The sequence below is a fragment of the Ochotona curzoniae genome, unplaced genomic scaffold, assembly GCF_017591425.1.
Source record: "Ochotona curzoniae isolate NIBS_2020 unplaced genomic scaffold, NIBS_Ocur_1.0 scaffold_1037, whole genome shotgun sequence".
In the NCBI taxonomy this organism is placed as follows: Eukaryota; Metazoa; Chordata; class Mammalia; order Lagomorpha; family Ochotonidae; genus Ochotona; species Ochotona curzoniae.
Genome location: NW_024467083.1, coordinates 1,875,557 through 1,946,312, shown reverse-complemented (window position 1 = coordinate 1,946,312; position 70,756 = coordinate 1,875,557). Strand labels below are relative to the sequence as shown.

The window sequence follows — 70,756 nt, the reverse complement described above, 5'->3', positions numbered from 1 at the left end:
AGGTAATCCTTCATCTCTTGCATCATTTTATTAGTTTTGCTGAGGTTTGTCTCCAGCTGTTTAATTCGCTGGGCACTTTCATTTTGTGTGTCTTCTGTTTCAGAGATCCTTTCCTCTGCCGCATTTATTCTGTTGATGAGGCTTTCAATCTTATTATCTTGGGCATCCAGTTTGGTTTTGATTTGTTGTATTTCGGTGATTATGCGGTTCTGGAGGTCTTCCAGCTTTGTGTCCACGTCTCTGAGAGATTTTAGCATTATTTTCATCAATTCCTTTGTTGGTAACACTTCCATGTCTTCATCTCGTATCGTCGATATTGATAATGGCTTTTGGCCCTTGTTTGGTGGGGTGCTGGCTCTTTCATCTGGAGCACAACTCTTTCTGGTGGTTTTTCCCATTGCGTTGGTGTATTCTGGTGAGGCAAATGGACCTGTGTGTTGAGGGGCTGTCAGGTGCTTTCCTGTAGAGATTGGAGCCTGTAGGCGTGGTGTTGCCGGGCGTGGTAATTTTCAAGGCACCGTTGGTGCGTTCTCAGGGCCCGGGGCTGTAGAGCACCACCTTGGGGGCCCAGTGGATTCCAGGCACACTCTGGGCACCTCTTCTACAGGTGTGACACCCCAGGGCGTGGCGGGATGGAGGCGCTCTCTGGGTGTGCTCCCTTCACGGGAATCCGCAGGGCGTAGAAGGTTTTATGTGCTTTCTCCCTGCGTTCTCCGTGTCAGGGACTGCAGGGTTTTTCAGAGCCCACCTGGTGCGTCTCCCACACACGGGACTGTGGGTGAGGCACTTTCCAGGCGTGGCTCTTGTGCAGTGAATCCACCACTCGTGGTGTGTGGGTGTTCAGAGCCCCTGCTCCCGTGTGGCTCCCCCACACAGGCCCTTAGCGGAGGAGTGGCCCAGGCGCCCTGTTATAATGACTTCACGGCGGCAGGTTCGCACCGTGTCAGTTTGGTGCAGGAGTTCTCCTGACACCTGACACCTGCGCTACGGAGGTGCTGCTGCTGCAGGCGGGGCGCCCAGCCCGCTCGGTGCGGCGTTCAGAGTCCTGGTGGTTTCAAGCACTCACCAGGCAGGATGTGGGGGACTCCAGACCCTAGCCAGCTACCTCTGCGCACCGAGCCGCACTGGTCCCCTCAGCGCAGGAACATCCGATGCGCCTTCCCGGGGCCCCCTCAGCCACCAACACAACACCACTGTGCGTAGTTCCACACAGACCCAACAGTTTCGGCCGTCTGCTCCGCGTTCTGAGGCTGGAGCCTCAGCAGGGGGCAAGAAATGCGGAGGCTGCCACGTCAACCCCCAGCTCACCAAACGTCCGGCCGCTGCAGTCTGCCTCCACCGCTGCCGAAGGCCTCCCACCGGTGACGATCCCCCTGATCTCCCCGCCTCCGAGCTGGCCGCGTCTCCCGTCAGGCCGTTTTCAAAAGTGACTCAGCAGGTCTGGAGTGGGATGTCGGTTTCTCTGCCTTTGCCCTGCTCCGTTCTCATTGTTCTTCCGAGTTGTGTGGATCTTTTTGGCTCCACACTGTCCCAGGGAGCTTCACGGACCTCTCCCTGCGGTTCCCTGCTGTTCCTCTTTGCTGCTTCTGTAGCGTTCTATCCCTCTCTCACTAGACGCTCCCTCACAGCCTTCCTCCTACGTCGGCCATCTTCTGGAATATGATCTGGTTTCTCTTCAGACTAAAGAAAAGAAGCATCAAGGCTTCTTCCTTTTTTTTTTTTTTTTTTTTTGACCACAATCAAGGTCTTTTTAAATTATTTGCTAATGGACAAAATAAATCTGGAATCTATCCCCTAGGCACCAGGGTTTCTAAAGATCACAAGGAAGAGTAACTTTTTTAAAAAAAGATTGGCTTAAAGGGGAGATTTCTAGAGAGAAGGAGAGGCAGAGAGAAAACTCTTCCATCCACTGGTTCACTCCTGGAATGACCACAAAGACCAGAGCTGATCAGATCCAAAGCCAGGAAGCAGGAGCTTCTTCCAGATCTCCCACACGGATGCAGGGTCCCAAAGCTTTAGGCTGTCGGCCACTGCTTTCCCAGGCCACAAGCAGGGAGCTACAAGGGAAGTAGAGCAGTCAGGACAAGAACTGGAGTGCACATGGGATCCTGGTCCTTACAAGGGAGGATTTAGCCAATTGAGCTGTAGTAACAGGCCATGAAGAATATCTTTTAATATTAAATATGGGAAATGTCCATCACAGTTTGACACTGGTAGAGGAAGATTTATTGAAGATGGTTTCCGAAGTGACATAGTTCAATAAAGCTTTATTTAACTGAAATGAGGTTCATTCATTTCCTGTCTGTTGAACACCTGAAAAGACCTGGTAGCTTCTGTTGGAACTTGTGGTTTGAGTTTTATTTTAACGGATTCAGTTCTGGAGCCTGAGTTAATACTCAGGAAGAGTGCTGCTCTTAGATATCCTGCTACACACTATTTAGTGAAAGACTAGGAAACTGCAGGTGCTTACAGGAAAGAACAGAAACAGACAGGAGATATCAATGAGCTCTTAGAGGAGCAAGCAGGCAGAGCATCTCAAGAGATGAAATTGACAGCAATGCAGGGAGACTAGTGATGGTATTGGCTCACTAGGAGACTTGAACCAAGCAAGCCATGCTCAAGAGACAGCAAAATTACAAATAAATAGATAGATAGATAGATAGATAGATAGATAGATAGATAGACAGATAGATAGATAAAAGTCCATACATCATAGCAGTGCAAGGCCAATGACAACTGAGAATAAGGTCACAACTGCCTCACCTAAAAATCCATACAGTTGCAGAAAAGAACTGGTGAAATTTTAGGCTTCTGGTTCATTGAAAACAGTTATAGACAAAGCAAAACTCAAATTTAGCTGAACTACAACTGCACCAAAGCAACAATCACCCAAACATCACAATATAGCAGAAGGATGCCCATTAACAAAAATAAGCATTAAGATTCACATCCCAAATGTTTTTTAACAAACACTCAACATCCAGTAATTTTTATTAGACTCATAAAGCTTAATTAAAAGCTCAATTAAAAGCTATCCATTTTGAAAGAATAAAACAAGCAACGCAGATTAAATGTTGCTACAGTCATGTAGGACCTCACAGAGCACTACAATTTTACGTTAAAGATCTAGTTAAAGGCAATAAATGTATATGTACAGAGCAGGTATTCAACAGAAAAAACTATTTGTATAGTCATTTGAAAATGCTACAAATGCCAAGCACCTAATTAGTGATGGAAAATGACTTTAATGTGCTTAAGAAAAGAATGAATGTGTACAAAAACCAAGGGAAGAATCAGAGGTCTTCAGATAGGTCCATACAAATTAATCAAACTGAGATATGAAGATCTTTGAGAGTGAAAGACATAGTAAGTGGGCCCGACGCTGTGGCCTAGCAGCTAGAGTCCTCGCCTTGAATGCACCGGGATCCCATGTGGGTGCCGGTTCTAATCCCAGCAGCTCCACTTCACATCCAGCTCCCTGCTTGTGGCCTGGAAAAGACAGCCCGAAGCTTTGCGACCCTGCACCCATGTGGGAGACCTGGAGGAAGTTCCTGGCTCCTATCTTCAGATTGCCACAGCACCAGGCATTGTGGTCACTTGGGGAGTGAAGCATTGGACAGAAGATCTTTCTCTCTGTCTCTCCTCCTCTCTGTATATCTGACTTTGCAATAAAATAAATAAATCTTAAAAAAGAAAGAAAGACATAGTAAGTGAACACAAGACATCCCACACAACACTGCAGAAAGGCTCCATCTAAATGTGACTGGAATAGTGAAAGAAGAAATGGGAGGTAAAGAGAACATAGCTAAGAAATCCCCCAGCTTCGCCCTGCTGCTAAGACCTTGCGGCTGGGGGAGTTTGGGAGGAGTTTGGTCCTTGGGCTTGGGAGCATCTGACGCTCCCTGCAGTGTGGCGACTGTGGGGGATGCCCCTGCCGGGTCGGACCCAATGCGGGGGACTCACGCCAAAGACACAGCCACAAGGCAGTGAATGAGTCCTCGGCTTCGGCAGGGCGAACTGTGGGGTTTTCAAGATATGTAGTTGCTGCCTGGGGTCACTCATGACTAAGACTAGGTTGAGTGTAGCTGCAAAGTGAATTTTCAGGTATTCTCAGTGACAGGGTCATGAAAGATTTAAGCATGCGAGGGGACCAAGACCTAGTGGTTTGGAGGGAAGTATCCAGAAGATAATTTCAGTAAGACAGATGCAACAGCTCAATTATGAATACAGAGATGGGATATTAGTATAGAACATCACTGATCGCCACACACTAGCCCACATCAAAGCTATGGATGAGGGCCTCTTTGGCAGTGTTGGGTACCATTGCCCGACTGAGTGTTGGAGTTGTGGAGTGGTCACATTTGGCAGGATCAAGACACTATCCAGCACGCAAGAGAACTTGGGCTGGGGGTAGACTCTGTGGGGTTGTGTGGGCCCAACCCTTTGGAATACAAGTCCCCCGGGTTATCTCGCAAGCTGGGGTTGCAATGGTCTAAGCTAGGTGTGACCACACCACCTGCCATCACTCATGGGTAAAGGAATCCACAACAGTCAGGGTAGGTCAAGGCAGCAGCACCCAAATGTGCATCTTTAAACAGGATGTGGGGTGGGCCGGGCTGCCACTGGAAGGGGACAGAATGGGCAGGGCTGAGCAAACCTTAACTCACAAGAAACAACAGAAATCAGGTTGGAGCACAGCTCATGCCATGTAGGTCCTTGCATATACTGATCTGCGTGAGGCAGAGGCACTAAGCCACAGCATCCAAGGGGCCAGGACAAGTGAAGGGCTCTGCCAAGCGGAGACAGAACAACCACCGGCCTACACCTGATCTATGGCAGGGAAGAGGCCGGTTAGGGAAATAACGGGACACCCTAGCTGGGTTGAGCGCATGGGCTGGAACTGAGGCTGCATTCTGATCAGTATACGATTGTAATCTCACTTGGCACAAGTGTGGACTGGGATGGGAAGCACCAAGCCAGGCCAGATTCCAACACCATCTGGTGCTCTGGAGGACCGGGGAGAGATGTGTGACAGACTAGGCTAGGTCTCAGCCCTTAGTGAACCATGTGTGAGCTGTGTGGGGGTATGGAAGAGCCATGGCTGGGTTGAAATATCCAACAACAAGAACCAGCTTGGGTCGAAGGCCAGTCAGGAAAAGCCACTGTTCCTCCTAGGATAGGAGGCGAACTGAGTAGTGCTGGCTCATGGACCCACTGGTATGCGCGAAAACTGGCATTGGGAGAGGTTCTGGTGGAGGAGCCTGGGCAACTCCTCTGGCAGGACACAGTCCCATGCAGGTAAGCGCAAGAAGTACAATAGGGAACAACCCAGAACAGGCAATGAAAATTATCCCACTGGCATACACATGGCATGGGTTGGGGGCAGACCAGGCTGAATCTGTTCACATTACCTTCTGGTGAATCTGAGCACCAGTACAGAGTGTGGGTCAAGCCAGGTTCGGTTGCAACACTTACCAGTACACAACAAGTAATGCCAAGGTGAGATGAGCCGTACCAGATGTGGTTGCAGCACACAAACAGCACATGTGACAATCGGGGAGGAGGCAAAGCCAACAGGGGAACATGGGCACCCCTGCTAGATAACTACTTTCATTGGAAAGTGTGAATACGGATGGGGGCAGTTCAGACTAGGCAAGACTATAGCACCTGTGAGCCTCACGGTGAGCTGACTGTTCTGACTGGTGCGAGTTAAAATTAGAGTGGGTTGAGGGGTGTTTGGGCTTAGCCACAGCATTAGCTGGCAGAGGCTGGTACTGGGAGCTAATTCTGTCAAGTCAAATGCCAAAACCACCTGGAGACTGCATACTCTGGGAGTGGGTGTGGCCTAGTAGGGAAATAGTGGGCACCTCCCTCAGGGTTACCACCCCCACGGGACAGCACGAAACCCAGGCTAGGAGCAGGGGGGGCTAGACAGAAAGGCACCTGCCAGTGGGTGTATGGGCTGGATAACAGGTTGGTTGGGTTGAACTAGGCTTCAATATCCATTGACATGTGCTAGAGATAAATGGGATGTGGGACAGACTGGACAAGCCTGCGGTAGCATGGGAACCAGGGTGGGGGCAGAACTGGTAGGGGTTTTGGGGAGTTGCCCCAACTAGGCTGCAGTTCCAACTGGTTTGCATGAAGACCGAGTATGAAGTGGGTAGAATTGAGCTGGACTACAACACCCATTGGTTCACAAGGAAGACAGGGCTGGAAGCCAAACGGACCCAGCAATCGCAACGACCAGCATATGCATAAGCTGATTGGTGTGACGAACAGTGTTGGAGTCTGTACTGGCAAACTCACGCAAGAATCAGATCTGGGATCAACTCAGATGAAGTTTCTTTGGATATTTCTCTAACTGAACTGCTGATCTTGGAACCCCAACCATCAAGAGACTGTCAGCCAGTGGACTCTGAATAGGTTTTATTGCGATTGGAACTGCGAGATTGGCAGCAATCCAGAACTGATGGACTATCAAAACAGTTTGAGCAGGACCCTTGGAGAGCGCCTCATGTTGGGGATCTGGGATGGGTGGGAGGCTGGGTGGGGCTTTTCCCTTTGTTACTCCCCTAACCCCAGATACAGGGGAAAATGAGTATATTAGTGTGGAAACAATGATATTACCCACTTTCACCCTGTAGCCCTTGACCCTTTGTACCCTAATAAACTAAGATTATTAAAAAAAAAAAAAAATCCCCCAAATCACTTAAACACAGCAAGCCAAGACTCAGAAACTCAGAGAACTTCAGGCAGAAAATTACAAAGAATAACACATGTGTGCAAACTACAGGCAAAGGAAGTCTATTGAAAAGGCAACTGGAGAAAAAAAAAAAAAAACATTGCACGCAGAAGTGCAGAACAGAAAAGTAAATCCCAAATTCCCTACTCAATGAAAAGCTTCAAATGAATATGGTTTTTCCAGATAAATCTGACAAAAATATATTTTAAGATTCTCCATGTGATAACTATGAAAATTCAAACCCTGTACAGAAGTAAAATGATGCTTTAATTTTTTTGCTGGTATAAATGCAAATGTTCAACGGAAATTAAAATTATTTTAAATAACTTTATTGAAGGCCCAAAGGACTGATAGTAACAGCAATGTAAATTTATTTTTAAAAATTAGATACACATTACAGTATTAACACATAGAATGGAAAATAAATCAAGGAAATCATGGAAAGAACACCAAAACAGAAATGACAACATAAAGAGATTTCACTGAGGCAAGTGTGTTTTCTTAAAATTGGGGAAAAGATTATCTTTTCATTAACTTATCTTCAAAGAATTATCCTCCTCCAGAAAAACACTTTAGACCAATTCTTCACAACTTGTATAAATTAAATTTGTATGTAGTTTTAATGTAACTGGTAAAAGGATAGCCATTTAAAACATAAATGGGTGGGCCTGGCAACGTGGCCTAGCGGCTAAAGTCCTCGCCTTGAACGTGCCAGGATCCCATATGGGCGCCGGTTCTAATCCCGGCAGCTCCACTTCCCATCCAGCTCCCTGCTTGTGGCCTGGGAAGGCAGTCGAGGACGGCCCAAAGCTTTGGGACCCTGCACCCGCGTGGGATGCCCAGAGGAAGTTCCTGGATCCTGGCTCTGGATCGGCATAGCACCAGCCATTGCGCTCACTTGGGGAGTAAATCATTAGATGGAGGATCTTCCTCTCTGTCTCTTCTCCTCTCTGTATATCTGACTTTGTAATAAAAATGAATAAATCTTTATAAAAAATAAAATAAAATATAAATGGGACATAATTTACAGAGCATTCCTACAGAACACACAGTTACACACACAAACAAGCATAAGGTAAAATATTACTGACTGAAAAAACTCATCCAGGACACAGAAGGAACTCTTAAAAATTAAGAAGCTAACAGAAAAGCAAAGACATCAACAGTTTTTTCAAGAAAGAAACAAACAGAAAGAAAGACAGAAAGAAAGAAAGAAAGAAAGAAAGAAAAGAAGGAGAGGAAGGATCGAGGAAGGAAGGGAGGAAGGAAGGAAGGAAGGAAGGAAGGAAGGAAGGAAGGAAGGAAGGAAGGAAGGAAGGAAGGAAGGATGAGGTTGAGGAAGGGTTTGGGATAAGGGAAGAAAGGTCATCTTCTATACTACAAGATCCATGGAATGTGTTCTGTTTATATTCATAAAAATTGAAGAAAAGTTAACAAAAACATGTTCTTTTCATTAAAATACCATAAAAGTTATTGAATTGTTCAAGCTGTTTCTGATTTCAGTTATTTTTAACAAATATACCTCAATTTCTTTTTATTTTTTCCTCTATTTTTTATTATTATTATCAATTATTATGGTTTTGTGATACAGTTACATAGGCCTTGGGATTTCCCCTACCAATTCCCCTGATCCCATCCACCCCACTGTGTTCTCCCATATTATTTCAAATGGCATAGTTCCTCGTAGACACTCATAAGTCCATCATTGAGGGAATGGACAATGGCAGAGAATCCAGCATCCCATTGTCAAGACACATCCAACAGTTTCACTAGGAGTCCATCCTTGATCCAGAAGCAGAGATGCGCACTGCACCATATCCTCGCATCTGGACATGTTAGTCTCCACTACAAAATCACCATAAATCCCCCCAAGTGAAAAGCCATAATACAAAAGCAACAAGAGGAAGAAAAACAGAAACTGACAATGCCATTAAGTTAAACAACATGCCACTGGATATGATGGTCTCCATTACACAATTACTATACACCCCTTTAAATGAAAAGCCCAAAAACAAAATCAGTAACAGAAAGAAATAAAAAATTAAGAACACCATGAAGTTAAATACCATGCCACTGAATGACTAATGTGTTGCTAAAGAAGTGAAAAAGGAAATCTAAAACCTTCTTGAAGAAAATTATGCTACTTTATGATCTGAATCATTAAAGAATTAATGAGAAAAAATGAATTTTGAAGAAATGAAGTCAAAAACATCAAAATCCACGAGATACAGTTTCCTCTGATCTTTGTTGGTGAGATATGTCTCCTGTAGACAACAAATAGTTGGGTTTTGTGTTTTTAATCTCATCTACCAATCTATGACATTTGATTGATGAGTTTAAGCCATTTGTATTCAGGGTTAATATAGATGGGTGGTAATTTATTCCTGTCATTTAGCAGTGGGTTGTTCATTGATTTAGACTTCTGTTGTCATTTTACTGGGATGTTCTTAAATTTTTCCTTTGGTTTTGCTGGGTGCTATTTCTTTTTTCTGTCATGAGAACATCTTTAAGTATCACTTGTAGGGCAAGTTTGTAAGAGGCGTATTCTAACTATTCTTTATTGTAGAGGAATTTTATCTCATTTTCAAAGACAAAGAAAAGCTTTGCTGAGTGCATCATTCTGGGCCTACAACTGTTTCATTTTAGCATCTGGAATATGTCACTCCAATCTCTTCTTAACTATAGAGTTACCTCTGAGAGGTCAGCTATGAGACTGATTGCCATTCTTCTATATGGCAGTTAATTTTCTTCAAGTGCACATTTAAAGATCTTTACCTGTGTTCAATTGAAAAGAGTTTGATTATCATATGTCATGGTGAAGATTACTTTTGGTCAACCATTTTGGGAGTTCTGTGCCCCTCCTAGATGTTGTTTCTGAATTCTTTCTCCAAATTAGGGAAGTTTTCCTTTATTATTTCATTAAACACATTTTTAAACCCAGATTCTCTTTCTACACATTCTGGAACTCCCATAACTCATATTTGGCCTTTTAATAGTGTCTTTCAATTCTTGAATAATTGTTTTTAGCTTGACGCAGTTCTGCTTCCAGCTTTTTGTTTCTTTCCCCCGGTGACAGGAAGTATCATCCAATTCTGAAATTCTTCCTTCTGCTTCCTTCATTCTATTTTGGAGACTCTCCACTGTGCTTTTAATTTGCTCCACTGTATTCTTAATTTCTGATGTGTCAGCTTTCATTTGCCTCATTTCCAGTGTGACATATTCCTTGAGTTCCTTGAATGCCTGTTTACATGCTTCTCATTGTTGATAAGTTCTGTAACAAATGTTTTGAATTCTGTGTCCTCCATTTTCTCGATGTCTTTCTCAGTTAACTCTGAGGTTGGCAAAGGCTTTTGCTTCTTTCCAGGGGAGTCTTCAGTAATATTCACTGTGGCTTTGTCTCTTCTTTTGCTCTTGGTCGTTGTACTTCTGGTTATCAAAGTCTTCTCCTTGGGGCAGGTTTCTAAGCTCTGTCTCCCACAGGTCTGCAGTTTGATTTTACTTATTGCAGTTGACACACAGCTTTTTGTTTGCAGTCACCTGTGCCACTCCCTTCAGTGAGTATCAAATCTGAGCTCTTATGTTAAACTTCCACCATGGTCTGAGTAGCCACAGCTCCTGGCTCAGCACTCCACCTCCTGTGATCCCACATTATTGTTGTCTGTAGAATGTCCCTCCCAGTTCCTGTTCATGCAGTTCTCAGGATGATAGCACATGCACAGCTCACAGTTGTCAAAGCCTTTACCATACTGTACAAAATGGTGCCTGATGTGATACTCATGGAGTTTGATCTGCTGGCCATTAGTTCTGGGGGTACCCGAACCAAATCTGGGTGGAACCTGAAGGATGCTGTGTCATTGCAATTCACTGAACCGGGAATCAGTTCACTCCCAGCTTATTGGATGCAACAGGCCTACCTTATAGCCATTGCCTCCCTTCACAAGATGGTGCCTGGTTCTGCTCTGGTGAGGGTTTAGGCTGTGATATTTACCCTGTTCCCTCACCACCTGATTGGGATCTGCTGCTCTCTCTCTGCTGCTGGTAAAATCAAACAAACCAGAAAGAAAAGTATTCCTTTGGGTTTACCTCCTGAATTCCTGATGAACTCCTTTTCCCACCTGGTTGCTGGTGGAGTTCAGTTACCAGTGGAGTTCAAATTGCCACTGCTGAATGCCACTGGCATGTCAGGTCACTGCAACACCATGCCGTTGTCTCCACCATTTTCCTGTGTCCAATAGTTTCCAGGGGCCCTTCTGCTATTGGTCTGCCCTCCCCTATTTCCTGGAATGTGTCCTCTCTGCTTCCCCCTGGGTAATGTTTCTCCCTCTGTTTAAACATGTCCTCACCCTATCTGCCATCTTGATTTTCCCAAATACCCCTCAATTTTTAACATTTTATTGAATGTTTCTGTTTTCCTTACCAATAAAAAAAAAAAGCACCCCAAGGTGGTTATTCACGTGGGGTCTGGATACAGATGGGTTTCTGTGGTATTTTCCTTACACATTTTTTATTTCATTTAAATGCTTCAGCAAACAAAATTTTATGACACTAATACATATTAATGATATTAGTAAGATAATAATCAATTCTCAACAGAGTTGTGTAAGCAACAGATAGAATAACACAATCACCAAATTGGAAGAGGATGAATACCAAATAAATATTAGCTGGTATAAATGCCTACTCAGACTGTTATTTATTTAAAACATTGTATTAGTTTCCCATGGCTGCCATAACAAAACACCATGAACTTAGTGGCCCAAACAGCAGAAGCCTATTGCCTTCCAGTTGGGAAAATCTCAAGTCCTTCAGACATAAAATCCAAGTATTTGCTGGGACTGTGTTCCACGGGGAGGTTCTGGGGAGGATCTCATTGTTGTTCACAAAACTTACCAGGTAATTAGTTAACTTCACAGCAGTAACAGAAAGTTAGATGACACAGTCTGATTCTTGGTACTTTCAAGTCCAAGTTTACATTACAGGGCATTTTCTTTTCTTTCACCAATGACAATCCCCTGTACTGTGTGATCAGGATACTAAGGAAGAATGGGAGCCAGGAGAACCAATTTGCAGAAAGACATTTATGGGTCATAGTATTGGAAAATATGCTTTTCAGGAGCTTTCAAAAAAGAAAGAAACCTTCATGCTTGATGAAGACACATAATAGAACTGTTGAGCTAGATCCTCAGTAGGATAACATTACCAACAAATAGAGCCTTAGGTAAGTGACTTAGTGATGTTAAGTCTCATGGTTGTAAGAGCCTGTTCCAGATAGTCAACATACAAACCAATATTTAACTTGGAGATTTGGTTGTTCTTTTCAACCATGACATTTATCCAGTTCAAAAATGTATTTTATTTTCTCATTTATAAATCATATAGCCTACAAAGTTAACTATAGAATACGGTTAGTCAAATGCTCAGCTAAATGTGCTGATATCTTCTGATTTTCGGCTTAAATCTGGAAACAGAGCTGAGCATCCCAGACCCTACCTGATGTGAAAAGTCCAAACTGGCCTCAATTCCAGGGCTGAGCCAGGCCTAAACGAGCTGCTAGGAGCTTCGTCTGGGTCTCCCGTAGGGGTACAAGGACTCTGGTACCTGGGTATCTTAGTTCCTTTTTCCAAACACAGTAGTGGGGAGCTGGCTTGGAACTGGAACATCCAGAATTTAAACTGCCCGCATCAGATGCCAGCAGAGCCAACAATGGCTTAATCCATTACACCACAGTGTCAGTCCCTCTGTAATTTTAGAATTATATTTTACTACAGACAAATAAAACAAAGAAACAAAGAATAACAATAAAGCAACCAAAAAGATATAATACAATGCACTGTAATTCTAATGTTACAGTAATTCTTCATTTTCTTAGGGAAACATGTACTTGTTTTGTAGATTTTTTTATTATTGAGGAAAAAGAAAATGAAGTAATTCTGAGTTAATGATTTTTAAATGTTTTCATGCATGAAAATATACAAAAGAAGACTCATAAAGTACAATTTGAGAAAAAAGTCAATGATTTTTTCATATAATTACAAACATCCAATTGAATGAGCCTCATCAGACTTTTTGATAGTTCACACAGTATACCTTATATCATTTTTGTATCAGCATTCAAAAACCATAAACATGTAAGCTTATTAACTACACTAAAATGTAGTCAAAAAGTCTAATAATACTATGCCCTGAGTGTAAACCAAAAAAAAGCCTATTCTTTGACCTTTAAGCTTACGATACAATCTCCATGTTCCTAGCTTCTTTCACCTTCTAAAAGATACCCATCTCGTGAGAGCATCCTATCTTCAGCTTGCAGTGTTTGTGCAGATGGTCTAAGGCACAGCTGGGGAGTCATATCAGTGCTCCTAGAGCACTCTCCACCCAGGACACCTGCACATGCTTCCCACTTCACCACTGGGGCCTCGCTCGGATAGCATCCAACACATGCCCACCAGTAGGAGTGACATCCTACTAAGCCCAAGATGTTGACCACATATTCTCCATAATTGAAAATACCATGGGTGAAATGTGGAAGACTAGACAAGTGAAACTGGAATGCAACAGAAACTGCCCCTTGTGTATCCCAGCGCCACCGCTTAAATGAAGTCACTGATAAAGTAGTCCTTATTTAATTTATAAACTATTCAAGGAAGTGATCATCATCTGAATCACTAGACTGTCAAGATACATATTTTCTCAGTTACAGTTGCAACATTATGACTCCATATGAAATATCAATATAGCAATTAGTAGTTTAAGAGTTACTAAACAGCTAAAGTGTCTTATTCCTTTATCTCTTTTTTACAATAAAATGCATTCATTTGAAGGCCGAGAATATGTCTGGAGTCTACGGATTTCCTCCTGAAGTCGTTGTTGCTCAGCTTGGTGTTTCGCATTTAGCCTTGCAGCTTCTTCCTAAAGAGTGAGAAACAGAAATTATGAAGCTTAGCTAAGAGATGAAATCCACCCTCTTTTCACTTGTCTTTAATTTAACCCACAGTAAAAGTACACAGGCCCCAAGTCCCCACCATTCATTTATTCCCAACACACTCTTGAAATTATCCAACCTGTTTCTCTTTCCAACTTCCAGAAATATCTTTACATGTATGACACACTGGCATCCTTAGCATTCCATTCCAAGGATCTCTCTTGTTACATTGTACAGTTTCCTGGAGAATCTCAGTCACAAAATGATACCAGTTCTCCCTTACATATGAGAGAATGTTTTTGTTTGTTTGTTATTTGGGGGTTGGGCAGAGTGACACAGATGAGTTTCTCTGTCTGCTGCTTCACTCTAAATGGTCAAAGTCAAGAGCTCCATTTGGCTCCCACAAAAGTAGCAGGGACCCCAAGTCCTTTGGCCACTTTACACTGCCTTCTCAGGTGAATTAGCAGCAAGTTGGAGAAGCTGGCACTCAAATATGCACTTCAATATGGGGTGCCGGTGTTGCAAGTAGCAACATAACCTGCTGTGTCACAATATTAGTGCTAATAGACAACTATGAGCTCTAGGTGACATCCAGGAATCAGTGAGGTCTGAACTTCAGATGAGGGAATTTCTGTCAGGTCACCAGCTTTGGAAGCAGAAACAGAGAAGATCATGATCCATAAGCTATCCAGCTGGTCCTTTAAAAAAACGATAAAAATCCAAGAAATGTCTTGGAGTGGGGAATACATAAAGGCTCAACTGGCTAACCCTCTTCATACAAATGCCAGTATCCCCAATGCACTCCCATTTATGTCCTACATGTTTCACTTCCCAATCATAACTCTGTATGTGGCCTGGGAAGGCAATGGAAGATGGCCCAAAGCCTTGAACCATGACCCCACACAGGAGACCCAGAAAAAGGCTCCTGGATTCTGGGTTTAGATGAGCTCAGCTCCAGCTGATGCAGCCATTAGAGGAGTTAGTCAACAAACAGAGGGGAGATTTTTTCTGTTTATCCTCTCTGTATAATTCTGCCTTTCCAGTAATAATAATAATAGAAATCTTGGAATAGCTTCTAAGTATTAGAAGGAGAGTTGCATTCTGTTTGCTTCACAAGGATGTTAACATAAGCATTTCAAATCAGAAATACTTCATATGCTACACAGTCAATAAAGCATTTTGATAACTTTCCAAGCTCTGAGAGATAGGCTTTCACTTATTTTGTTTGGATTTCAATGATCTCTTCTGAAATATAGGGGCACAGTAATTCTGATTCACACTGAATAGGCTATATGACAGAATGCATTCAACGTGTTTGACACAGTTCTTGGTAAATAAAAATGACTGTGCATTTGGCGATGAAAAAACTGCAGGACAGAATGGTCATAGTCTCCAGAAGTTAAAGGTCTTCAGAACCAGAGATTGTCAGGACAAGGACTGGGGATAGACACAGCAATACAAAATTAGTTTAATGATCAAAGGAAATGATTGTTCAGGGATTAGCATTTTGGCACAGTAGATAAAGCTACCATCTGCCACAGCACCATCTCTTGTTAGAATGCAGATTTGCGTACCAGAATCTCTGCTTCTGATCCACTCCCCATTCATCAGCGTGGGAAAGCAGCTGAAGATGATTCTGGTATTTGGGCTATTGCAATGCTAGGGAGACTTAAATGAAGTTCCATGGCTCTAGCTAATGCCAAGTCCAATGGCGGCTATTGTGGCCATCTGAGGAGTGAACCAGCATGTGTGTGCTCCCTTCCCTCTTTCTCTGTCACTCAGCCTTTCAAATAAAGTAAATCTTTAAGAAAAGATTATCATAAAAATTTTCAAGTTAATCAAAATAACAACTCAATGTGTGCTAGAAATGTTTTTGTTTATTTTTTGTTTAATTTAATAGCTTATGATGTTTCCTCAGTGCCTACTCCCATTTTAGACATAAATATTAACTCAATTGGTAACCAAAATAAACCTATAAATGAGTGTGTCACTATTGCCTCTTAACTAGGCAGAAAGATGACATAAAACGTGCTTAACATGACATGGTGATTCTAAAACTTTATGAAAGAGGAATTAGAAGGTGAGTTTATTTTTGTGTATAAAATTTTGAAATCTGCATACACAAAGCTCATAGGAAATGTGTATTATGAAAAAAAGTTACCCAAGGCTTTCAAAACAATGTTTTGTACCAGAATCACTTTATCTTTTTATTGCACTTATTAATGAACTTTGTGAAGCCCCCTGATTCTAAAGAGGCACACCTGGCAGGATGGCTCCAGATTCCTGGCTCTGAGTCACCACATTGGACCCCCTCACCCTCACAGTGGTTGGACAATGCAGTGGCAGCAGAGGTGCTGATAACCCTGAGATGACACGACTGCTGAATACCTGGAGCCGGCGCTGCGCTTCCCTCTGTTGCTCTTCCCGCATCCGTGCTCTGTTTAGCTCCATTTGCCGCACCTCTTCCTGGCGGCGCCTCTCCTGCTCCTTCATCCTCTGCTGGTTTTGCCGTTCAATATCTGCCAACCTTTGGGCTTCAGCTCTTGCAGCCTTTGCTTTCCTACGTGTTTCTGAGAGGAGAATGGAAAAGGTGAGACTTCTAAAGGATGAACTTGCTCCATCCTTCTGCCCCACACATTCCCCTGTTCATTGTACCAACTCCACAGGGAGTGTCCCCATGACGTGATTCACCCTTCCAGGTAGCCAACGTGTGCTGCTCAGGCACACTCAGATGTGGCCGTGGCCCTAGAGGCTAAGAAGAAGCTTTGCCACCTCTGTTTATTTATTGTAATGACCCCTGTGGAACAGGTCAAGTTGTAGAAAGTTCATATCCATCTTGTATGACTTCATCCTCTCACCTGCCATCTCTGCCTCTCTGGCAGTGAGAGCCTTGTCCGTCTGCTGAATTGTAGCACTCACAGACTCCTTGGACTTTAAATATTTCTGCAGAGCTTCCTCAGCCTACAAGGGCAAATACATGCAGTTAGCCCTAAGAAATAGGAATTATCAATGTCATAAATGTCTCTTATTTCTCTAGATTCTCAGCTCTTTTCGTCCTAGAAGTGGCTCAACTAGTCAAGGCAGAATTGTCCACCAAGCTATTCCTGCCATGGATCAGGGCGTGAGCCCAATGCTCTCACCAGAGCACTTAAAGCCACTATATGCATAGGATTTGTTCATAGATGAAAAAACACATCAACTGCAGGGTTTAAAAGACTGTTAAGGGTTATGGAAAAAATTGCTCTCTCCCTCCTGAAGCTGAGGGCCCTAAAGAAATATTAAGTATAGATCTGTGGGTATCATCTCTTGTCATATAGGCAAAGGAATTCTGAAAGTGAAATCAACAGAAAAATGCAACACAAATAGTAAATGGGAAGCTAGAAACGAAAACAAGAGAAATTAACTGTTTAAATTCTTCAGCATATCTATATTAGAAATGGAAAAAAGAGCTTCCATGTTGAGCTAAAAGAGGCAAATAATTACTATTTTTCTTAAATTAGTTTCATTTATCAGGATCATGTCCTGTATAACCATAAAAATTCCTTATTTGCAACCAATGCAATGTGAATCTACTCACTATGATAATGGTTCTATGTGATTACACAACTATCACTTGAACATAAATTTTGTGCTAGGCATTCCGATTCCCAGCACATGCTTACTTTTGCAGAATTATAAACGTCTGGGCCTACAGTGTTTCCTTTACTCCTGTCCTCGGTGTTTCTTAAAGAGCTACTTCAGGTATTTCATGTGAATGGCAGAACAAACCAAGGATACCTGTATTCCTTTCCTGGGCTTCTGATAGTATTTTGCCTTTAGTTCTTCAACCTTCTGAAGGTAGATACTGTGGCCTCCTGGTTTGGAATAAGCCCCCCGATTCACTGAATCTTCTAGAGGACCAAAAATCTCCTGAAGCAGAGCTGAGCATAGGTTTGATGAGGCTTCCAAGTTCCGTTTATAAAAGTCATCATGCTTTGCCACGAGTAAAGTCTTCAGAAAGAAAAAACCCAGGAGAGATGTTAGCAATATTTCAGAATGTCTGGATGAAATTTTAAAAAAACAGAGACATGCAAACAAAACTATAACCACCCTTCAAACCTGGAAAAATGCCAATGATGATATTCTTTAGAGAACTGGCATTTACTTCTGAGTGTGAAATTTTCTGAAATCCCATTTCCTTGTTACTCTTGCTTTAGAGGTGACGCTCTGACTACAGGCATGAACTCTTACAACCTGCTTCTAAACTCTGCCTATCCTTTTACAACTTTTCTGGTTTCAATGTTTACTAAGGCTGGAATTCCCAAGAAAATGTGGACTAGGGACTGCAACTGTGGTATACTGGGTTAAGCTGCCACTTGCACCATCACAGGACAGATACAACACCTGTCTGCTCCCTTTCAAATCTGACTTTCTGCTTATGTGCCTTGGAAGGCAATGAAAGACATCTCAACTGCCTAGGCTCCTCAGGGAGAATAGGCTAGAGATACTGGTGCCTGGCTTTGGCCATATCTCAGCACCGGCTATTACAGCTCATTGCAGAGACAGCGATCAGTGGATGAAATCTTTCTCCTTTCCTCTTTCACACACTCTTTCCCTCCCTCTCTCGTCCTTTATGTCTACTTCTGTGTCTTTCAAGTAAAAATAATTGTCAAGTTGATTAAATTAATTGCAGATACGTATTAGCTTATTCTGCTACACTCAGACACACCATTTGTACGATTTCTATGTGCCCAGTTTTCAATTCTGTATGCTAAATTAACATTCTTCTAAAAATCATATTTAATGCTAAGTAAATATAATTCTGTATGAGTTTACAATGAATTCAAATAAATTCATAGATATGACATGGTAGAGTTTTGTTGTATATATACTAGAAAATGAGAAGTAATAGAAACAGGACTCAATAAACCAAGCACCTCTTGTCCTAACCACATGCCCATGTCCCAAATCATACATGTATAACCTCTCCAACCAAAAAGTAACTCCATCCAATTCCAAACCAATTAGGAACAAGGAGCATCCAGACCCTCACTGCAAAAGAACTCCAATTATCCTGTTAGTGACCCCTTCAATTTGTAAATGTCCCAAGTAGTCTAGTATTATCAATATGTGACCTCCTTGTGGAGATGGTAGTGAGCAGTGGTGACATATTCAGTGCAGCATGTGAAAAAGAAGTGACTAGGCCCATGTAGATCACACACAAAAAAGAAAATGTACCAGAGTTGAAATACCAGAGTTCAAGAGGGCATGATATCACCTCCTCAATCTGATTAAACACCTCTTTTCATCTCCCATCTGGGTAGTAAGATATTGTGCTATATCCTTGTGTTCAGGCATAAACTCCCATAAGCTTATCAAATACTTCAAAATCTGTATGTAGAGCACAGAGTATTGCTTTCTTGTTTGTACTCACTATAGCAGTGTCACTTGAGCACAAAGTTGGTTATCATTATTCTCCAGTTTAGTGGAAATTGTTTTTCTAAATTAAGTCCTTTTGAACTATTTATAACAATACTTTTCTTTGATCTAGTACATAACACTTACCTCTAATTCCTTCTGAAATTTTTGGTCCTCATCCTTAAAAGAGTTCTTCATGAAGACTTCTATAGCTTCTCTGTGAGAAGCGCTGTGTGCACCCAACAGCTCCTGGAGGGTGTCTGTGGGCAGCTTCACCTTCTGGCTCATCTGCTGGTCATAGTGCGCAATGGCCTTTTGCACTGCAGCTGAATTCTCTATCTGGGCCAAGGTCAGGACTGAGTTTTCAAGGCAGGGCAAGTGGCCATTGTTGATGGCATTGACATAGGTCAGCACCAGATTCTCTAGACCTTCATGGAGTAAGACCATGCTTTCATTAATTGCAGAAAAAGAGGCCATGACCTATATTGAATAGTTCTGAAACTGTTAATATTCTATTATATGAAAATTTTCAGCATTTTGGTCAAGTGGACAAAATGAGCTCCTGTGAAAAATAGCATGGTCAATGGGACAATTCTTTCCTTTTTGGGAGAAAGGAATAACGTTCAAAGAAGAAAACAGAAAACCTCAAGAGCCATGAGCTGGTCCATATTTCATTCTTCTCCCATGAATAAATACTACAAGTATATAAAAGACATGCAAGCACATTGCATTTGAATGTTATTGGGCCTCGTGTCTCTTTAATCTTCTCTCTCATTTCTTCTTCCTCAGAACTATATTCTCTTGAGCATTCCCTTATCTCTTTCACTTTAGCATGGGCTAGCTGTTATTTAGGTTTAATCTCCATTAATAAGATGTGAAGGTAGCAATTAAGATATTGTTTTCCTCATTTTTTCTTGGTTGGGACTTTTCTGCTTAATTTCCTTGTCATTTACATATTTTTGTATTCAACTTCCCTCTTTGAGCTAGCAATTGTTTACAGAGTTCTAGCAGAGAAATCATAGGAAAAAAACTGGATCAACAATGTGCTTAGACTTCTTGTGCATGCTAGATCTTTGGGCCTTTTTAAAATTGTGCAGCAATTAGCATGCATTTTTATAGGGAACTTGGATCTCTTGCTAATACAGTTCCTGTCACAGGCTATGTTGCATAACAAGGAGTCAATTTGTTTGCAATATAGATACTGCCAACTTGCATGGGTTTTAATAGTGGATAACAAATGGGCAAAACACATATAACTTATTCTATCACCAAGTTCTATGTCTTTTATTTTAGAGGCATTACTAATAAAAATAGAAAAATCTATTGAGACTTTAACATGCATTGGAACTATGATACTTAAGATTTTCATGATTACAATTGCCCATGCATTGTCTTATATGTGTCCCTTACTCTAGAGGCTGCATTGCAGAAAAATCTGATAAATGTTACTTACGAGGTCCATTGACCTTGATACCACCTGGAAGAATCTTGGCCATAGAATGGCTAAAGATGTAGGAACAGAATTCTGCCACTTGTTGCACAAATGCAGGATCCAGGTCATCATTGTGCATTGTCTCAAGTTGGGCAACCTTCTTCAGGTCAGTGGGTGAGTCAAAGACAAAGCATTTCCTTGTTGGGAAGAACTTCTTTATACACTTACGGGGCAAGTTATATGTCTGAGTTCTTTGATCATCACCTGAGCATGAAAAATAGTATTTATTTAATACAGGCTTCACACTCATCTTGAAAATTCAACTAAATATTTCTGGTTAAGGCCTTTCCATCTGGTGTTATTGAAACAAATCTTAAGCAAAGAGAAAAAATGTATAGATGACTAACAAATTTTCTACTAATTTATTTCTAAATTAATAACATCTATTACTGATTTTGTAAGAGAGCTAGATGAGTAAAACAAGAAAGTATGTATTTAACCTCCAGTCCTGAATAGATCATTTCCTAGGTTAATTCTCTTCCCTTCCCAACACTAAAGTTCCTATTACCTTCCTTGAGCTTCAGCGAGAGCTCCAAATATTCATCTGCCGTGATGAGCCGCCCATCTTTTTGTAGGTCTAGGAAGAAATCTCTCAGAGTCCACACCAGGTTTGGGAAGAAGCTCACAACGTCAGCAGTGTCTTCAACTTCATCCAGGTCATGTGAGGCTCTTGCCCTAAGCACACCTGTCAGTTCTGTCACATTGCTGACATGCAACTAAGGAAAATAATCGTGATACAACTACACCTAACCCCATGTTCAGTTCTCTGTGTCCCCAAACTCTGACTTTGCTTTGATTAACACACTTGGGGCCCTCACACAAGGGTTTTTATTTGTACTTTCAGTGTTTTTACCATGCTTTCATTTTTACAAATCACAAAGCCACTCAGACTATTGATTTAACCAATAGTTTTTTCTGAATTTGGTGATGCTTGATCTACAAAGGATACTTGAGTAGATCCATAGCCCCCTGATCAATTTTGCTCATGGTATTGTACACAAAGGTGCTACTCAATAAGATCGTTAGCGCAAAGATCTTGGTGTCATTCTTATCATCAACCTAGAAGTGAGAACAAATTTAAATCATGTCTGATGACATTCCCAGATGAGCAGTTTTAAAAGCAGATTCTTCACCTAAAAATTTTAAGACAAAGAATGATGATTTACACGAACTTTAAAAACTTTGATTTGCATGAATTTTATGCTGCTCTAAATATTGTTCAGTTGTGTGCAACTGAAGGCTGCTTTTTCTTAAATATTTGTGAAGCATTTGCCACCATGCACAAAATTTTAAATGATGTATTGACTAAGACCAAAGACAGAATGAAAATATATGAGGAGACAGCAAGGACCAGAGGCCAGATTGAAACACAAGCCTGTGTTAAGCAGAGGACACTACTAACCAGAGTTCTCTGCAGGACCAGACTTGCAACACTAATTTGAACTTCCCCAACATTTTAAATCTGAATTAACTCCCTAACTCAAGGTTAATGTAGTTCTTCCAGTACTGTTTTTGCCTGACAAATGTCTTTTCTCACTCAGGTTCCCAGGGAGAGAAAATGCATATTCTGGGATAGGCATTTTGGTGTGGCTTAATTACCACCCGTGATGTCCATGTTCCAAATCAGAGTGCATAGATTCCACTTTCAGCTGCATTCCCAGTTCTGTCTGTACAATCTAGGAGGCAGTAGCTGATGACCCATAAACTTGGGTCTTTTTCACCAATGTAAGGGACTTGGATTGTGCCCCAGTCTCCTTGGTTCAGCCTGGCACACCCTGGCATTTGTGGACATTTAGGGAGTGCATTAGCAAGTAGGAGTTCTTCGTTTCACTTGAGTAAATGCTTTTAAAGCTCATAGACTGGTCAAGTAAGAACATAAATTGGGGGGGGGGGGAGCCAAATCCCCTCCCTACCCCAAGCAATGAGTTTTGACTTGAGAAGTAAATCACAAAGAAATCCTGCTGCCTTACCTTCTCTACATCCCCCAGGCCTTCTGTGTCAAGCAGAACGAGGGTGTGGTCTGGCTTCTCAGGATGAGGCACACACCACATCCAGATGCCTTTGGTGTGGGACTGCACCGTGGAACCAACAGAGAAGCCTGCCGGGGAAGTGGAGATTTTATAAAAGAGGAAGGCTCAGGAAGCAGAGGATTGTCTTATTCGCTGAAACAGGGTTAGGGACCACAAGCTGAGGAGAGCACAACCAATACAGATCTGAATTACAATAGAAAAATAGAAAAAAATATATCAAACACTATAGGTAGAAATCTGATTTTTAAAATAACAAATTGCTGCTAAATTTCAATAATTTATAAATATACAAATGGAAATTACATCATTGGTATTCTAGTCTTTATGCAGGGAATACATTATGCTCTTTCCCAGGATATATGAAGGGTAAATAAGCAAAGCCAGCTGCATTGTCTCCCAGGAGATAACAAGATCATCTGTGGTCCCCTGATTTGCTTTTAGTGTTCATTTCCCTCCTGGCCTTCTTCCCATCTTCTCCCCATTGGGTGATGACAGCATGGGTGGACAGAGGAGACCCCGCAGAGCTCAGCCAGTACCACTCACCCTTTTCCTTCCCAGCCAGCTTGTTCATCAGGTAGGACTTGCCCGTGCGGTAGAGACCAATGATAGCCACCACCACCACAGGCTGCTTAATGGCAGACAGGATCTGCAAAGCTTCCTCATTGACTGTGAATTGTTCATTAGTGTTCTCAACGAGGCACATGGGATCTGCCATGTGGATCTCCTGGGCCATGTCAGTGGTGTTACACTACAAAGGAGGAGACAGAGGCTTGAATTGCAACATTAAGCAAAAAGTCATTTTTTTTTTCTACTGAATCTGGGAAGATATTACTACCCAATATGGCCTAAATTTCTGAAGCAAGTTTTAAAAAATAGGAAAGTATTTGGTCAATGCACGTCACAGTAGAACATGCCCTGTGATCTTCCTATCCTGCTGGCTCCTAGCCATTTGGTGGACTCAGGGAAACCTGTACTGAGTCTAACCTGTTAACTGGTTTGAATCTAACATACATTCCAGTGGGATTTAACATCATGTTTCTTAGCTTTTATTTCCTTAAATCCCTAATTTGCTGCTTCATGACCATTTTTATTAAGTGACTTTTGTTGCTCTTAACCCCATATCAATTTAATTTTCTCCTAGTGAAATCCATGTCCAATCTGACCACATTACATTAAGTATGATAAATAAGTGAAGAAATCTTCCTTTTTTTCTAAATGCCAGGCAACACTTACTATAGAGTCCATAGTAGAATATTATTAAACTACATAAGCAGATGCTTGCTTTTTTGCCTTTCACTGTCTTTAACAAATTCTCTTCCGTTTTAGAAGTTATTGTTTGGGCCTTGCATTGTGATGCAGTGGGCTACACTGCCAGCTGCAATGCCAGCATCCCATATGAGCACCAATTTGAGTCCCAGTTGCTTCACTTCTGATCCATCTCCCTGATGAATGTGCCTTGAAAAGCAGCAGAAGTTGGCCCAATTTCTCGAGCTCCTGACTGCCATACAGGAATTTTACCTTTCTGGCTTTGCCTGTCCCAGCCCCAGTCACTGCAGCCACACCATGAATGAACCAGCATGCAAAAACTCATGTTCCTTCTCTGGCTCACTCGCTATAACTCTTTCAAATAATTAAATAACTCTTTTTTAAAAAGAAAAGGAACTAATTATTTAGTAGAGAAGTCAAAATTTGTCATATGCTTGACTTTTCTCGGAAATTTTACCATATTTCTTTTAAATTAGGGGACTGTAAAAGCTATTTTTGCTTTATGTTTACAATTATGAAGACTCATTGTCCTCCTTCCTCTGTATCAGTGCCTGGAATTTAACCTGACAATAGACAAAATAAAGCAGAAACTATGTGGAAACATGGTAACAAAAGGATTGCATTAGGGTTGGGCATCAGAAGATGCATAGAACAAGTGTGATACAAAAAAACAATTACAATAAATTTGGAGACTCAAAAGCCAAGAGGTTTCCATCCCAATTCACTTTCTTTTTTTTTTAAGATTTTATTTATTTTTATTGGAAAGGTGGATATACAGAGAGGAGGAGAGACAGAGAGGAAGATCTTCCATCCGATGGTTCTCTCCCCAAGTGCCCGCAATGGCCGGAGCCAAACCAATCCGAAGCCAGGAGCCAGGAACTCCTCCAGGTCTCCAAAACTGGTGCAGGGTCCCAAGGCCCTGGACCGTCCTGGACTGCATTCCCAGGCCACAAGCAGGGAGCTGGATGGGAAGTGGGGCTGCCAGGATTAGAACCAGTAACCATATGGGATCCTGGCACATGCAAGGCAAGGACTTTAACCACTACGCTATCGCACTGGGCCCTCCAATTCACTTTCAATGCAATGCTGGTGTCTTATATTTGTGGAATCCTACTTGCCAGGCTTGTTCATAATGGGGGCCAGAATCAATTTTTTTTGTGGCAGAACCTTGTAGTGATGATCTACAACTAGCTTAAAAAAACTCAAATATAGAAACCAATCCATTAAGCAGATATTAGGGGCTTGCAAACTCTGATATTTTAGCTTGATGTCATTCATGGAAGAAGGACTTAACTTGCCTTTCAGATTTCTTCATAACATTAGTACTGTATGTACTTTCTCATGCTTTTAAGTTAGCAGTTATACTCCTGTAAACATTTATCTGCATTTTTGGGAAAGAGACTTAGAAAGGTGAGTGATATGTCAATGTGATACAACTAGCCAGTTTTAGGGCTGGGATTGAAAATCAAATCTAAATTATGATGTGTATAAATGTGTATTTTTCACATGTGTTTCGATCCACCCCTGCATTGTTTCCCCTTACAAAAAGGTTATATGCTCTGACAGGTTTAGGGAGACTACATCCCTAAGGATCCATCACAGATGATGACTAAAGAGCAGAGCCACAATTACATGTGTGCCTCAAATATGGTAAGTCTTCAAAGATATGTTAGAGACTTGACAGCCCTAGAAGCATTAAAGATGCTACCCAAATAACACTGGGGGCTGACCTGAAAGAGACTATGTTTACATATTTGCATGAAAAACTCATAGCCTTTTGCAAATAAAAATAATGTAAGAGTGGATCAAAACACATGTATAATAAACTAGTATTATATATTATATATTAGCCGGTTAGACTTTTACTTGTGATAATGACAAGCCTTATGAGTGCAATTTTGTGTCCCAGCTGCTCTGCTTTTGATTTGGCTCCCTAATAATGGCCTTGGATAAACAGAGGAAGATGGCCCAGGTATTTGACTCCTGTCCCCAACATGGGAAATCCAGATGGAGCTCCTGGATTCAGTGTGGCCCAGTCCCAGCTGTTGAGACCAGTAGTTGTTGAACCAGGAGGCGGACAGTCTCTTTCAATCTATCTCTCTCACTTTATCTCTCTCAATCTATCTCAACCTCTCTCTTTCTCTCTCTCTTTCTCTCTCTCTCTCTCTCTCTGCTTCCCTCTCTCACTCTCTAATTCTAACTTCCAAATGAATAAATAGGGCCCAGTGCAGTGGATCAGTGGCTAAATCCTCATTTTGCATGCACCAGAATCCCATATGAATGTCAGTTTGTGTTCTAGCTGCTCCACTTCCCATCTAGCTGCCTGCTTGTGGCCTGGGAAACAGTAGATGATGGCCCAAGGCCTTGGGACCCTGTGCCCACACATCTCCCATGTGGGAGACCCAGCTCCTGGCTCCTGACTTCAGATTGGCTGAAGATCTTTGTCCCTCCTTTTCTCTGTAAATCTGACTCTCCAATAAAAAATAAATCAAGCTTTTAAAAAACAAATAAATAAATATTTAAAACACACATTAAAATGCCCATTTTTATTTTGTAATAATTTATACTTCATTTCCCATCCCATCCCTAAAACTGATTAATTGTGTCACACAATGGCATGGATCTCACCTCTTCAAGCCTATTTTCTGAAAATGGAAATAGATAAATATTTTTTATTTACAAATTCCACCTTAAAAACAAAAGAGACCTGTAAGAAAGAACAAAGTAAAACAAAGTAAAATATGAAAAATTACCAAGAAATACCAAGAGAAAATGCACAGAAGTGCTGGTGATAAGGTGTCAGGAGAAGGAAGCATCTCATTTTCAGTGGATCTAGTTAACGTATTTTGAAAAAGCAAATTTGTTATTTATTTTTGCTGTGGTGTGTGCTGTTTTTGGTTTGAATTTAGAAGAAACGGACAAGGTTCTTCATCAAGATAATAAATGGGGATCAAACAAGTAGGAGATGAGTGAAACTTGTGCCGTGGTAAGAAATTCCAAGAAGAAAAAGATCCAGGAAGTGATTCAAACACCAGACAATAATGAGAGGTCCTGATGGGAAACTGATGAATTGAACAACTCATGAGAGGGGCAAGGTGGAGAGGGCAGGTAGCTATTTGGCACAATAGTTACAAGCTGCTAGCAACACCTGCATTTCGTGACGGACTTTCTGTGTTTGGAGTCTGAGTTCAGCTCCAGTTCCAGCTTTCTGCTGATGTTAGCAGATGTTGACTACTTGTTCCTGCCACTCATGTAGGAGACCCATATTGAGTTCCAGGTTCCTGGCTTCAGACCAGTCCAATCGTGGATATCTGGGCATTTAGGGAGTGAATTGAAGGCTCATTCCACTCCAGCACAATGTTGGCCTCTGTTTGCTTTTTAAATAATAATAATGAATCAACAAAAATTGTTTTTACAAGACTCATGACAACGGAAGTGAGCAGAGACAACAGAGGAATGATGAAAGAATTCAATACGGTAAACAATTAACAAATACAAAAAAAAAAAAAAAAAAGCCCTAAGTAAATCCGGGCTATCAGAAGAAATCCACCTTAGAAGAACCAGACCAAGGTTCAAAATGCGTTGCTAGGAATCCTCTTCACTGCTCATACTCAGTTTCAGTTTCTTTTTCCTGTGTAGAGTAATAAGATTCCTTTGTCTTTGCAATCTAACCAGCTGTCTACATTGCATTTCTGTCTGTGTTCTTTGTCAAGAAAACAACAATCATAGCTCATCAGACGTCCAGATTGCAATCTGAACTGGCTTACCTGGATTTTAGCAAACAGCTGTTTCTAAATTACTAAGTTAACAAGCAAGCATGATCCTTAAGAAGTCATGATACAGAAAAAGCAGAAAACTATCTTAAAATTCTTCAAACTCTCAGGTTGATCTTCCTATATACTAAAATTTGATTCAGCAAAAGGTGGGAATTACTGCATAGCATCATGATTTAATGTTTTCTGCAAGCCAATATAATACATCCAGCTTTAAAATGATTTTCAAACCAAACAAAACCTTGCACATTTCTTCCGACCTCTGCCCAGTCTTACCTTAACTGTAGCAATAAACTCAACAGGGAACAGACTTTTCAGAATAAAGAAGTGGCTTCGACAAGGACTTAGGATGAGTTCTAAACTCTTGCACCCAGTTTAGCTGTGATGATTTGTAATATACTTCACCATCACCCAGCTCTGGATAGTCCCCTATCCCTCCCTCCTAACACCAGCAGACCGTTAACTATGCAATGGATATAGTGAAACTGAAACTGGAAAGGAAATCTGCGAACTATTACAGAAAACAAACTGCAAAAGAAAGTCCAGGAGATTTTATGGGTGTTACCAAGTGGTGAATTTGTCTGATTTCCCAGAAATACCATGTTGCTGCAGAAAAGAACTTTGAGTTTTTGGCAACCTTTTATGGTACTTTATCTAGCTTGAAATATGTTGAGATTTACCTCTAGCTTCAAAGCAGGACTAGGAGAAATCACAGGGAGTTTTTGAAGTTTAATCTCCTCTAAATGTTAGAGGAAATTACTCAAGATCAACCTTATTGCTTATACAATGGGTTCAATAGTTTACCACTTTCAATCACACAAAAGAATCAGATTTGACCATTTTAAACATACTAAAAGATAAAAGAATAGCACTTACTAAGCATGTCCTCCTGCTGAATATTCACTCCTATTTTAATACTTACAATAAGCGTTTATTCTCATTTTTACAAGATCTAGAACCCAGAGAAAATTAGTAACTTAACTGAAACTACAAAGCCACTGATAAATGGATCCTTTAACATCCACGTTAAAGTTCTTCACTATACTATTATTGTGTTTGTTGAGTGAATCATCATCATAATCACTATCATCATCTTAGCTCCTTTTTAACAATTAGATTCTAGTTACTGGATACGTCACATGTATTATTTATTCTGACAACAATCCTAGAAGATAGGTGATTATCTCCCTGTGTTATAATGAACAGAGGGAAATTTAGTCTGTTTCCTGAAGTTCTCTCCCTGAGACAACAATAGCAAATCAAGGGATTTATTTAGAAAGTGTTTTTCAATGGTGTGTTAGTAGAGTAGGAAAGTAGAAACTGAAAGGGAAGGAAACCAGTCCTCAGTAATAGAAGCAACTGGTCCCTCTAACAGGAGCTAAGAGCTCAAACTCCTTGAAGTAATCTTGAGAAATAATGTGAAAACTGCCTCTAACTTTACTCAAGGACAGATGAGAAGCCAGGAGTGTGCTTCTTCCACCATCCTCCCCTCACTGAATGGGACTGCTCCTCAGAAAATAAACCCTAGGAACACGACCTATTTCACACGTGGGTTGAGAGCAAACCCTCTGAGGGAGGATCCCCGATATTTGCAGAAAGGCCTCACTGGAATGTGCAGAGAGCGCAAGTGGCAAGCCTCATGCCTGGTGTCTGTGAAGCTCACCTCCTTCCCTGCTCAGTTCCCTGCATCTCAGGAACTCCATGCCTCCACCCACCCAGCAGCTCTGGTGGCTGCTCAAACAAACGGAAGGCCTAAACTATAGTCCTCACCCCACGACCGAGTTAACCATCAAAATGTGTGCTTATAATGTTCCACATACTGCATTTTGTTAGATTTTGCTCACATAATTTGAAGCTCTGCTTGCCTGTGTTACTCTCCTGATGGGCAAATACACATCTTCATTCCTGAAAAATTAGAAACACCGTTCTGTACTCTTACAGGCTGTGGCTATTGCCAATGTAATTTTTAATTATTTTATTTATGTAAGGTGAACCAATTACATAATACAGATTTAAATATGAAATGATGCTTTTGATCTGACACTCCCTCCTATGTATGTCCCCAGTCACTCCCCTCCTTTCAATTTTATTTAATTTTACAATCATAGGCTTAACACTCTCTTAGGCTAAAAAATTCACAATTAGCAAGTAGAGGGAGAAAAGCTGTTCCTCTAGAGTGCAGATAGCTCAGGCACACATAGAATAATCAAAGCAGCTATAAGCAACTACACACCAACAAGTCAGAAAACCTAGGAAAAAAATGGACAGATTTTGGGCCACATAATAATCTACCAAAGTCGAATCACGAGGTGACTGACATTCTTTTCCCTTAATTATTTACAGTTCTATCAAAGATTAGATGTCTGTACATGTCTGGTCTCAGGCAAATGCTGTTGAGACAACTGACTAGCATCATGCAAAAATAAGAAGCACAACTCCCACCTTTCACTTTATGCACAAAGTAAGCTCTAAATGGATTAAGGACCTGATATACACCAAGAAACCATCAAATTATTCGAGAAAATGCAGGAAGCACTCTACACGTTACAGGCATTCATAGAGACTTCTTAGAAAAGTCACCAGAAGCACAGGCAGTCAAAGCCAAAATAAACAGATGAGACTGCATTAAAATAAGAAGCTTCTGTACTGAAAAGAGAATGGTCAACAGAGTGAAGAATCAACTCCAACGAAATGGGAGAAAATCTTTGCACACTATACAACCAAGTGTTGATGACTATCCAGGATTTACAAAGAGCTTCGCCAACTCGATGGCAGAAAAACAAATAAGCCTGTGAAGAAATGGGTAAAGGAAATGAGCAGGCATTTTTCAAAAAAACAAACTCAAACTGCTAAGACATGTGAAAAGAACAGTGTTCAGACTCCTTATCTCTCAGGGAAATACAAATGAAAACCACATTGAGGTACCACCTAACTGCAGTGAGATTGGCCAACATTCAGATTCTATTAACAATACCTATTGGCATGGTTGTGGGGGATAAGGTACCTTACTTCACTGTTGGTAGGTGTGTAGACTAGTACAATTGCTATGGAATTGTAGGCTAGCACAGCCTATATGGGTATAAGTTGGGAGAGTACTAAGACAACTGAAAATTGAACTACCATATGACCCAGCTATCTTACTTCTGGGATTATATCCAAAAGAAATGAAATCAGCAAAAAGCAACCCAGAAGCAAAAGAGGAATGGATAAAGAAACAGTGGTACATTGACTCTATGGAATACTACTCAGTCAATAAAATGAATGAGATTTTAACATGGAACCAAATGGTCCCAACCAGAGATGATTATATTCAGTGAAGTAAGCTAGTCCCAAAAGAATAAATAGCATACATTCTCTCTAATATAAGGCAAGCTTCATACGAAACACAAGATCAGTAGATATACAGGCATTCATTCATATACATATATCTACCTAGAAGAACTATATAATGGAAACTAGCATACCAAGATGTGAAAATGCAGCAGTGCAGTATGCATCTCTACTCAGAAATCAAAGAAGGACTACCAATGAAGCTATTCAATGTATCTTGACAATAGGATGTTGGACTTTCTACCATTGTCTATACCTACAATATCATGATACATTTAAATATCAGATTGATGGACTTGTGACTGTTGCTGAATAATTATCATATTGTGATAATAGGGAGGAAAAGTGTGGGGAAGAGGGTGGAAGGGGAAATCTCTGAGTCTATGACATGCTGTCATGAAATGTAAAATTTAAAAATTAAAAAAGTAGACTAAGTAAGAATTTTCAGAACTCCTAAAAAAACATGGCCTGATGAATTCATAGAACTACTGATCAAACAAGGCAGGATTTAGTCAAATTAGACTGGATAAATTAATAAAATGTATAGAGTTATGCTTATTTAAAGTATTTTGGGTTTGATTCTTAAATGTTTTGTCTTCTAGGTAAAAGAAAACATTTTTTCCTGAGATTCTGAGATTTCTGTGGTTAACAATGATTTAGTAAAATACATTTGCGTAGATAAAAATAAAAACATTTACCTTTTTTCTACTTACTTCCTCCAAAATTCAAAAGCTTCAATGAGTATTTTTGTGTGTGTGTGTCACTGTGATTGTTTGCAGGAGTTCAGTAAAGATCTATTCTCCTCATAATGGAATATGCTTGTAAACATCATTATATTTAAAATTCGTGTTCACTCAGATGACTTCAGATGGTCCTTAGCCATGTACTGAATAGACCAAGTTTTCACTTCTTAGGAGGCCTGCAACTTCAAATATATTATGTACTGAAATTTTAAAAGGTTTTTAAAAAAAACTGTCAACTACTTCCATTGGAAAGGGTGAGTCAGGATGGGGGTAGATCAGACTCGGCAGGCTATAACACCTGTGGGCCTCATGTGAGCTAGATAAGAGAAGGGTCAGGTGGGCTGACTGTTCCGACTAGTGCAAGCCCATTGACAAGTGCCAGAGCTAAATGGGATGTGGGACAGACTGGACAAGCCTGCGGTACATACTGGCTAGCATGGGAACCAGGGTAGGGGACAGAACTGGTGGGGGTTATGGGGAGTCGCCCCAACTAGGCTGCAGCTCCAACTGGTTTGCATGAGGACCAAGTATGAAGTGGGTAGGATCGAGCTGGACTACAACACCCAATGGTTCACAAGGAAGACAGGGCTGGAAACAGAACAGACCCAGCAATCACAACGACCAGCATGTGCTTAATTAAGCTGATTGGCGTGATGAACAGTGTTGGACTAGCAAACTCACACAAGAATCAGGTCTGGGATCATCTCAGATGAAGTTTCTTCGGATATCTCTCCAACTGAACTGCTGATCTTAGAACCCCAAACATGAAGAGACTGTCAGCCAGTGGACTCTGAATAGGTTTCATTGCGATTGGAACTGCGAGAATGGCAGCAATCCAGAACTGTTGAACTATCAAAACTGTTTGAGCAGGACCCTCAGAGCATGCCTCCTGTTGGGGATCTGGGATGGGTGGGAGGCTGGGTGGGGCTTGTCCCTTTGTTTCTCCCCTGACCCCAGATACAGGGGGGGGAAATGATAATATTTAGTGTGGAAACAATGGTATTACCCACTTTCACCCTGTAGCCCTTGACCCTTTGTACCCTAATCAACTAAGTAAGATTATTTAAAAATAATTTTAAAAATCTGTCAGTCTTACTTATGTCTGTTAACTCTGAAAGTTTTCTAAAATGTGAAATAACAATATGATGTATCAACTGCTCTTACTATTCTTAATGAACAGAGTAAGTCAACAATGTATATGATGTCTACTATAAAATTACAATTGTGTGCATCGTTTTGTTTTCACAATTCAAGTTTACTGGCATGGAGAGTAAAACTGTCACTGGTTCATTTCCCAGCTGTTCTTCCAATCCAGCTGCCTGCTAATTACCTGGAAAAAAACAGCTGAAGAAAAGTGTTTTTATTCATGAATACCTTATTGTAACTATCACAATAAACTTTCCCAGAGCTACAACTTCTATTAAGGGCTGCTATTTCAGAAAAAGAGAAGGATGTACTTAGAGGTGCTTGGTGTTCTCATGCCTGGTACAGAAGTGTGTGACTTTTTATAAACAAGAAAACATGAATTGGGACTGAAGGAAGTGATTCAGGATCTGGAAAAATGAAGTCCCCAACACTGTATTTCCCAAAGAATCTGCACATGGTCACATAAGTCTGGTTGTATCTGAGACTGAAAACAGTGACTTGTAATATACTACAGGTGATGGACTAGTTTACTTTTGGGAAGACCACCACAGTGTATTGCAGTTCACTAAGTGCTACCACTTCTGGATATACAGAGAGATTGCTGGATCACTTCTAGCTGTTTAAAAAACACCAATTAATGTTATTTTGTGATTCAGTATCTAAAAGCTAAACCATCTTTAAATCAAAGCATCTGTGTTCCCCATGGGGAACAAATTATGCATAAGTGAATTTTGTTTATTGAAAAGGCATGTTTAGAAGGAAAAAAGGAAGGAAGAAAGGAAGGAAGGAAGGAAGGAAGGAAGGAAGGAAGGAAGGAAGGAAGAAAGAAAGAAAGAAAGAAAGAAAGAAAGAAAGAAAGAAAGAAAGAAAGAAAGAAAGAAAGAAAGAAAGAAAGAAAGAAAGAAAGAAAGATAGATAGATAGATAGATAGATAGATAGATAGATAGATAGATAGATAGATACTGGGGACCAGAGAACTGCCGAACATCAGGAGTGACTCCATTTTGTTAATTCCTCACTTTGTAATGGTCTTGGAATGCTAGCTCCAGTTATCCTTCACCCAGTTTCCTCGTAATCTTTCACCTGTAATTGTTCACCCAAGATAACGGTTGTCATGGTGACCTCTGCCCTGTCTGGCCCACATCCTGCTGTAAAACTTCCCCCCAGCCTTTACCTGCTGCTTAAATACTGCCTGAGAAAATAGTTTTCAGAGCTTGATCAGACCTCCTGTCTTGCTCCCATTGTTCGTGTCTCCTGTCCCCCCAAATCGTCGGTTCTCTCCCCAGGTCTCCATTGAAGACCCCGCGGGCCGGGGAAGAACGAAAGAAAGAGAAAGAAAGAAAGAGAGAAAGAGAGAAAGAGAGAAAGAGAGAAAGAGAGAAAGAGAGAAAGAAAGAAAGAAAGAAAGAAAGAAAGAAAGAAAGAAAGAAAGAAAGAAAGAAAGAAAGAAAGAAAGAAGAAAGGAAGGAAGGAAGGAAGGAAGGAAGGAAGGAAGAAAGAAAGAAAGAAAGAAAGAAAGAAAGAAAGAAAGAAAGAAAGAAAGAAAGAAAGAAAGAAAGAAAGAAAGAAAGAAAGAAAGAAAAAGAAAGGAAGGAAGGAAGGAAGGAAGGAAGGAAGGAAGAAAGAAAGAAAGAAAGAAAGAAAGAAAGAAAGAAAGAAAGAAAGAAAGAAAGAAAGAAAGAAAGAAAGAAAGAAAGAAAGAAAGAAAGAAAGAAAGAAAGGGAAAGAAAGAAAGGGAAAGTAGAGAAAAGGAAAGGAGGAAAGAAGGAAGGGAGGGAGGGAGGGAAGGAAGAAGAAAGGAAGGAAGGAAATTTGTGTTTAGCAAAGAAAGAAAGAAAATGTGTGTTTTAGCAGGCTAGGACTGATCAGTGTATCCTTAGAAACTTCGTATCTGCATGGATTCATAAACACAAACATCTTCATGAACCAGGAAAAAAATATTTTCACTCAATATGAAATGGCAGTTCTTCATGAAGTTTTGGAATGGAAACATTGCTGCTAGTGTCTTGGTCTGGAAGGCTGATGTCATAGCCCTCACTCACCACTTATGTCTTAGAAGAGGTAAGATGGTAACATTTGTACTGACTCTAAGTAAGGAGAGAATATAGTTGATACCCTTGGCTTTACTTAGATAGATAAGATGTATTTTGAGGTCCCCATGTGTTCAGGGAAAATAAACCAAAGCTTACCAGTTTTCCAGAAGTACTTCATATATTTTTAAGATCTTTTTTTAATAAGAGCAAAAGCAATTAATATTCCTTTTTTCAGAGATAATAAAGGAGAATGTGATTATGAACACTATAGTACACATTACACTTAGTGTGCCTTAAATGATAGTGTCAAATGACCAGACTGATGTTACATCTGGCAAAAATAATGCTATTTCTGGAAGTTCATAAAGGCAGATGACTGATGCTACTGGTCTGTATTATGGGTACAGTTGCTTCAGTTGTCTCTGTGGAATAATGATATGCCTACAAGAGAGAGCTATATGAAACCTAAGTAGGTAAAATCTTATCCCAATGCAGAAAATATGAGTAAAACTGGAAATTAGGAATCTCCTTGAAAACACTGATGCAATAAATAAATCTTCAAAAAAACAACAATGCAAATGCAACAACTTCTATGTCCTATTATGTCCCTTAACAGAAGGAAGTATTGGAAGTGGGGTTTAAAAGCCCAAGAATGTCAACAACAATAAGACAAAAAATCCAGTTAAAAATGAATATATTTAAAAGTTTCATTGGGAGTCTTATTTTATGCACAAGTAAGGACATATGCTGTATAAAAACCTTTACTTCCTAGTATGCTAGTCTTCCTGTCCAATTCCTGTATGTTAAATACAATACCAGATTTTTTACTTTATCTGCACTTATCATGTCATGATATATTTAAATGTCAGAAAGTTAAATATTTACCTTGTACTGAGAAACAATTACTGTTGAGATAATATCGGGAAAATCAGGTGGGAGGAAGGGGAGAGAGAGAGAGATGAATCCCAATACCTACAGAAATGTACTTTGGAAAACAAATTTAAAATTTATTTTGAAGAAAGAAATGGCAAGAATATAAGCAGCCATTTATCAAAGGATTAAATATACGTGGTTGGGAATCAAAATGACACGTTTAAATCAGTGGGGAATCATTAGCCGGGGTGAAACACAGATGGGGGCAATCCTGGAAAGTAGGAGAGGACAAGCCAAAGGCACAAGGATACCTGGAGACCTGTGGACACGGAAAAGCAGCAAAGACAGCGGAGCCATGTTGCAGCGACCAAACACCCCAGTGGCAGTTGATCAGTGATCAGAGTTCCACCAGCATACAAGGAGGAAGAGTTCACCAGGCACCTACCAAAACCAAAGGCAAACATGGAGGTCATCCTAATAAAACAACAAAAGATTACATCAAACAATGAACAACCTATTGCTAAAATGACAGGATCAAATTACCACCTATTGATATTAATCCTGAATGTAAATGGATAAAACTCATCAATCAAGTGTCATAGATTAGTGGACTGGATCAAAAAATAAAACCCATCTGTGTGTTGCCTACAGAAGACACATCTCACCAACAAAGACATGTGTAAACAGAAAGTAAAGGGATGGAAAGAGACATTGCAGACTAATGGAAAGGAAAAACAAGCTGGTGTCCATTTTTATATCAGATAATATAGACTTTGACATGAAAAATATTAAAAGAGATTAAGGAAACCACGTAATGACCAAAGGATCCTTTCAACAAGAAGAGATCACCGTACTGGTTTCTTAGGATGTTTTATTTTTCATCTCTAATTTTACCTGTTTTTGTTTCCTTTGCTAGTCTGACTAAAAATTTGTTCTGCTCATCTTTAAAAAGCGGCTCTTCCTTGCTGTAATTTGTAGGTTTTTTAGTTTCAATTGCATTTGTTTTTGCTGTAATTTTTTTTTGTCATTGCTTGCTTCCTGCTCATTTTTTGTTTTTAAATAAGTCCTTAAGATACATTATTAGATCATTTATTTGCTACATCTCATGGGTTTTGATTTTTGCTTTTATTTTCATTTCTTTGAAAAAAAAAAGGTCTTTTTCTTATTACTTTCTTCAGTGACACATGGGTCATACAGTAGCATCATTTTCTTCAAGAAGGTTTTTTATTTTCTTTTTCATTTCTTCAGTGACACATTGGTCAACGAGTAGCATGTTATTTAACTTCATATTGTTGTAAATTTTCTATTTTTCTTCCTGTTGCTGATTTTGTTTTATGACTTTTCATTTAAGAAGAAGTACCAAATCTGTGTAATAGAGGCTATCATATCCAGATGTGAAGAACAATGCAACTGCTTCCAAATCAAAGATGGGCTCCCGGTGAAATTGTTAAATATACCTTGACAATAGGATGCTGGACTCTGTTGTGAAATACAGGAAATTTGCTCACCTTAAATAAATAAAATACTTTTTTATTCAAAATGTATTTACTAGGAAGGTCTCTCACTCATCTTAATTCAAGGTTCCGCTTGCTTGTAAGCTTCACTTTGCCTCCCCTGGGCTGGCAGAGGACAATGAAACAACTGACACACAAAACTACCATTTGCGCATGACTGAAAACTGTGGTGATTTGCAGCATCCTAGGCACTTCACAGCCATGACGTAGGAATTGGGGTTATGCATCAGACACTTCTTGTTTTTCCTCTTCTCCTGACAAGGATGGAGGAGATCCTTGGCAAGAGGCGTATTTGTAGAGCGAGTCATCAGCACAGGAAAGGTAAATAAAACAATTAAAAATTTTTAAAGGTGATCTAGGAACTCCATCAGCATCTTTTGTGGATCAGAGACATGAATTATCCAGAACAAGAACAGGACACATCTCTGTGGGAGGGATATGGTACAACCTAGTTTCTGCTTAATCCTCTGCACCTTCATCACTTATTAACAGTCATTTATCATCCCCTTCAGTTTTTTGTTTCTTCATTCTCAGTTTTCTGATCAAGCTCATTTTACTATTTTTTTGCTTTCATCCCACCATAAGCAACAAATAGAATGGAGCATCAAAAAGTTTCCAGAAAAGGGAATTAAAAAATAATTTTACTCTTATACAAAGGAGTTGAGGGCATCCCAATGGATGGTGGGGAGTGGACTTTATGGGACTAAGGCCTCCTGGCCTGGGTGCTTCGACCCATGTGCAAGTAACCAGGGCATCAGCCCTGAAAGATGTGGCAGAGTGCAGCTGGCAGGACTCAGACACCCTGGACTGGGTCCTTTGGACCTGGGGGCAGGCAGCATGTCTAGTCCAGTTCGCCACTCCCATTCCAGCTGTTGAGCTCACTAGTGGGAACCACAGCACAGCAGGGGGTGTCCTCTTAGCTCCCTGACAAAACTTGCTCCCAACAACATGTTACACATGCCAGTGGTTGCTCCAATCACCCAGCTTGATATTTACAATCAGATGCTGCCTGGCTTGCCTCCAGTCCCAACTCTCACCAGTGGGTGGTATAGCCTAGCCCTACCCAGTCTCCCCATCCCTGGCTTTCATGCCAGCTGGTAAGCATGATAGTCTGTCCTTATACAGCATGGCCTACATACCAGTCTGACCCTTGTACATGCCAGTGTGCTACGGCTTGGTCTGCCTCTGCCCAGTCTGCCCCGTACAGAGTTAACCCACACATTTCTCAGCAAGGGAAGCAGCCCTGCCCAGCCTGACCAATACCCCGCCTTGACTTACCTGTTCACCAGCGAGAGCAACAGCCCACCAGTGAAGTTCTGCAATTCCCCCATCAGACCCACTCCCAGACCAATTTCACCCATTGTCAACAGGTGTTAAGCCCTTACCCAGCCCAGTTTGTCCCTGAGTCTCAGCCTTTGGGTGAGCTGGTAGATGTTGTGGCCCAGCCCACCCCACACCCTATTTTGGGGTGTGCCTGTCAGTTCTATAGCGTGGACCAGCCTGGTCTGTTCCTAACCCCACTTCCCATGAGTGCTGTGTAATTCCATGGTCATGCCTAGCTCAGCCCACACCACCCTAACCCTTGAGCAAATTATCCGGTATGGCAGTCCCACAGGGTTTAGCCCACAATCCCCCACAGACCCAGACTTAGTTCTCTTGTGAGCTAGTTAGCGTCATGGCCCAGTCTAAGACTCCACACCCTGCCCCAACACTCACTGGTGGGTACTGTGGTTGAGACCTACTAGGCAGGCCCCCAGCCATGGCTTTGTGTGTGCGTATAGGTGGTAGTTGATACCAGCAAGCCCAACTCAGGTCTCCCATGTCAGTGGGTATATTGGTTTGGCCCAAAATGGTCCTATATAGCTTCTCTCTCTAAACCACACAGTCTCTGCTCCCTCATTTACCTGACAGTATGTCGGACCAGTCTGGAGCCCTGCTGACCTACTCAAGGCCAATGTACATTCAGCACATGTCCCCAGAGCCTGTCTGTTGGTGTTTCAGTGTCTCCCTCCAACATATCAACATATATAATATATATATATTATTACATATATGTGTAATATATAGTCTCATATATGTGTATATATATATATATTTATGCACACTGATACACTTAACAAAAATTTGACATTTATCAGGCCCCAAGTGCCTGTCAGCAATTAGCTGCTTTTCTCGCAGCAGTGTAACATTTCACTAGATACAGTGCAAGCTAGACCTTTGCCTACAGCCAGGGTATATTTTTAGGCAGCAAAATTTCTTGGTGTGGATGCTGTCCTGTGCTTTGGAAGACATTTGGCAGCATCATGGCCCACACCCACTAGCTGCTTGGAGCACTCGTGCTAACCATCCAGCTGTAACAGTCAAATATCTCTCCACATATTGCCAAATGTCTTTTTTTAATTTTATTTTAATGACATTTGCATATTTGATTAGAGTGGGATGGGTCGAGGAGTAGGGGAAAGTAGGTTAGACTATTGTTTCTAATTTTTCTTTTTCTTCTTCCTATATCTGGAGGAAGAGAGGACAGAGGGGAGAAACCACACTCAAGCTCCCAACTGCCTCAGTACATAAGGATGGGGAGCAGTCACCCAATGTCATCCTAGGGTATCTAATGTGGAGCATGATCCAAAGTTCTGTTCAAGTGGTCTTGATAATTGTGAAATGCTGTTGATTTTGTTGCTCCAAGGAAGAGGAAATCCTTCCAAGGTCCATAGGCTGACATAGCCCAGCTTAGAGTCTCCATTTGCCCAGATATTTACTGTCAATGCTTGGCTGGGGTAATTGACCAATTTGTTCTGCCGTCCTTCCTCAGCTAGAGTAGCAGATGTCCTCTGTAGGCCAAAATGGACTGCCATTTTCCCCATGTGCATCTGGGCATGCCATTCAGTGGTTCATCAAAGCCACTGAGGAGACCCAGTTCTGACATACTATTATTCCCCTGGTTGAACTTCTGAGTCCTGCGGTTCAGTTGAGTGCTGGGATCCATCTCACAGGAGCAAACAAAAATGCCTCAGTAGGTTACAGAATTCCTAGTGGGGTACTGGGATCCATGCAATGGGTGTGGATGACATGAAGGTATGAGGAGAATAGCTCCCCTGTTTGGCAAGGCCCAGCGGATGTCTCTCCGACCACCTTGGCACAGTTTCACCCCCTTTTGCATGGACACTCCACCATCCCACTAGGAATTCTGTAACCTGTTGAAGCATTGTTGTTTGCCCCTGTGAGATGGGTTTTGCAACTGATGTGAGTTTGGGAGTTAATGTCATTGATAATGTCTTGGTGAGTGGACCTTTAACAATTTACACACAGGGAGCACAATTAACTTCATGCCATTTCTGTACACCTGATTTTGTGCGTAACCATTGCCTCAGAATCTGGCCCAGACATGTAGCACACCTTCTGGGAAAGGGCTTGATAAATATCCTAAATATTAGTGAAAGTGAGGGGAGTATGAGCTGAAACTGCTATGGCAATAGATACAGCTGCTGTTACCTCAAAGGCTATGGTGTTTTTGTAATTTCTTTGGAGAACAGAAAATGTAGCTATTTTAGCCTCTTATACAATTTTTTACAATTTTTGGCTACAGGAATTAAAAGGGTGCTTTCAATTATTGTTTGATTGTTTATGGGGTTATAGAGCCTATAATTGTAGGGGGATTTAATATTTGAAACTTTTAGATTTTTATGGTTTTTTTCCCCTTGTAACATATTTCTCCCATTAAATGTTGGACAAGTTGTGGAAATAGAAATGTAGTGGGAATGTGTTACTGATTAGTCAGTAATCGCATGTGCCTTGGCCTTAGAATCCTGGCTGTCACCCAGTGGCTACTACTAAAGAATGAATAATGGCTTGCTTTGAAGAAAATTATTATGGTAACTTACAGAATTATCTTTAAGAGCACCTGGTTGACCATGAAGTAAAATATAAAATAATCAAACATCTGTGCATACCCACTTAGTCATGAAATAAAACCAGAACAATCAAATGATTGTGCAGGCTCTTGTGAGGTGTCTGAGTAAATACAGGGACAGCATCTTCTTGGCTGTTACAAGAGGGCACCAAGTGACAGTATCCATGTCTTTTCCTTTTGCCGATGCCACACACCCTTCTGAAGCTCCAAACTCAACTGGATCTGTCCTCTGGCAGTTGAGGGGATTCTCAAAGAAACCTTATCAGAGTGATCACAGACCTGACACTTCTGTGTCCTTGGCAGCACAGGGTCCGGTTCAGTCTATCACCCACATCAGCTTAGGCACTCACTTGTAATAGCAATTTCTGGTCAGTTCTGTTTCCAGCCCCATCTTGTGCAAACCTATGGATGATGTAGCCCAGCCCAACCCTGCCCACCGCACACTCAGCCCTCACATACACAAGTGGGAACCGCAACCTGGTCAGGGCAACTCCCAATAACCCCCACAAGGCCTGTCCCTAGCCCTGGTTCCTGAACTTGTCAGTATGCGCAGCAGACTGATCTAATCTGTCTCGCATCCCATTCAGCTCTTGTACACATCAATGGGCATCGAAGCCACTCAACCCAACTGATCCTACTATCCAACCCACACTGAAACCACTCCCAGCCCCGGATCTTGCACTTTCCAGGTGATTCTGCATCTAGCTTGAGATTTGCCCATATTCTCAACATTCACCAACCAATGCTATAGCAAAACCCAACCAGGTTATACTTAACTCTGGCTCCACCAGCACACCAGGCCAGAATATTAACTTATGGCTCGCCCCCTCTCCTTTCCACAGCCTTCTCAGGACTAAACACTTAGGGAAATCCCCAGGATCACTCAGCCTGCCCAGACATGAACCCCCAGGTACCCACATGCCCCCACAATCACAATCCCCCAGGTCCTCTTTCACCCCTCACCCTCAGGTCCCCAGGTCCCCAGGAGCCCACTGCCACTCCAGGTGTACCCAGCATACATGGCAGAGTGCTGCCCTAAATGACTCTTGCAGGAAAAGTTACTCCACTGGAAACTATTTTGGTCCAATCACATTCCTGTTTGCTAATAGATGTTCTAAATCTAAGTAGTTCTAAAAGCTAAAGAATACCCTGAAAGGTCACCTAATATTGTCTAAGGAAAAATTACTGCTTATCTCAAGACAGATTAAATTATCTTACTCCCTCCACAGGTTTTTATTTTGTTGTTTGAACTATATGTTTGTACAGGTCATGATGTTCACTGCATTTTTTTTAAACTATCAGTACTTTTTAATGAACAAGTCTTCATACTATCTAGTTCCAAACGTGAGTTTTTTGCAATTCTTCTTTCAATTCTTTTTCAAAATAAATAAATAATTAAAATTGGAATCAAATCTAAAACTCCCACTAAAAAAATAAGACACATGCAAGCAATATTCCAAAAATGCTTAATCTTCCTTTTAGGTCACAAAAATCATTAAGATCAAACCTCACATGGCAAGATGATGATGACTATGAGTATGATGACAATAATGGCACATGGGAAAAATAGTACAACGTAAGGACAGAGTAATAAGACAATACTTTGAGCTTTACAACTCAACAGTTTTTCTTATTTTCCGTAAGGTCACAAGGCACAAGTGCAGAGAAACAACTTCATGTTTGTCCCACTCCGAAAACTTCCAAATCAATCATATATACATATTTAGTTATTAAGTTTGAGAAATATGTTCCAATGCTCAATAGTTAAGTGAAACTGTTCCTAAATCATAAATGCTCAAAATAAACCCAACGATGTGTTGAAACTTTGTGTGCATTAATTCAATTCAATTCTGTAAAACATTAGTTGATGTACCTGTTGGAAGATGGTGAAACAAAACATGAAGAACTTAGAAAGCTGATGAGTGACAGCATTGGTTCCTGCTTGCAGAAAGTCGGCAACTCCCTCCAGGGTGACTCTGTTGTTCCTTCACAATCCCTATTTGATAGAGCTGAAAGTGACATGGACAAGATGCCTTTCTTCTTCCTCCTATTGACAGATCACTGACCCTTTGAACTCCTTAACAGTGTATATGTGACACAATTTAGATTTCTTGCTTTTATTTATTTTCTAATAATATTTCATTGGACATATGTGCTATGTTTTGAAAGTATTTTATTTATTTATGTTTAGATGTTTGAAATACAAAGAGATGATCAGAAAGAGACCTTCCATTCTCTGCTTCACCCCCAACCTCCCACCCCCCGCTCCCACAACTGATCACAACAGCCAAGACTGGCTATCATCAAAGCCAGGAGCCAAGAATTCAATTCAGTTCTCACATGCAGGTGGTAAGAACACAAGTACTTGAAGCTGGAGTCAACAGCAGAACTAGGACTTGAACTCAGGCAGTCAGACATTAGACGCAAGCATCCCAAGCTGCTTCTTAACTGCTTTACCAAACAGCCACACCTATATTTTTTTATCTATTTATCCATTGTTTGGCACTTAGGTTTGCTGGAGTAATTTTTATTAGAAAATTTAATAGGGCCCGGTACGGTAGCCTAGCAGCTAAAGTCCTTGTGTTACAGGTGTGGGGATCCCATATGGGCACTGCTTCTAATTCTGACAGCCCTGCTTCTCATTCAGCTCCCTGCTTGTGACCTGGGAAAGCAGTCAATGATGGCCCAAAGCCTTGGGACCCTGCACCAAAGCCTGGGAGACCCAGAAGAGGCTCTGAGCTCCTGGCTTCAGATAGGCACAGATCTGGCCATTGCAAAGTTGGGTAATGAAATACAAATGGAAGATCTTCCTCTCTGTCTCTCCTCTCTGTATATCTAACGTTCCAATAAAAAAATAAATCTTTTAAAAATTAATAAAATAACAAACTGAATTTGGTTTGGGCACTTTGTGGTCATTGTATAACTCATCTATAATCAAAGGCTGTTGATGGGCTTCAGAGTAAACGTTTTATTTGTGAATAAACACTTGTGGCCTGGCTTTTGCCAGTACAAGTGTTTGGTTTCCTCTGGCCTAGGAGGGCTCATGGGGTCTGGGGATGTGGACTTGAAGGGACCTGGGGGCTCACTCCCAGGCTAGCAGAGTGAGCATGGGGATTTCCACATGTACCTGCTCCCAGACAACTTGGGGACAGTGAGAGGGGAGGAAAGAGCCTTAGTCCAGCATGCTGGTAAGGTATGCCAGTGGTACAGGCTTGGGGAACTATGAACATGATTGGATATAGGGTGGGCAAAGGAGTCAGGTCTCCAACCAGTATGTGCACCAGGAGCTTGGGTCCCTGGTGGGCAGGCAGAGCCTCGAGCTAGCATGCACCCACCTCACCAGAAGACTAGACCCTGGAAGACCAGGCTGAGGAGCCCATGTGCTCTTGGGGCCAGGAACTATGGATTGCTCAGGGAAGGGCACAAAGGGATGTGTGGGAGGGAGGACCACTAAGGGTATATATTGCAGGTGAGCAATGAATGCTGAGGAACTTCCACAAGACCACTGTACTTGCAGGTAAGTGAGGGGACTGAGGCTGAACAGTTTGGAGGAAAGAAGCTGGAGGACCTTTATGGGTCAGGCCAATGCACCAGCCTACATAGGAAACCTGAGCTGAGCTACTTAGCATCAACCACCTCCAACCACCCACTGGCACACATTAAGTTAAGGCTAGATCTAGCCACTGACAGGAATAGACCATAGTACCGCCAGTAAGTGTTGGAATGGGGAATGGGTAATGTTAGGCTGTGCCATGACACCAACAAGCACATGAAAGAACCAGATCTGCAGGTAGATTCTATCCAGGATATGTGGGCTCCCCTCAGTGGGACTGCTATATCCACCAGTTAGGTCAAGATCAAGGGATAGTGACAGGCTGAGTTAGGCATGACCACGGAACCCAAAGAAACTCATTGTCATTGGGGATAGGAAGAAACTGGGCTAGTCCAGGTGCACACAAGAATAGGGTGTGAGGTGGGTCAGGCTGCACATCCATCAACTCACACAAAAGCCAAGACAGAGAGGACGGAATATGCTCAGTAAGGGTCTAGCACCTGCTGGCACATGTAAGAAATGGATCTGAGAGTGGGCCTGGTGGGGGAACTTGGGGAACTTCCATGGTGTGTCATAGCTCCTGTTATTGAGCATGTGATTCAGGCCTGCGTATTCGTCAGTCTGGGCAAGGCAACTCCACTTCTCAGCAAGTGTGTGGGCTCATCCTTGGATGTGGGGGACCTGGACAGGGCCGGGTCAAACTGTAGTCCACTGACATGTGCAGAAGTCAGGATGGCAGAAGGAAGGGGGGCAGTGTTATACTGGGCTAGGCTATCAGACCTGCCAGTCTGCATGAAAGCTAGGGATGGAAGCAGAATGGACAGGGCTGCGCTGCAGCCTCTATCAGAGAGAGTTGGCCCGGGAGCAGGCCAGGACAAGCCAAGCTGCAGCATCTGATGCCAAAGGTCAAGACAGGAGATGGGATATGCTGCGCTGGGTCAGAGCTACCACTGGCACACACAAGATTTTTGTCTGAGAACAGGCCTGGTAGGTGAGCTAAAAAAACACCGTGGCTTGCCTGGGTCAGGTCTGGGGCAGGCCAGCCTAGGCTAGTTAATAGCACCCACTAGCAGGTGCGAAAACCAGGACAGGGTGTAGGACAGCCCAGTTGGGCTACAAGAGCAACAAGTTCACATTTGGGGCAGGAATTGGGGCAGTCTAGGCTCTGTTAGGCTGCAGCACCCACCAGCATGAGCTGGAACTGGGAGAAGGCTTGACCAAGCCACACTACAACATGCACTGGCAAATGCCAGGGTGAGGCAGACCATGCCAGACTGGGCTACAGCATCCATGAGCATAGTAGGGAGCAAGGGCTTGACTGTTGGGCCATTGTGCCTGTTAATGAGAATGAGAACTGAGACTGGGAGCACACCAGGCTAGGAATGGCTACAAACCTCGTTGGCCTATATGCAAGCTGAGGTATGGAGAGAACCAGGCTGGGCTAAGCAACCATGTCCGCTGGTCTATACACGGAAGAGTGTAAGCTCTGAGGCTGGGAGTTGGCCTGGTAGGGAAACTATTGGGATCTCATGCTGGGCTGCAGCTCTATCAGTAAACATGAGAACCAGGGTTTGGGGCAGGCATGGCTAGACAGGCAGTAGTTCCCTCCAGCCTGAGTGTGGGCTGGATAATGTGGTCACTCAGGCTGAACTAATAAGCATCCACTGACGTGTACAAGAGTAAAATAGGATACCTGACCTAATGGATCAGTCTTTTGCACATACTGGCATGTGCAGGAACCAGAGCTTGGGGCAGGCTTGGTGGGGATTGGAGGTCACTCTGACTAGGACACAGTTCCTACTGGTGTACACGATGGCCAAGTATGTGGTGGACAGGATTGGGCTGGAATGCATCACTCATTCATTTGCATAAGAGATGGCACTAGAGACAAAACTCAACCAACAACTGAAACCACCAGTGTGTGTGTGTAGGCTGATGTGGTTGACAGACTGAGCCAGAAACCACTGGCCGGCACACATTGGAATCACATCTGGAGAGGTTTCTTTAAGAAACTTATTCCCCCCCCACACACACACACACCCACTCACTAGATTGCTGGACTCAGATCTCCAAAAAAGGAAAAAAAAAATCACAGGATCTGAGCCTCCTTGGCTGCTGAAGAGCCCAGATGCACACAGGGCAACCGTACAGCTCATTGAGGCCTGCAGAGGATGTCTAGTAGCATAGAGGGGCAGAACAAACTCTCCCAGTCAGGTGTTGACAGCAAGTGCCTGGGTGAGTGGCAGTTGTAGGGTAGGTTATGTCAGCTAATGGACCTTGGAAGAATTTTCTCAACTGTGGAACAACCGAATCAACAGCATTTAGAATCATCGAAACCAATTTAGCAGCACCCTTGGAACATGTACCACATGGGGGAGCCTAGAATGACATTCCTGAGTACTTACGCACTTGGGCTGTTTTTAGCAGCCCTCTCCCCTTATCTCCCCTTGCCCCCAGACACAGGAAGAAGAAAAAAAATTGAAAACAATTTTCTCAATCATTTCCCCCATCCTTTGACACTCACCATCCTAATCAGTGGTCCATCCATTTTAACTATGTATAAATCATCCAAAACTATATATATTTTTAAAATTTCAAGGCCAAATGACTTCACTGGAGAAGTCTGTGAGGTATTTAGTGAAGAAGTGTTACAAATCACTCACACATTTGAGGAAAAAAATAAAAGTGAACCAAATACTTTCTAAGCATGGGAGAAGTATTTTCAGTGCCACCCAAATCAAGGACATTACAATTAAAGAGATGTAATAAACCAATTTTCAACCTCTTTTATTATCTACATCCATCCACTGTGTTGTGAAATGAAAGGTACCTATGGAATGTTCTGGTTTCATTTTTCAAGCTCTTTGAGTGAAGGATAGATGTTACTTTCTGTTGGACTCACTAAGCTCTGCAATTTGTGTGAGATAATACGCAATATTGAAACATAAAAAGATTCAAACCCTTGAGATTCTGGATAGCCCATTCCAGAGCCAAAATCACCATACACTGTTTGCCCAGTAAATTGTCTTAAATAAAACAAATTTACTCACATGTATTTTTCAAACAGTGATTACATCACAAACTTAAGTTCAAGATCACATGCTTAATATACTCCATAGCCTAAGGGGACTAAGGTTTATTTGGATTCTAAGTAAATCAAACATAAAAGTGATTACCAAAGTCTTCAGGAACATTCACTGTGTTTTTTAGGATAAGAAGTGACAATTACTACATTTAAATGAGATTTGCTTCACAGAAGGTCATGATTAAAGGTTACATCTTCACCCCCAGCTGTAGGCAACTGGCTAGGTTGCATTGTGCCTAGGTTGCCTTTCACCTAGGAAAATATTACTCTGCTAGGAGAAAAGCAGCCAATAGTTGGTGGGTTTTCTGGTGTGGTTAATGCCAAATTTGTACTAACTATACCAGTATGTCGGCATTGTTGCTTATTCTTTTAAAAAAAAAAGTGTATTAGGAGGAACTTCAGGTCTGGACATGCCACCCCATCCCCCAGGTTGGGGCAGGGGTGGGAAGGAGATTGCCCAGGGAAGGAAGGGGTCTGGGGATGTATTAGACTAGGATTGGCTGAGAGCATGGTTAACAGTGAAGAAATTATTTCTGAGATCTTCCACAAACCAGACCACTGTAGTCATAGTTGGGCAGAGGAACTGAGATCACATGATTTAGAGGTGGAAAACTGAAGGGCGGGTCTGGGTCAGGCCAGGTTATCTACCCATGGGAGACCTGGGCTGGTTAAAACTGCATCACCCCCAACCCACTGGTGCTTGAAAAATTTGGGGTTGGGGGACATGCCTGCATGGACTAGGCAACAGAACCTGAATGTTAGAGCAGGTGGTGGGCCACATCAGTCTGTGAACAGTATCCACCAGAAAACAAGAAAAACAGATCTGGGAGTAGATTCTGTATGGGGATTGTGGGATCAGTTCTGTGGGACTGCAGCACTAGCCAGATTTTGTGGATATCTGGGGGCAGTGATGGAACAAGCCAGGCTGCATCACAGAACTCATCTGACAGGAATCCACCTGACACTTGCAGGGGCTGGGAGAAGGTTGGGTGGGGCCAGGATGCAGTAACTGCCGGCACATGCAAGGATCGAAACTGAAAACAGACCATGCCAAGTAGGGCAGTTGCCACTGCAGGCATGCACAAGATACAGGACTTGGTTCTGGCCCAATGGAGGAACTTGGGGAACTCCCTTGCTAGTCTGCAGCTCTTTCTGGGGAGCACAGGAACTGGGACTGGGGGAAGAACAGGCCAGGCAGCAAAGCTGCAACACTTGTCAGCATTTGTATGGGTCAGGTCTGGGGACAGGCTGGGCCAGGCCTTAGCACCCACTGGCATGCACAAGAACCAGGATAGGGTGTAGGCCATGCCCAGATGGGCTGGGCTGCACCATCAACCAATGAGAGCCGAGACTACAGATAGGCCAGGTTGAATAGATGCACATATCAGCACACATAGACCTGAGGTTGGGAACAGGACTGTAGGGGAACTCTGGAGATTCCCCTGCTAGGTTGCAGCTGCCACTGGTAAATGGGAGAGCCAGGGCATTGGTGGACCAGTCTGCAAAAGAGTGCAGCATCTATCAGCATGCATGTGGGCTGGGCCTGGTGATGGCTCACTCTGGGATAAACTCCACATCCTCTGGGGTTGGCAAGTATCAGAATGGGTGTGCAACAGGCCAGGCTAGGCCATGGCACCCACTGAGTCACATGAGAGTTGGGTCTGGTGATGGATCAAGCTGGGATATGCTGTAGCACCATGGTGAGAGCTAGAATAAATGCGGACAGTTGGGCGAGGCTGCAGTACACACTGATGGGTGCAGGACTGAGGTCCAGCCATGTCAGTCTGGGCAACAACACCCATTAGCACACATGGAATCCATAGCTGGGAGTGGACCTACTAAGAGAGCTTAAGGAACTCCCCTACTAGGCACAGCTCCTGCTTGTGAGTGTGAGAGCTGGGACTGAGAGCAGCCTAGGCCAGGCTGGGATATAGCACCTGTTGGCACATATGTGAACCAATTCCGGGGACAGGCCAAGAAGGCTCAGTCCACAGCACACACAGGCATGAGTGTGAGCTAGAAGGAGGTACAAGCCAGGCCAGATTGGATTGTAATACCCACCAGTTCAAATGAGGGCTGGGGCTGGGCTGGACTGGGCCAGACTGTTGAACACATTGCTGAAAGCTGGGACTAGGGACAGGCTGGACTAAACCAGGCTGTAGCACCTTCTGGTGAATGCCAAGACTGGGGATGGCCATCTCAGAATGGACAGCAACACCTGTTGGCACACTCAAAACCGGGAGCTGGGAGTAGGCCTGGTAGGGAAACTCTGGGGACTCCTTTGCTGGGCTACGGTTTCCACTGGTGAACATGAAAGCTGAGACTGGGGGTGAGCCAGCTGGGAACAGGCCAGGCTGGGGTATACTGCTGCACCCACTGGCAGCATGCATGAGGGCCAGAATGGGGGGCATGTCAGCCAAGCTAGGCCACAGCAGCAGTTGGTAAATGCCTGAACTGCACGTGTGTCATGTTAGGCTGGACTGCAATACCATCTGGCAGGAGCAAGTTCCTGGACTGGGAATATGTCTAGCAGGGGAACTGTGGGCACTCCCCTGCTGGGTTGTACCTATTGCTGGTGAACCTATGAACCAGGATTAGGAGTGGGCTAGGCTGGGCAAGGAGCAGTACCTGTTGGGATACATGGTGACTGATGCTGATAAGACTCAGGTACACTGCATTACCCATGGGTGTGGATGCGATGTGGGCTGGGCTAGGCCACAAAGAGCTGGCATGTACTGCCAAGTGCAAAGACCAGGGCTGGAGTCAGGCCTGGTGGGTGTTATGAGGCTCACCCCAACTAAGCCATAACACCCACTGGGATCTGTGCCAGATTGGCTGAGCTGCCGGGCCTATTTTATTTGAAGGAGAGACGTAGAGAAAAAAATTTTTCCAATTTTCCATCAATTGTTTTATCACCTGAATGGCTTCAAAGATCAGGCTACTTCCAGCTGAAACCAGAATCCAGGAATTCCATCTAGGTCTCTCACATGGGTAGAGTTAGCCCGGGCTTTTTTTTCTTTAAGATTTATTTATTTTTTGTTGTTGTTGTTGTTGTTGGAAAGGCAGATATACAGAGAAAAGAGACAGAGAGGAAGATCTTCCGTCCGATGATTCACTCCCCAAGTGAGTGCAATGCCAATCCAAAGCCAGGAGCCTCATTCCGGGTCTCCCACATGTGTGCAGGGTCCCAAAGCCTTGGGCCGTCCTCGACTGCCTTCCCGGGCCACAGGCAGGGAGCTGGAAGGGAAGCGGGGCTGCCGGGGTAGAACCGGCGCCCATATGGGATCCCGGGCGTGCAAGGTAAGGACCCCAACCACTGCGCCATTGCGCCGGGCCCTAACCCAGGCTTTTAAGCCATCATCCATTGCTTTCTCAGGTACATTAGGCAACTGGATTGAAATTGTAACAATCAGGACTCAAACTGGTTCTGTCATATTGTATACTGTTTTCAGAAGTGGTATCTTAACTCATTGATCCATAGTGCTGGTCGAAAGGATATAGTTATTAAAGACTTCTGAGATATGTTGTGAAATTTGCTTCTCAAATATTTTCTACTTCTCCTAGCTACCAAATGTTTATCTAGTGCTGCACATACCTCCCAGTAGAGGGAATCATGCTTTTTGATATTACCTAAAAGTACAGGCCACAAATGTTATTTTATTTATTACTACTGAGAAGGAGCATACAGAAGAACATATCATTGTTTTCATTACATATTCATGTTTCATTCTTGAGGCAATGAAGCCTGTTAGTGGCATACTGAGAAGTAAAATGTATATGGTATATCTTCCATGTCAGGCAAAGTGCTAAATTTTTCTTCCACTTATGCAGGTATTATCATATTAATTTTACAGAATGACAAACAGTTTAAAATGTTTAACATCTTTAAAATGCAGTTTGTAAGGCCACAGTGACCTGAGGTTAGTTTTTTGGAGTTTCTTAACTTGACAACTGTTCAAATTAAGTTCATTCACAGTTGTATTTTTGCCAAAGTGAACTGAAACTTCTTGTTTCTATATGGCTTTCCCTTATTTTGAGAATTGGCTATTCTTAGCAAAGAAACTTCCAGATCCTACTTCCCTTTTTCTATGAATAAAGGATTTGCTGGGGAAAAATTGGTGACCTCTTGAAGTTTTTATTGTTTTTGAAACTGCAGGTAGATGCAAGCTCTCAATTTCTTGGAAATAGACTGGAAATTAAGAATTAGCTTCTTTCTGAATAGTATACTAAATTGGGTGAAAGTTTTGTGCATTTTGTTTTTATATTGAACTGCTTAAAGATTGTTGAAGGGACATGTTTGTGAGCATGTCAGGGCTGGGTGTGGGCCAAGACAGACAAGGCTGCTCCATTTGTCAGCAGGTATGTGGGCTGGCTCAGGGGAGAAGACAGGGCAGAGCCAGGCCAAACTCTAACACACTGGTATGTACAAGAGGAAGGATAGGGCATGGGCAATGCCAGGATAGGCCATCACACCTATCAGCTTGCATGAAAGCAAGGGATGGAAGAAGACTGGGTAGGGCTAGGCTGCAGCACCCTCCAGCAGGAGTTGGAACTGGGGATGGGCTGGGGCAAACCAGGCTGCAACATCTGATGGCAAAGGTCAAGCCAGAAGATGGGTTATGCTGGGCTGAGTAGGAACAACCATTGGCATGTGCACAATCTATGACTGGGAACAAGCCTGGTAGGTGGGCTAAGACTATGCCCCAGATGGGCTGTGGGACCCTTGGGTAAGCAAAAGAAATAGAATGGGAGTGGTGAACTTGGCAGGACATTTGTGACATTCCTCAGCATGTGTATTGACTGGATCTGGGGTATGTCCGACTAGACTTGGCTCCAGTACATGCTGGTGCTGACAAATGGAGCAGCCTTGTCTGTCTTGGCCCACACCCAGCCCTGACATGCTCACAAGCATGGGCAATAGCCAACCAGTGGACTTTCCCAATTCCCCCACCAGGCCAACTCCCAGACCTAGATCTCACATGTGCCAGCAGGTTTTAGACCCTAATTCAACATAGTCCGCACTCTCCATCTAGAACTTTGTGTGTTCTGGTAGATGTTGTGGCCTGACCCACCCCACACCCTATTTTTTGGGTGTTGCTGTGGTTGCCACAGCCTGGACCAGCTTAACCTGATCCCAACCTCAGTATCCACGAGTGTTAGAAGGTTCCATGACCATACCCAGCCCATCAGCACTCCTGTTGATCTTGAGCAAATTCACCCTGTGAGTCCATATATCCACCACAGAATTTTACCCCCAGATCTGGTTCTCTCACATGCTAGTTAGTGTCATGGTACTGGCTAACATTACTCATTCTCTGTTCTGATACTCACTGGCAGGTTCTGTGCTTAGCCCTGACAAGTTAGCCTCCTTCCTTCCACCCCAGGGTCCTAGCTTTAGTGTGTGCTGATGGGTTGTGATGTGTGCTGGTCAATGATGTTAACAAGCTCAGCTCAAGTTCCCCATGTGGACAGGTGCGTTGCTCTGACCCAGAAAGGTCCTCTAGCTTCCTTCCTCCAAAATGTTCAGCCTCAGCTCCCTCACTTACCTGCAAGTACAGTGGCCTTGTTGGTGGAAGTCCTTCAGAAGTCATTGCTCACCTAAAACATACTCCCTCCGTGGTCCTCTTTTCCACACATCCCTTTGTGCCCTTCCCTGAGCAATCCACAGTCCATGTGCTGGGAGTGCATAGGTTCCCTAGCTCAGTCTTCCACAGCTTAGTGTTCTGGTGGGGTGGGGTGCTAGCCTGGATAACCACCTACCAGTGACCCAAGTCCATATACGGGTTTTCAGACCCAGTCTTCTGGCATGCGTGTTGGTGGGACTATATCCTTCCACTCACTGGGACACAAACATGCACATGAGACCCCGTGCACAGCCTGTCAGCACACCAAGTCAGCCTGGGGCCTTTCTGCACCCCCCATTCCCACCCAACCATGGGATGTAAACACATGCACAAGTCCCCAGGCCCACTGAAAGCTGCAGGATGGAGTCACCACTCCCTAGAGCAGCAGAAGAGAGAAGCCACTGGCAGCCAGATCTCCACAAGGCAAAAGGAAACCTGAAACATTTTGGAACTGATTAAAGAAAACAATATCATTACTTATTAAAGGTTAACTCAATGAGCAATGTTTGACTGAGCAAGAGGCTGGGTGAAGGCTGGAGCACTTGATCTCTGACTACAGTGATAAGAAATTTAGTCTCTGCACTGTGACATTGAACAACACTAAACATATGATCTGGCCCTTCAGACACCAGTGTCTGTTCTTTCATTGGAGATACAGTGAGGAAAGAAAAGAAGAATATAGTCTAAAGACAGAGTTTAAAATTGTAAGCATAACTGTGTGATTTGCTTAGTTGATTGGAATGGGCAAAAATAATCTTATTTTCACTATAAAGTGGACAATTCCACTCTTTTCTTATGATTATACTCATTACTGAATTAAACACATAACACATTTTCCTGAAAAAAAAATTTATATGTAAAAACTGTTGTTTGCTCAATTAGTCACTCAGCAAACAGAGGCAGCATAGTGAGGTGGTTCAAGAAAATGGATACACAATCAGGACTCCCTGGGTTCAGATTATTTATAACCTCAGAGATTATTAAAGTTTGTGCCTTGATTTCTCCAAAGCCATAGGTAAATGTTTCTCACAGGATGAAAGACAGCACAAGCATGAGACATGGAGCATGTAATGATTACGCGTAGGGTGTGAGGTGTAAGAGCTGGGATTTCATCAATGTGCCACTCAGAAGCTCACTCAGCTTCTGTAATGGAATAGCCAGTCCCACCTGCATGGGGGTCAATCATTTCAGTAGACAAGGCATAAAAACATAATAGGAGAGCTCTGCATTCTAAGATTTTCAGAGTGACCCCCAATCAGGAAATAAATCCCCTTCTATTCAATATCTAATAGACATTTTTAAAATAGCAAATGGTCTGTAAATTTCTTCCAACAAAAACCAAATATGCATTAAGATCTGCCAAATCCTGTTCCTAGCACAATCTGAAAATTCTTGTCAGCAGTTGAGTCACTGCCTGCAGCAAGTGCTTTCACTTTCACATCACTTTAGGTCTCTGAGAGGTTAATTTTTTCTCCAGAAAGCGCCACAACAGTGGAGGGGTGAAATAAAAGTCCAGCAATCCAGTGAGAGACAGAGCAACGAAAGAAGCCACTTCCACCAGACTGAGCAGAGAAAGAACAGGTAAGAAAGCTTGTTGCTTCTTTCACAGCACCTTTTTCCTCCTCTAAAACAGCACAGGAGTGGGTAGAGTAGAATGAGTTTGTTCTCTGAGAAATGATCACAGTGGAGAAAGGCTGCCGCTGAGCTGGCTGTAGCAAGGACTATCAGATGAAATCCTGCGGTTCCCTGGGATCAGCACTCCACAGGGGGCCACTATTGTGCTCCTGGGGAGCTAGGGACCAGAGACCTGGGCTACCTGGAGGTGAACTGCATAAGGGCTATTTGTGACTTTATTGCCCCTGTCTGTGCTGATGAAGGATCCAGATGACCAGTGCTAGGGAGGGAGCTTGTTCAGTTCTCCTCCTAATGAAAAAGCTGCCTGTGAGTCACTTTTATGGCAGACATAGAGATGCAACCCACTGACTTGGTTAACAGACAAGATTCCCTGAAACCCAACGCAAGAGGAAGATTCTCTAACCACATATTTGAATTTGTTTTCAAAGTGATTTCTACCATTCAGAGGTTATAATCTTAGTGCCCCTAAATCCTTGTCCTTTCAAGTCACATGGGACCCACTACTTTGCCAGAAGACTTTTTAAAGAACCTCCTGTAATGCAATGCTAGAAACAAAATCAGTATACCTTGTCTTTCCTGGACCTCAAGCAATTTTGAAGTCCTCACAACCCACCCCTGCTCCCATGCTACTCAACCCACAGAGACTGCTTTATCCCATCTTTTCTCACTGGCCCACTTTCTCTTTCCCCTTTCCCTACTTTGCCATTTCATATCCCTCTCCCCTTCTTTTTTTTTTGTCTCTCTTGTCCTTCTAACACATATAAGCCTGAGAACTAAAGACTGCTGGCCAGAAATGAAGAATCTAATAGAATAATAGAGCATAATAACATAATATATAAAATATATAACATAATATTATATGTCTATTTTAGAATAATATATGATGTAGTATATACTATAACTATTTAATAGATAATATAATTAAATAGTCAAATAAAATATAGAAAATGTTAAATGTAAAATATCAGTAAATATTATAACATTGTGTTAGTATATAATATACAATAATAAAACAATATATGATAAAATAATATAAATAAGAAAATAAAGCTATCTTTGGATAGCTTTCTATTTAGATTTTTCCCCCAATTTTTTATTTATTTGAGCCACAGAACAGGACAGCAGGTTTCCATCCACTAACTCAATTCCCAAAAGCAGACAATAGCTGGAGGTAGGTGATTGCCAAAAGCAGAAACTGAAAATTCAATACAGATTTCCTGTGTGGATGGCAGAGACCCAACTATTTGAGCAATACCTGTTACCTCCCAGCTCGTGCGTTAACAAGAAGCTAGAGTCAGGAGCTGGAGCGTGGCCTCACACACAGATGTTCCAGTGTGGGACTCAGGAATCATACCTGCCCTCTTAACTGCGGGACTACTCCTGTGTCTAGGTGCTTGATCTGCAGAATGGTCTTTTAATCCTTGTTTCACAATCTTTTTAAAAACAGCGTTCAACATTTGTAACTGTGCTTGCCTAGAAACCTAATTTATTACAAACACAATGAACCTCAAATTCCAGGGACCCTGCCTTTCACCAACCTCTTCCAAGGATGTGGAAGGCAACCTAGCCATGCATTCACCTGGTCACATATTTTCATAAAATATGCCAAGACCAATACATAGGTTCTACATTCAGAATAGCAATGTGAAGATTCTAATGGTTCCTCATGCCAATGGAATAAAAAATAGTCATGGCAAAGAATAAGAAACCAATTAGAAATCTCGTGCATCATATAATGAAGCATTGACTCATGAGGGTCTTTATTCATCGTACGACCCAATGATTGAATTAATTAGCACTGAATTTTTGTTCAAAAGATTTGTCCACTTATTTAAAAGACTGAGTTACAGATACAAGGAGAAAGAAGAATGTTGGAAATCTTCCATCTGGTTCAGTCCCCAAATGGCCACAACAGCTGGGGCTGGACCAGATTAACACCAGGAACCTGAAACTGAAACTCTATCTGGGTTTCCCATGTGGATGTCAGAGACCCAACAACCTGAGTCATGTTCTGTTGCATTCCAAGGCACATTAGCAGAGAGTTGGGTCAAAAACAGAGCAGCTGAGACTAGAATAAGCATTCAAATAGGATGCTAATGTCATAGGCAGACGCTTAACCATCTGTACCACAAGGCTGGATCCAGCATTAAAACTCTTATATATAGTCAGAGTGCAAATAAGTTTTATTCTATTTTCCATCTTCCATCTAATATAGTTTTTTTAATGTATTTTTAGAGAGGCTGGTGTGATAGCTCAACAGGCTAACTCTCCACCTCCAAGTTCTGACATCCTACCTGGGGACCAATTTGTATCCTGGCTGCTCCACTTCCCTTCCAGATTTCTGCTTGTGGCCTAGGAAAAAGAGAGCATGGCCTAAAATCTTGGGACCAAGCACCTACGTGGGAGACCTGGAGAAAGCTCCTAGCTCCTGGTTTTGCATTGTCTGTGGTGGCCATTTAGGGAGTGAGCCCACAGATGGACCATAATTCTGTCTCCTTCTCTCTGTAAATCTCCCTTCCCAATAAAAAATAAGTGTGTGTGTGTGTGTGTATTTGCTGGAGGGAATGATCTAGAAAAAGGCAACATAGTAATAACATATATCCCATCTTTCCCCACATGTATGCAATAGCTAGGGTTGAGCCAGTCTAAATCCAGGACTCAGTGAAGGTCTATCTTGGGAAGCCAGGACCAAGAACTCAGTCTTGGTATCACTCATGGGTTTCAGGATCCCAGCTACATGAACCACCATCAGTTCCTCCCAGGGCCTGCACTGGCAGTAACTTGGAATCAGGAACCAGACACAGAAACTGAGCCCGGTATTCCACTGAGAGATGGCTTAACCAATAACTTAGCTGTTGAGCAAAATGCCCACTCCTATACTTTTAAAAAAGAATCCAAAGGAAATTTTTCAGCAAAGTCAAATACAAGATTTTGAGTTATGAGACAGGTAAAATGCTAATAATGATCTTTTTAAAATGAACTATTTTTGACAATATTTACATAAATACCAAAGATTCTATAGATATTCCCTCTATGCTATTGGCTCACATGGAACTCTTGGCCATGCTGTGGAATTGTATGAGTCTACTTTGTGAAGGCAAAAGATTGGAAAGTCTGATTTATTTCACTGCTTCCCTTGCAGACAAATTAATCTGGCAAGATGACCTCACAGATCCACATGCCAGGCCCCTTGTGCCTCATTGAAAACATTAATGGGCAACTGATGGTGAATCAGGAAGCCTTGAAGATCCTGTCTGCCATTAAGCAGCCTGTGGTGGTGGTGGCGATTGTTGGCCTCTACCGCACGGGCAAGTCCTACCTGATGAACAAGCTGGCTGGGAAGAAAAAGGGTGAGTGGTACCAACCAGAATCTGCCAAGTCACTGCACTCCACTCACATTGTCATTACCCAGTACGAGGAAGAGAGGAGAACAGGAAAGGGATGGGGGGAGGGGTGAACCTTGAAAGTCAGTTTTGGGACCACAGTTGGTCTTCATACCTAAACTCTGTTTCAGAAGATGAGAGTCGGCTAATTCTTCCTATGATGTTTGAGTTTTTCTTGCAAGAATCATAATTTATTCCTATCCTAGTAAGAGTGAGACAGTACTAATTAATGCATACATGATCCTATACACTAAATGTTCTTCAAGTGAAAAGTTTGTACAGATCTTTAAAAATTTTTGGATTTTTTCATCATTACTGTAAAGTGTGTGTGTGCCATAAAATTTAGCCCTGTGATCATATTAATGGTTCTAGTTCTGTGGTATTAAGTAAATTCTCACTGTTGAGCATCCAACTTCTCCATCTATCTCCACTACTTTTTCATCCTCTGAAACAGAAACTTTATATCCCCTAAACCATTGTTCCTTTTATGTGCACTCCTTAGCACTCTGCCTTCTGTCTCTATTTCTATTCTCTGGGAACTTCATGTAAGTAGAATCATGCATCTGTCCGTTTGTGACTGCTTATTTCATTTAGTATAATGTCTAGTTGGTTCATTAGTTGTCTCGACCTGTAGGACACAACACTCAAATCATTAGGGTGGACTGGGAATGCCAGGCTGCTACCCACTAGGCTGCTGGCCCATGAAACACACGGATACATGTACTTGGTGGAAAAGAGAGCCTCTTCTCTTTATTTTGCTCCTCATGTATATATAGCTTCTTCTCTAGGGGAGGAGGGAGAGAGGGGGAGTTCCTGGAAGTAACTGTCTTCATTGAAGCAGGGAAGGAACTAATCATCTATATTGAAACAGCAGAGAAACTAATTATTTGAACAGGAACAAGGATGGAGGTTCTATTCCACTTGCTTTACACAGGATTTTCTGGCCTAATATCCTGCTTGCTGTGGCCCTGCATGTCCAAGGCAGACTTTGCAATGCAACAGGTTGTCAGGTGTTTCAAGTCTAGGCCCATAAGTCTGTGGCTCCTAACAATTATTGTTGTAATTTGGTCAGTAGTCTTTCCCTTTTGACTGAATCATAGCATGTAAAGTACCAATTTTATTTACACATTCATCTTTCATGGACATTTGTGTTAGTTTTATCTTTTGACTATTGCAAATAATGTCGATGTGAACATAAGTGTACAGGTACCAATCCAGGTCCCTGTATTCATTTCTTTTGGATATATGCCCAGAAGTGGAATTGATAACTCAGAAGCAATTGTATTGTTAATTTTTTAAGAAATCACTACTACATTTTCCACAGGGACTGTACCATGCTGAGTTTCCAACAGGTATAAGCAAGTTATCTTGCTTCCGCAAGTCCTCACCAACAGTTTCCTATTTTGCATTTTAAAATTTTATTTATTTATTTAGTTAGTTACTTATTTACTTTGAATTTTATGGTACAATTCAATAGATTCTGGGATCCCGCCCTGAATTCCTCACCCCCAACTGATTTTCTTCATATTATTACAATAGTTCAGTCCTTCATAAAGAGTCATGATTCCATCAGTCTCTTATTTAAGTGGTACCAGCCCCTACACTGCTGGTACAGACAATGTCAGACAGTCCAGTCTCTTATTGCCTAGTTATGTCTAGTAGTTTTATTGGGAGTCCATCTTTGATTTGGAAGTAGGGTTGCATGTTCCATTATATCTTCACATCTGGATATGGTAGTCTCTATTACGCCATCACTATACATTCCTTTAGTGGAAAAGTCATGAAGTTAAAACAAACAACAAAAACAGAACAAAACAGCACCATGGAGTCAATAACACATGTCACTGAATAACCAACACATAGATGTTGAAAAGAAAACAAACGCCTCTTGTGTAAGATGATGCCACCACGTGATCCATGAGGCAGTAATGAATTTGACAAGAGAAAATAAACTATTTGGAAGAAATGAAAATGAAATAAAAAAAAAAAACATCAAAACACATGGGACGCAGCAAAAGCAATATGGAAAGGGTTATTGAACTTAAAATTTACGTGATGGCATCTGCCCACTGCCGCCATGTTGGTGCTCAGAGGTGTGGATATCTGAAACTCCAAGCCACTTGGCTGTTGCTGGGAGAACCCATGCAGAGCCAGGCTTCCTGCCAGGGATGCTAGCTGCCCATCCACCACTGCCAAGTGGTAGATGAATCCTGGGAGCTTGTGGGCAGCCAGTGCATCAATTTACCCAGGCGTCCCCCTCTGGCAGCCAGACGCCTGAGGCTGGAGTCTTGGAGGACTGAAATTATTGCCTAAGGACACCCATAGATAAAGCCACAGTACATGTAGGTGAGGAATAAATCCTGAGGGACAATCAACGACAGGGCCACTATTCTTGCAGATAAGCAAGGGGACTGAGACCTGGTGGTTTGAAGAGGAGAGACCAGAAGATATATGTGGGTCAGACTCATGCACCAGCACACATGGGAAACCAGAGTTTGGCTTGATGACATGGAACATTGCTGACCACCACATGCTGGCGCATACACAAAAGCGAGGGGTCTGTCTTTCAGGGCTAGATCTTAGCATCTGACAACGTTGGTACAGGGGACAGGTCACATTAGGTACGGTCATGACACTAACCAGCATGGGAGATAACCAAGTCTGGGGGTAGAGAACCACCAGTTCTGGGGGTAGATTCTGTGAGACATATATGGACCAAACCCTGTGCAAATGTAAGTCCCGCTGGTCAGCTCAAGAGTTGGGGTAGTAATTGACTGAGCTAGGTGTGACCATGGAACCTGCCAACACTCACAGGTGCTGGGGCTGAGAATATACTGGGCAGGTCCAAGCTGCAGTACCCACATGTGCATCCTAAAATAGGATATGGGGTAAGCTGGGCCACATCATTCACCAGCTCATGCTAGGCCAAGATAGAGTATCAGACTATGCCAGGCAAAGGCTGAGCACCAACTGACGTGTGAGATCTGGGTCTGGGAGTGGGCTGAGTAGCAGAACATGGGAAACTCTCTTAGTGGATCATAGCTCCCACTGGTAAAACATGGTCCAGGCCTAGAGGTCAGGCAGGTTGGGGAAAGCAGCTCCAATTGTTGGCTAGTGTGTGGGTTGGTTTTAGAAGAGGGCTGACCAGGCAGGGCCAAGCAAAACCTTAGCTCACTGGCAAATGTAGAAACCAGGTTGGAACACTGGTCATGCCAGGATAGGCTATCATGCCTACTGGTTTGCATGAGCCAGGGATGGGAGCAGACTGTGCAGGGCCAGGTCACAGCACTCATCAGCAGGAGTTGGGACTTGGGTTCAGGCCAGGTCAGGCCAGGCAATAGCATCCATGGCAAAGACCAAGACAGGAGCTGTGCCAAACTGGGTCAAAGCAACCATTGGCACTTGTGAGTTCTGTGGCTGGAAACAGGCCTAGTTGGAGAGCAAAGGGGACACCCTGGCCAGGTTCTGGTTCCCACTGATAAGTGCAAAGGCCACAGTGGTGGCTGCTGTCAAGTCTTGGCATGGTTGAAGTATTCCTTGGCACAAATGTAAACTGGGTCTGGGGTGTGCCAGACTGTTCTAGACTCCAGCAGCCACTCGTGCTTATAAGAACCAGGGTAGGTGTAGGAAGGGCTGGGCCAAGTCTGGGCCAAGTCTGAGCTGTGGCTGGGTATGGTTTGTGCTTGGCGTGGCTGTGACACTCAATGATAAAAACTGGAATGGGTGAAGGTTAATCAGGAAAGGCCACTGCTCCTGCTAAGACAGTAGGTGGATTAAGTAGAGCTGGAGCATGGACCCACTGGTGTGCATGAGATCTGGCATTAGGAAAGGTTCTGATGGAGAAGCTTGGTAAACTCCTCTGTCAGGACATAGTCCCTACAGGTGAGTGCAAGAAACATGACAAGGAGCAATCCAGACCAGGCCATGTAACGATACCCACTGGCATACATTTGGCACAGGGTGGGAGCATGCCACACTGGGCCAGTTCAAATCACCAGCTAGAGAATCCAAGCAGTACAATATAGTGTGAGCAAAGCCAGGTTGGGTCCCAACACGAGCCAGTTTACATGAGGGCCGGGACTGGGGGCTGGCTGGGCTGGGCTAGACTGTAGCCCCCACCAGCATGAGTTGAAATTGGGAGTGGGCCTGGCCCAGCCAGGCTACAGTGCCCACTGGCAAATGTCGAAGTGAGGTGGGCCATGCCAAACTGCACCACAACACCCACCAGCACACATGAGACCTAAGGAGGTAGGGGGCAAAGCCAGAAGGTGGGTTGCCTGGTGCTCTCCTGCTAGACCACCACTCCCAATGAAAAGCATGAGTTAGGATGGGAGCAGACCATGCCAGGCAGGGCTATAACACCTGTTGGCCACATGTGGGCTGGATTAGCGGAAATTCAGGCTGGGATGACTGTTCTTACTGGTATATGCATAACTCAGAGTTGTGTGTTGGTTTATTTCATGATACAATCATGGTTAAACACTATTATAACAAATGAATTTTTAAGATAAATGTTCATCTCCACTGTTGTTCCCATTGTCTTTGGTGCTTCTGTTGTGGATCCAGAATAAATTCCTTAATACTTAAACAGAGGAACCTTTATCACTTACATTTGTTTTAATACCCTAATGAGTAGATGTAGCCTGATTGCTCAGTTGCTACCTACTTACACTTAAAGTCAGTTTGTGTCATGTTTCTTCACTATATCTTGCAAAGATTTTTTATAATAAGCCACCAAAACTTTTTGCCTCTTTGCCCAACTCTTCATGTCTTGACACCAAGTTACCAACAAGTCTGCAGAGGCTAAAAATGGCTCACTCTCGGCATCTTCATTGGATCCAGGTTTGCCTTTAACTTTCAAAGGGAAAAGGCTGAACATCTTATTTTCCTGATCTGACTGTTCATGGTTAGTTAGTGTATTGAAAGGCAACTGATTTCTACACATTGATATTGAATACTAAACTGTTCCTGAGTACATTGGTTAGTTCTGATAGGGTTTTGTGGACTATTTAACATTTTCTACCAATTAGGTCAAGTCTTCCGCTAACAAAAAAATTAATGTTTCCCTTTCTGATTTGTATGTCTTCTATTCCATTTTCTTATCAAATTTCCTATTTGCTTCCAGTACTATGTTGAAGAACATGGTGGATGAGAGTATTATTAAGTTTGATCTCAGAGAAAAGAATTAAGCTTTTTTATCATTGAGTGCAATGTGAATTTTGCAAGTAAGACATTTGTACATTATGTTCATTTATTTCTACTTCTGGCTTATTGATTTTTTATTGTTTTGATACTTTTTTTATTGATTGGGCTGAGTTTTTATACGTTGGGTTTCCCCATTTTCCTTTTGCTCTGGTTATCATATGAAGCAGCAGTACTGGTTATGGATATGCTTCTCTCAATGAGGCTAACTTTTATCCTGACTCCCAAAACTGCCTGCTCATCAACCTCCAACTTGCCCTCTGATACCCTCTCACCTCTGCAGGCTTCTCTCTGGGTTCCACAGTGCAGTCTCACACCAAGGGCATCTGGATGTGGTGTGTGCCACACCCCAAGAAATCAGACTGCACCCTGGTTCTGCTTGACACCGAAGGCCTGGGAGATGTAGAGAAGGTAAGGATGGGCCATCTGTCTTGGTAATCCCTGCTGAATATCCTCTATGATATGTAGTTATTCTTTTAAAAAGTGTTGCAATTGGCCATCATGAATCTTCTTGTTTCTTTTATTCTGTGTAAGGATTGGTGTAGCAATTGGAGTTAAGGACACTATTCAGAGGCAGAATCCTAGCAAGAGTTATGGTGGTCAGTAGAAAGTGCCTCAGGTCCAGCGGAGTAGCCTAGTGGCTGAAGTTACCACCTTGTATGAACCAGGATCCAATATGGGCACAGGTTCATATCCCACATGTCCACATCCCATCCAGCTCCCAGTTTGTGGCCTGTGAAAGCAGTAGAGGATGGTCCAAAGTTTTGGGACCCTACTCCTGTGTGGGAGACATGGAAAATCAGTTTGTCTCTGGCCATTGAGACCACTTGAAGAGTGAACATGCAGATGGAAGATTTTCCTCTCTCTCTTTATGTAAGTCTAATTTTCTAAAAAATAAACATTTCTAAAACAAAAACAAAAAAAAACATAATTTTTTTTAAAATAAAGAATCCTAACTATAAACAAAGGTCGTAAACAAAGCAAATCAACCCAGATGCCAAAAATAACACAAAAACTCAGTATCCTGCTCAACAGAGACCTTCAGTTAAGGATTTGACTTGCACTCTGTGATTAAACATAAACCATCCCACTAATTCAGTGGCCTGCGCAAGTTGACTTCTTTAGTCTTAGCTTTCTAATCTGTAAAATGGAAGCAGCATATCTATATTTGCCTCACAGTGTTATTTTGGATATTATATACCATGAGCAAAGTGTTAGATGCCTAAGGATTGCACAATAAAATAGCTACAAATATTATAAAATTTATTTAAATCATTTTTATTATTCAAATGTAAAATTATAAATGTTAGTTGTGTTTTAGGCCATTGAATGCTTTTTTCGGTAATTATCTGATAATAAGTATCAGGGTCTTATAAGAATAAATATAAGCCAAAAATACTAGTTAAAAAAAAATTCAGAGCTCAAGTAACAAACTTTTTTTTCTTAAATTTGGGTTCCTTTTCTATACAATCTTTTAAAAATGTTTCCTTTTATTGTATTTAAAGATTTATTTTATTTACTTGAAAGAAAGAGTTACAGGGAGGGAGAGAAAGGGGAGGTCGTCCATCCCTTGGTTCACTTCCCAGTGGCTACAATGGCCAGGGCTGGACCAGGCTGATTCCCAGAGCAGGAGGTTCTTCCATGTCTCCCACACAAGTGTAGGGGCACAAGCACTTGGGTTATCTTCTGCAACTTTCTCAAGCATATTAACTTGGAGTCAGATTGGAAATAGAACAACCAGACCCGAACTGACTTGCACGTGGTAGCTTAACCATTTATGCCACAATGCTCTCCACCACTTAGACATAGTCAAAAAATAATAATTAGAGCAACGTACTTTATTGCAGATAGGTAAAGTGCCACGTGAATGAAACTGTTCTTGACTCAAATGTGTCCTGACTTGCAGGGCGACAACCAGAATGACTCCTGGATCTTCGCCCTGGCAATCCTCCTGAGTAGCACCATCGTTTACAATAGTATGGGGACCATCAACCAACAGGCCATGGACCAACTGCAGTATCCTTCTTATGATCCAGATTAATATCATTGTCACACAGAAGACTTGCACTCAGCTGTCAATTTTTGGAGCAAACACACACATAAACACACATGTCATAGAGCAGGTATACGGTGCAGTAATTAAGCCCTATCTCATAATGTCCACAACTCATATCTGAATACCAAGTTTCACATCTGAATCTTCTGCTTCTGAGCCAAATTCATCCTAATTCACCTTAGAAATAATATGTGACAGGCAACTAGTTAGTTATGCAAAACTGGAAACCACAAACCATCATACCTGGCTCTCCCACAGACCTAAACTCTGTGTACCCTGCTATTGGTCAATAAAGCTGCCCCTTCCCAGGATTCTTTCCATCACCAGAGACTTGGCTGTGGAGGAAGGGGTGCAGACACCATTAAATCGAAGAGGAAGTGGGTTTCAATTTTTATTCAGTTGCTTGCATGCATAAAGAATTCTTAATTTTATTCAGACAGCACATACACACAAGTGTGAACATGAGTTGCCACATACTGAGAGATAAGCATCATGAGTTTGAAGTGGGCCCAAAAGAGAAAGGGAGTCAAAGAAGGGAAGAGGAGAGAGAGACAGAGAAATAAGGGAGGTGAGTTCTTTCTAAATGTGAGTTCTTTCCATTTTAAGGAGCGTTTTACTTGGAGCTGCCCCACGTCCTCAGGTCCCAGGTGAAGGAGATATGAACCAAGCAAGGAGCCAGTGTGATTTTCAGGCAGGAGGGTACAGGGGACAACCAGCGGAGTGGGCCTTGTGGCTTCTAGCCTCACAGACCTATCTGCCTATCCCATATCAGAAGCAACAGATGCTAGCTCAAGTACCTGAGTCCCTGTGCTCCACACGGCAGGTCTGGAAGGAATTCCTTGGCCCTGGCTTCAGCTTGGACCATCCTTCCTTCGCTCTCTCTGTTCCTCCCTTCAGTTTTTCCCTTCATCTCTTTCTGTCTCTCTGTCCTCCAAATAAATTACTAATAATTTTTTTAAATAAATTCAAGTTCAGGGGAAAGATCCATATACTTACTGAAAAGCTGAAACCTAGATGAGAACAACACCCCAGTGAAGACTTGGAAAGTTGTGGAGCTAATACAAGATGGGGACACTCTTGTCTTCACAAGTTTTCCTTAGTTAACTACTCAGCTATGTGACTGAACTGACAGATCGCATCAGATCGAAAGCCTCACCTGAAGCAAGTGAGGTTGAGGACTCAGCTGAGTTTGTGAGTTTCTTCCCAGACTTTGTGTGGACACTGAGAGATTTTTCCCTGGACTTGGAAGTAGATGGACAAGTCATCACAGCTGACCAATACCTGGAGAATTCACTAAAGCTGAAGCATGGTAATGGACTGATGGCCAGAAAAAAATGGGAGTGATAGATTATCACTCATTATTGTTTTGAGTTTCCTTATATTTACAATTTTTTTCCTTCAGCTAGCTATTCCAAACAAGTAATACTTTTTTCATGTCTCAATTATCAATTTGATTTTTAATTATTTTCTCCCTCTTCTAAGAACAAGTTTCTTTGTATTTCACAAACTTTATCTCCTTACTTACGATTTGTGATTCTGTGTTATCAGGATACCACAGAGTAGCATGGATGCATGCATTTGAAGAAAATAATGAAAGCAACAACATAATACTTGCCCAAGTATCAGTCAGTGACACCATGCGAGCAAATAGCTATCAATACAACACTGCCAATTTTTTAATAAGGCTCACTAGAATAATGTTATACCCATCATTTATATACCACTTATGACTTATCATGTCATAATAATTGAGTAGACTACTTGAAGAAAGACCACCTAATTCAAAGGCCTAAAGGAAAAACTGTTTGCCTATTCACAGAAAATTTGCAAATACTTACATTAGGTAAATTCTTTTATGTCCCCTAGGTACTGGTGAAAAAATTAAAAATTTTAATCTACCACGATTCTGTATCCGGACATTCTTCCCCAAGAAGAAATGCTTTGTCTTCGACAGACCCACCCACAGGAAGAGGCTTGGCCAACTTGAGACACTACATGATGATGAATTAGATCCTGAATTTGTGAGACAAGTGACAGAGTTCTGTGCTTATATCTTCGACTATTCCAAGATTAAAACTCTCTCAGGAGGCATCAAGATCGATGGCCCTCGTAAGCCTCCCTTATTGTCCTTCTGTTATTAGAGCTAAGGAGCATGATAAAACATTTAGCCAGTTTCAGCTTTTTTTTTATTTATTTTTAATTTTTTTCTTTATTTTAATTTTTTTATTTTTTTCTTTACAGTTATAGCTTTTAGAATTGCAAATCTACCACTGTTCTTGTGTTAAATTTAGGATGTGACTGGCATTTTTTTAATCTATTTATTTTCTTTTTTTCAAAAGATTTATTGATTTTTATTACAAAGTTAGACATACAGAGAGGAGGAGAGACAGAGAGGAAGATCTTCCCTCCCGATGATTCACTCCCCAACTCACCGCAACGGCCACTGCTGCGCCGATCCGAAGCCGGGAACCAGGAACCTCTTCCGAGTCTCCCACGCGGGTGCAGGGTCCCAAGGCTTTGGGCCATCCTCAACTGCTTTCCCAGGCCACAAGCAGGGAGCAGGATGGGAAGTGGAGCTGCCGGGACTAGAACCGGTGCCCATATGGGATCCTGGTGCATTCAAGTCAAGGACTTTAGCCGCTAGGCCACACTGCTGGGCCTGATCTATTTATTTTCATTGGAAAGGCAGATTTGCAGAGAAAACAAGAGACAAAGAGAAAGATCTTTCATCTGTTGGTTCATTCCCCAAATGACAGAACAAACAAAGCTGAGCTAATATGAGGCCAGGAGCCACAAGCTTCCTCTGGGTCTCCCGCGCAGGTGCAGGATCCCAGACACTCGGGCCATCCTTCACTATCATCCAAGGGGACAAGCAGTTTTCTGGATGGGAAGGGGAGCAGCCAAGACATGAACTGGAGCCCACATGGGATACTGCCATTTGAAAGTGCAGGATTAGCCAGTTTAGCCATTGTGCTGGGCCCCCGTCCCTGGCATTTCTAATAGACTTTCTTGTTAAAATATCTGGATAGAAAAGACAGAAAAGACAAATAGAAAGATTTATTGCTCAAAATTTTCCTAGTCAACTGGGCCTGCACTATTCAGTCTGACACCCACTAGACATTTGTGTCTATTTAAATTCATAGGCAGACAAATTAAAATGAAAGAAATTTTAAGATTCAGATCACATGGCTCTATTTCATACCTACGTGTGTCTTTTGACAACTGTATTACATGGCGTATAGAACACTCCTGTCATTAACAGAACGATCTCTTGACAATGCTATTCCAGGAACAAGGGATCGTGATAGTGTTAATTATTTCAAAAATGCTTTACTATGTTCAGAGGTGATGATACAAACATACATGAAAGAGGAATGCTTCCTGCCATAATGATGCGTGAGGTTAAAATGCATGTGAATAGTCAATAAGCACAGGTCTATATAACTAGAAACCAGATCCACTACCTTTGGTATGAATACAGTAAATATCATTCAAGAATCTTGAGAAGCAGAAGGGTCAAATTAAGAAAATCTGGGGCAGAGGCAATAATTCTGCATTTCTAGCAAGCTTCTAGGCAGTACTATGGATATTGATTGGCACTCTGAGGCAAATGGGTAGGAAGTGGAATGCACAGAAGTACACAATATCAACATTTTCTTCACTGAACCTGCAGCAAACATCATCAACTGTGCTTTATTTGTAGGTCTAGAGAACCTGGTACTGACATACGTCAATGCCATCAGCAGTGGAGATCTGCCCTGCATGGAGAACGCAGTGTTGGCCTTGGCCCAGATAGAGAACTCAGCTGCAGTGCAAAAGGCCATTGCCCACTATGACCAGCAGATGAGCCAGAAGGTGAAGCTGCCCACAGACACCCTCCAGGAGCTGCTGGACCTGCACAGGATCACTGAGAGAGAAGCCATTGATGTCTTCATAAAGAATTCCTTCAAAGATGTTGACCATTTATTTCAGAAAGATTTAGCGGTAACTTTCTCTCAAGTTTGTATGGATTTAGGTTTAGGCAAAGTACTGTTAGGAAATGAAATGAGTTCTTTAGAGAGGCAATCATCATTAAGTTATAAAATGGTAGTAATTACCTACTGATAAGCATAATAATCAGATAATAACTTTGTTTTTATAGACATCAGGTTTTGAAACATTTTCTTTCATGCATAAACTAATAATCCTTCCCTTAATTGAATTCAGTGTATGTATTAATCAAAATCCCTAAGCAAATAACGTGACCTTATTATCAGACTATCTTGAATGTCTAACCAAGACCATAGAAAATTTTAGTTGTAATTCTCTTTAGCAGCCTTATGCTGAACCACATTTGTTCCATTTACAATCGTTGGTCCAGTCTGAAAAAGTTGGACTTTATTTCCCAAGATATCACAGGTAGCTAGCAGTCTCTACTGTGAACTTCACCTACAAGGAAAAATGCATTTTAGTAGAGAATTGGGATCAGAAGGAAGAACAGAGCCCTGAGGTTGTGCCCATCATACTCTAAGGCAAATAGTCCTTTGTCAAAAAAAAAAGTACTTTTGAAATTCTGAGCTCAAGCTAATCTCTGTTTCATACTTTTTATTTCCTGTTTTTCCATGAAAGGCCCAGCTAGAAAAGAGGCAGAATGACTTTGTAAATCAAAATATGAAAGCATCATCAGATCGCTGCTCAGCATTGCTTCAGGATATTTTCCAACCACTAGAAGAAAGTATGAAGCAAGGAGTCTTTTCTAAGCCGAGGGGCTATCGTCTTTTGATTCAGAAGATCCAAGACCTGAAAGAACAATACTATCAGGAACCAGGGAAGGGGACACAGGTAGCTATGACTTACTCTTTCATTCTCGAAAGCTGTTTGCATGCGTCCTTAAAACGTTTAAGTGACCAAGTATAATTGCAAACAGTACTGCATTACAGTCTACCTAACATTCATCCTCTTATTCTATAACACGTGCGAGGATCCTGTTTTGTCAGATATGTATTTGTCAGATATTCGTTAAAGAGCAATCAATTAACAATAGACATATAAACTGAACTATCAG

The 70,756-nt window shown here is 42.2% G+C and overlaps 2 protein-coding genes across 2 annotated transcripts in view; one reads left to right on the top strand and one right to left on the bottom strand.

The window, feature by feature from the left end:
- Nucleotides 1–11,914: 11,914 nt before the first annotated feature.
- Nucleotides 11,915–28,060, bottom strand: LOC121168669 (guanylate-binding protein 5-like). Its single transcript, XM_040998979.1, has 11 exons — nucleotides 27,902–28,060; nucleotides 23,130–23,334; nucleotides 22,527–22,654; nucleotides 21,506–21,615; nucleotides 21,065–21,261; nucleotides 20,518–20,760; nucleotides 19,212–19,492; nucleotides 17,445–17,657; nucleotides 16,526–16,628; nucleotides 16,056–16,237; nucleotides 11,915–13,654 (listed from the first exon to the last, which is right to left on the bottom strand). The coding sequence occupies exons 2-11, from the start codon at nucleotides 23,317–23,319 to the stop codon at nucleotides 13,541–13,543; spliced, it is 1,761 nt and encodes a 586-aa protein (XP_040854913.1). The 5' UTR covers nucleotides 23,320–23,334; nucleotides 27,902–28,060; the 3' UTR covers nucleotides 11,915–13,540.
- A 26,821-nt stretch (nucleotides 28,061–54,881) lies between these two features.
- GBP1 (guanylate binding protein 1) overlaps nucleotides 54,882–70,756 on the top strand; it is a 19,240-nt gene continuing 3,365 nt past the window's right edge. The window contains exons 1-8 of the mRNA XM_040998903.1: nucleotides 54,882–55,017; nucleotides 58,214–58,421; nucleotides 63,940–64,067; nucleotides 65,563–65,672; nucleotides 66,825–67,021; nucleotides 67,579–67,821; nucleotides 69,416–69,696; nucleotides 70,321–70,533. Coding sequence (XP_040854837.1) covers nucleotides 58,232–58,421; nucleotides 63,940–64,067; nucleotides 65,563–65,672; nucleotides 66,825–67,021; nucleotides 67,579–67,821; nucleotides 69,416–69,696; nucleotides 70,321–70,533 — 1,362 coding nt within the window. The 5' untranslated portion in view covers nucleotides 54,882–55,017; nucleotides 58,214–58,231. The remainder of the gene's footprint in view (nucleotides 55,018–58,213; nucleotides 58,422–63,939; nucleotides 64,068–65,562; nucleotides 65,673–66,824; nucleotides 67,022–67,578; nucleotides 67,822–69,415; nucleotides 69,697–70,320; nucleotides 70,534–70,756) is intronic.

What these genes read in the sequence shown, in the direction of transcription:
- LOC121168669 (XM_040998979.1), bottom strand. Translation starts at nt 23,319, where the DNA reads ATGGCCCAGGAGATCCACATGGCAGATCCCATGTGCCTCGTTGAGAAC. An exon ending in AATTTCAGAAGGAATTAGAG is followed by an intron (nt 17,658 to 19,211) that starts GTAAGTGTTATG and finishes TTCTTTCTGAAG; the next exon opens with ACTTTACTCGTGGCAAAGCA. An exon ending in AGCCCAGGAAAGGAATACAG is followed by an intron (nt 16,629 to 17,444) that starts GTATCCTTGGTT and finishes TTGCCCTTGTAG; the next exon opens with GCTGAGGAAGCTCTGCAGAA.